This window comes from Barbus barbus, assembly GCF_936440315.1.
Source record: "Barbus barbus genome assembly, chromosome: 12".
NCBI lineage: Eukaryota > Metazoa > Chordata > Actinopteri > Cypriniformes > Cyprinidae > Barbus > Barbus barbus.
In genome coordinates, this window is record NC_136740.1 from 5,746,284 (window position 1) to 5,818,372 (window position 72,089).

General features: G+C 40.2%; 1 protein-coding gene across 1 annotated transcript; it reads left to right on the forward strand.

The window, feature by feature from the left end:
• Positions 1-13,069: 13,069 nt before the first annotated feature.
• LOC306877967 (forkhead box protein O6-like) lies at positions 13,070-43,552 on the forward strand. The gene is made up of 2 exons (XM_079430032.1): positions 13,070-13,497; positions 41,500-43,552. The coding sequence occupies exons 1-2, from the start codon at positions 13,072-13,074 to the stop codon at positions 42,652-42,654; spliced, it is 1,581 nt and encodes a 526-aa protein (XP_079286158.1). The 5' UTR covers positions 13,070-13,071; the 3' UTR covers positions 42,655-43,552.
• Positions 43,553-72,089: the final 28,537 nt, after the last annotated feature.

Genomic DNA, 72,089 nt, shown 5'->3' on the forward strand with positions numbered 1-72,089 from the left:
AATATTGGTCAGTCAGTCGTATCTGACATAAAGGATCCGAGAACTGTGACCACAAACACCATTAACTTAAGTGAATTATATGCCAATAATCAGCAATATGCTTTCACACAAATAACTTTAATTTTTGAATGTTTCAATATGTTTTGACATAAATTACTTACTTGAATTTTTCATTGTTACAACATGGCACTGAGTTGTTAGAAAATAAATGCGTAGCGACGTTATTGCTTGACTATTGAGGCTCAGAATTATTGAACATGGCAATACAAAGCTTTGAACTGAGCCTAGCATGCTTAGCGATTAAATAGTCTGTTAAATGCAGGACAGGTGTGTGCACAATCAGTCCAGGTATGTGGATTCTGGGAAATGTAGTCCAGGATCTAATACTCAGGTGAGGGGAACTTCCAGCGGCAGATAGAGGATATTGACATTTGAGACAACAACATTTGTTGACTTTTTTGAATGTTGGCTATTTTTTATGCAGTGTTTTCAGATTTAATAAATTCTGTATAAACTACATGTAAGTTTGTTGTGTTTATTGCATACAAGTTTTGTTCAACTGGATCAAAAACAACATATTTAACACAAATTGTGAAACTATAACACATTAGTGTGTAAAATATTTTAACACTTTCTGTGTTAAAATGAATAACACACTTGTTACACAAAATGTGCTGTCCATTTCTGATTTCAATACATCATTTTTAAAAGTGTATGACTCTCCTTTTCTGTCATTCACGTTTATATATCCTTATCATTTTGAAACTGCTGTAACATCCCTAGCATCAGAAATTCCTTACATTGTACATGTTTTTTACATATACCACATTTTGTGAGGTTTGTGCATTGTTTGCAAGGGGGAAAAAGGCCAATTAGTCCTAATCGGCCACACCTCAAAATATACTGGCCCTAAAGTTTTTCCCCAAAAAATCAACATTGTGTAATGGTTCAGAAATTGCTAAGCATATAGACGTGATTTGAGGGCACTGAGGGATTCAGATGAATTTCTATTATAGCCATCACAATTCCAGAGTTATTAAGAAAAAATTGCAAACTTTTTGTCATTTAATTTGATTTATAGAGCACTTTCAGAAAAGAGTAGTCTGAAGTGCTGAACAATTATTATTACTTGTTTATTCTTTGTTAAAATATCAGACAGCTGCCAGAGAACAACCTTCTCTAGTACTTTGAACAAACTAGGCAACTTAGAAATTAGCTGTGTTACATGTTTCCCATTACCACTTTGCTGACTGCCTTCACCAATCATTTCAAGGAAGTGTTTGGACAAACGGCCAGCTCGCTCTCTGTACATGATGAACTCTTCAATCTCCAGCAGGGTAAATCTTCCATGACAGATTATGCCTTACAGTTTCACACACTGACAGCAGTTAGTGGGTGGAATGAAATTGCACTAAAACCTTCCTTTACCTCCTTTCAAAAAAATAAAATGAGGGCCTAATGGTTAGAGAGTTGGACTTGTAACCCGAAGGTCGTGGGTTCGAGTCTCAGGTCTGGCAGGGATTGTAGGTGGGGGAGTGAATAACCAACACTCTCTCCACCCTCAATACAACAACTGAGGTGACAATGGCTGCCCACTTCTCCGGGTGTATGTTCACTACTGTGTGTACACTTGGATGGGTTAAATGCGGAGCACAAATTCCGAGTATGGGTCACCATACTTGGCCACACACAACTTTCCTTTCTCCTTCCATACTGTCAAGGCCTCAATCGTAACATATGGTCGTATACGATGATGTCATTAGTGTTTCATTTAATGATCTATTCTGCACGCCTGCACGCTGGATCAACCCACTCACTATCCTCTGTTCCGGGAGTTCCTGATATACTCCCACAACCTGGCCGAACATTGCCACCATGTAACACAGGTCCTTCAGAAGCTAATGAGTACCACCTGTACCTGAACCTGGAGAAATGTGAATTTCACCATAGCACCAGCCACTTCCTCTGTTATGTCATCAGTGAGCGAGGCATCGATATTGACCAGAAGAAGGTTCAAGATGTCAAGCACTGGCAGCCATATCACCCTGCAGCCCAAGACTGGTTGCCCACTGAAGCTAAGCAAGGTTGAGCCTGGTCAGAGGTGAGGTGTTTTTGATGCCAGCAGGGGGTGCTCACCCTGCAGTCTGCGTGGGTCTTAATGCCCCAGTATAGTGACGGGGACACTATACTGGGGCACTGTCTTTCAGATGAGACATTAAACCGAGGTCTTAACTCCCTGTGGTCATTAAAAATCTTTTGTCCTTCGAAAAAGAGTAGGGGTGTAACCCTGGCATCCTGGCCAAATTTGCCCATTAGCCTCTGACCATCATGGCCTCCTAATCATCCCCATACACCGATTGGCTGCAACACTCTGTCTCCTCTCCACCAATAAGCTGGTGTGTGTGGTGGGCGTTCTGGCACAATATGGCTGCCGTTGCATCATCCAGGTGGATGATGCACATTGGTGGTGGATGAGGAGATCCCCCCCCTTCCATGTAAAGCGCTTTGAGTACCCAGAAAAGCGCTATATAAATGTAACAAATTATTATTATTATTATTATTATTATAACAGTCAAGGATTTGCAACACTTCTTAGAATTTGCCAACTTCTACCATCGATTCATTGCCAACTTCAGCCAAATCAGGTTACCTCCTCCGTAACGGCCCAAGACTCAAAGCCCTATCCTCCTTCCAAGCACTCAAAAAAGCCTTATGCACAGCTACTACCCTAGCACATTGCAATCCTGAACTCCCTTTTATAGTGGAGATCGATGCATCAATCACCGGGGTAGGAGCTGTAGTATCACAGTGGCAAGATAAGCCTCCCCGTCTCCATCCATGTAATTTCTCTTTCAAGAAACTGTCCCCGGCGGAGTGTAATTACTACAACTGCAACCATGAGCTCCTTGCAATCAAGCTGGCACTTGAAGAGTGAAGACATTGGCTGGAGAGAGCCAAACTCTCCTTTGAAGCAATCACAGACCATTAGAATCATTATTCCTCCATGAGGCCAAAAGACTAAACCCGAGACAAGCTCGCTTGGCCCTCTTCTTCGCCCGTTTCCATTTCACTGTCACATACCACCCATGCCACAAGAATCAAAAGGCTGATGCATTGTCGTGCAAACACAATCCAGAATGCTGTATATCTGCTCCAGAACCCATTCTCCCTCCAGCCATCAAAGTCAGTCCCATCCAATGGTCCCTCGACGAGCAGATTGCCCAGGCCACATGCTCGGAGCCTGCTCCACTGGGAAGTCCTGAGGGACGTATGTATGTACCATCAGCCCTTCACCTGTCCCTCATGGACTGTCCACACTTCTCAGGGCTCTGGACACCCAGGCAGCCAGCAGACACTCTCGCTCCTCACCAACTGCTACTGGTGATGTCTCCCAGTATATTTGTGGATGCTCAGTCTGTGCCATATCCAACGTCCCCACCATCTCCCTGAGGGAATTATCATATTATCACAATCACCAAGGTCTGGCTCTCTACTAGGTATTCCCTTCTGTAGAGTCCCTGCTACATTAGTCCATTCACTTTCCAGAGGCAGATCAACGATGTCACCTACCAGTTAAACCATTCTTCTCACTATTGCATATCACTATCATTTCCCGTGTCCCTTCTCAAACCCTTCACTAACCCTCTGCCTCCATCTTCCTCAGGGTATTGATACCGAAAAGGGCCACAATGGGATTGGGACGGTTTTGGCCAAGAGGAGTATTCATGGGTTGCCAGAAATGTCATTCTATTTCCAGTTTTTCCGGAATTTCACACCAACGATCTCCATCGCTCAGCACCCAGAGGTAGAGGCTGTCCCCATAGTCATCTGTCACTGTCACAGAGTTAGTACCATTGTCTACACCAGATTCCTTATCTCCTTCCACATGATCTGAATCACCAGAGTTCTAATTGCCCTCACCTGCACCTGTGTGTCGATCTCCTTTTGCTCTTTTAACAGTTGTCTGTCCTGAATTGACTGCCGAAACATTTGCAGGACCATGAATACTGCCAGCAACTCAAGGCAATTGATAGGCCAGTGTAATCAAGATCCTGGGACATTAACAGTTACAAAGTTCTGAGTCTCTGGCCTGTGTGGTAGGAGACAGAAACAGAGACACCATGTTCTGATTCTCTAGCCCATGAGGGAGGGACATTAACAAAAACAGTTCTCTATCTTTTGAGGCGGTAACAGATAAGACCACATTCTGAGTCTCCGGCCTGTGAGGAGAGGCACATTAACAGACATCCTGCATTCACGAGTCTTCAGCCAGCAAGACAAAAGCAGATGCAAACAGATGTCCTGATTCTCCATCTCAGAGAGACAAAAGCAGACTTACCAAATTCTAAGCCTCTGGACCAGAAAAGCAAAAGACATACAGACATTTGTAACAAGGTTAAGCTTTGAGGAGCAAACCTTCACTTTATCTCCCTGGGGTCAGCAGTCACACCGGCTCGACAAGCTCACTTTTTTTAAGATCAGTGCAATTTTAGTCACACAAATAAGTGTTATACATCATTCAAAACTGTTAAGTGTCTACTTTTATTCGTGTACACTCACAATAACAACAAAACCTTGTGCTTTTGCAAAATAAAGAAAACAAACAGGGTGCGCTCTCTGTCTTCTCTGTCTCCGCGAATATCCATCTGAAATGTGTTATTAAAATGAACTGAAACTCAGTGAATACTTGACACACAGACATGAGTGATATATCTATAGAAAGCTTGAAGTGTCTACTTATAAATTAAGTCATGTTGAAAACAAATATTATGTGATGAAGTAATCTTTATGAAACAAACACAATGTTCAGTCTTTCACGTCTAAACTCGTTATCTCTAATCACGCTAGCGCCCTTCATGTGTAAATATCCATGTGAGATGCACGGACATGTAAATGCCCACATCACCTCCGTAAACAAAGCATGAGGATAGTCAAATTCATCTTGGCTACTGTTTGTTTCTGGAAGAAGAGGTGCTGTGAGGAATAAGCCAGAATTTGCCACAGAAAAAGAACCAGATGCAATGCGCAGCTTGATCCAGTGGAGGAGATCATTCTGATGAGTAAGTAGTGTTTCTTATTGGCATTAGTTAATGTGTTATTGTGACAAACTTGAACACATTTACTAGTTGGGTTTTTCCCAAACTATAATTCCTGACTAAAATGTTTGAAATCAAGTGAAACATTTTGAATATAATTTTTGTATCTAAAAAAAAAATTACGATGCGATGATGTTTTCATGCTCTATATATAAAACAATATGATATAAATGTAATATGAGTATACACTGTAACATGATGAATGCTACGAGTCTAAGAATGTTTAGACCATGTTCATTTTTAAAACTCTGTTCGCAAATAGATGTTTATAACGTTATAAACAATAATAATTAGTTTCTCAGACATAAAATGTCCTTTTTTACGATAGTACAAAGCATGCGTGAGCCTATGACTACAAAATCATACTATCTATATATATATATATATATTTATATATATATATATCTCAGGGGTGTAACGGTACACGTATTTGTACCAAACCGTTTCAGAACGGGTCTTTTGGTTCGATAAGCAGGCTGAATTGGGTTTAGGCCACCGCTGAACCCTCGGGACCCAATGCAAATCTCACGGGAGCGGGTGGGGGTGGGCGGTTAGAAAATGTTGTGGACGACCCGCAGGGAGTAGTGGGATTTGGCGTGTAATAGAAATGGAATCAGCACATTAAGTTGAGAAGAAAATTAAACCGACTGTTTACTTCAGACATCTGGAAACAATTCTCAATTGTCACAGAAAAAAATGGGAAAGAGTTCAACTTTGTAAGTTGCAATAAATGTTAAAGTGTTCGTTTACAATGGACATAAATCTGGCACCTCTGCCCTGAGGCGACATACCTATTTCCTATGTGTTTATTTATTTAATAAGTTAAAGTTATTATATATTGTCCTTTGGCTTATTTACTTAAACCTGTTCGTTAACATTTAAACTGTTTGTTTAGTTAATCGTTTGGTGCATGTGTATCATGCAGGACGTTTAAAAACTGAGGTGCCGCTAGTTGTGGTTTTGTTTTAATGGTTAATGTTTTATAATGGTTTATAATGCTAATAAAAAAAAATGTTTTTGTCAAGTGTGGTGCTTTGGGTTAGCATTACTTCTTATTTAAACACAATCATGTTGAAAGCCTGCTATTCTGGATGTTAACTTGAATGAATATTTAGTCTGAGTATTTGTGTAAATTTTTCATAAGCTCTGAGAGAAAGTCCACGGGAGCGGGCGGGAGTGGACACAAACATTGCGGGCGTGGGCAGGAGTGGAACATGTAGGTTGCGGGAGCAGGTGGGTGCGGGTTTAAGAAAACAGTCCCGCGCAGGGCTCTATACCGAATAAATACAGTATTTTTTTTTTCAGGAAATTCAAATAATAAATGCCGTTTTGACAGTCTTTGATGTGGCATGACAGATCGCTGTATAAAACCTTGGAGAGCCGCTTCTGGGTTGGTTCAGAAACGTGCTGGTATAAACCCAACACAAGCATTGACTAGAGTGGCCGCGATCAGCTTCGGTTCCTGTGTCTGAGCCGTGACGCGCCGCAGACTTGTGCAGTGTATGGCAGATCGGACCACGAGTGAACGCGATCATTCCTTCATCTGTACTACTAATTTTAACGTGAATAAACATGAATGAACATCTCATGCCTCATGTAATTGCTCAATCAATGTTTCTACCGTGGAAAGACATCAACAAAACATGCGTGGAAATAAAATGTCACGTAGCATTTAATTTACCTCAGCAAGTCATCAGTGTCACAGCTCGTTATTTCACTTGAGAAATGAAGTCTAGAGTGGAGCATTTCCCGAAATATTACAGCATATACTCATTATATTTTACTAAACCTGTTAGTCTTAATTATTTAATGTATGTTTAAATGAATCTGTTATGAAACATGCTATGACAGCCAGTGTGTAATTGGATATATTTTAACAAATAGCCTAGAAATTGTATTATTTAGTTAACCTAAAAACTGCATTATGTACAGTTTACATGTTTGCATAGAATTTTTTTAAAAAGTTGAGTGTTGATCGTATTTAAAAATAAATAGTAATTAAATTTAAGTTTGGGTTAAGTTGTTAGGCCTAATTGTAACCTTATAATGTATAAGGGCTCCCTATAGTTTTAAGCATAAGCTGAGGTAGATTTTTATCACTAAAAAAGTTTAGTTTTTCCTCCTGCTGTACCGAAATCATACCGAACCGTGACTTTAAAACCAATGTATGTACCGAACCGTCATATTTGTGTACCGTTACAACCCTGCTCCTGATATTAACATGCTCACAGATATTTGTTGTTGTTGTTGTTTGTTTGTTTGTTTTTTTGTGATCAGATACCTGCACCACAGATGATGAATCCTGCCTCTTCAAACTGTTTTCCTCTGAGAGCGCTGTACCAATATCAGATGTTCAACTACACTGATATTCTATGGTAAAACAAGCTCTTTGACCACTGATTATGTTTTTTTTTTTCTTGAATACATGGAAAGAAGCAGCAAACACTTAAAAATCAGGTATGTCTTACTTGTTTCACTTGTTGAACGGTATCTGTTTTCAGGAATGACTCAAAGTCTGTTCACATCTCTGTGGTTAGATCAGTGTGCACAATAATGTCTCTTTGACCTTCATTATGTATGTTTTGATCTTACTCCTCACATTCTTTCTTACCTGCCTCAAAGTAACAGTCACACTGATGGGCCATTAGGGAACAGCCCTTTGTCTCTCAGCTGTGAATCACTAAGTATTCAAGGCCATTGTCACTCCCTCGCATACAGCTTTTCCATCATAAAACATGTCTTACAAAATTTAAATCAAAATATTGTTTTCTGTGAATGAGTAAGCTGGATGATTTTCACATCATTTTGACATTCTAGCCTACAAGACTGATTACTCAAAAGTTTAATTCAGAATTATTCAGTATGGATTTTATGTCTTTATTTCAGCTACATTTTTTTTTCAAAACTTTCTAACCAATAGTCAATAATATAAGTAGCTGAAATAAGCACAAATGCCAGGGTATGTCAAAACATCTCAAGGGCCCCAAAATCACCTCAGACCCCAGAGGGTTAAGAAACTTTCATCTGTGTGTTCCAGATTAAAGCCTGAAACACACTGCATGATGTTCAGCTGTCCCAGATGATTCAAGATTCAAGATTTTTATTTGTCACATACACAATTATACAGAGTATAACCAGCAGTGAAATGTAAGGCAGGTCCGCTCCAAGGACAGTGCAATTATATAGTATACAATATTAAGAAAAAGAAAAGTAGAAAAAATAAAATAATAAAATAAAATAAAAGATAAAAAATATAAATATAAATGTGCAGGTCAGTATGATGTTGACTTAAATAGTAATAAGAGGAATGTGCAAAAGAATGTGCAAAAAAGTTGTCCAGGGTATTTAAATAGCAGCAATATGAGGTAAAGAAAAAATATGAATAGCTTATTGATATGGTGATATTTACATGGAGTCAAGTGATGTTATGACACAGAGTTAGAGTTTAGGAGCCTGATGGCCTGGGGGAAGAAGCTCCTCCTAAGTCTCTCAGTTTTTGCCATCAGGCTACGTAAGCGCTTGCCAGATGGAAGCAAAGTGAATAGACGGTTACCAGGGTGATTAGAGTCCTTGATGATTTTGACAGCTCTATTTTTGCAGCGTTTGAGGTAGATGTCCTGCAGGGAGGGGAGAGCAGACCCTGAGATGCGCTCAGCTAAGCGCACAACTCTCTGTAGTGCTTTGCAGTCCTGATTGGAGCTGTTTCCATACCACACTGAGATGCACTGAGTCAATACACTTTCTATGGTCCCTGAATAGAAAGTTTTCAGGATTGCTGGTGAGACCCTGAATTTCCTCAGCTGTCGCAGGTGGTACAGTCTTTGCCTGGCTTTCTTAACCTGTGTTTGGATGTGTGTAGTCCAAGTCAGGTTCTCTGAGATGTTTACACCGAGGTACTTGAAGCTACTCACCCTCTCCACAGGGGTCCCACTGATCATAAGAGGAGTGTAGGGCCGCTGCTGTCTCTTCCTAAAGTCCATTATCAGCTCTTTAGTTTTGCTCACATTCAGAGAGAGACAGTTGTCCTGGCACCATGATGTGAGTCTCTCTACCTCATCCAAGTATGCGGTCTCATCATTGTTGGAGATGAGGCCCAGAACCACAGTATCATCAGCGAATTTGATGATAGATATGGAGCTGTGAGAGGACACGCAGTCATGCGTGTAGAGAGCGTAGAGCAGGGGACTCAGGACACAGCCCTGTGGGGCTCCTACGTTCAGAGTGATGGAGTTTGAGGTGAACTGGCCAACTTTCACCACTTGAGGTCTGCCGGTGAGGAGGTCTTGAATCCAGTCACAGAGTGAGGAGTTTAGACCGAGGTCTGTGAGTTTAGAAGCCAGCTTGATGGGGACTATAGTGTTGAAATCTGAGCTATAGTCAATGAAGAGAATGTTGTCCGCATATTTTACGACGACGGCTACCAGGAGGCTGCCGAAGGCCTGGAAAGATTGGCATCGTGGAACAACCGTGCCAATTTCTGTGATCGTGGCTCCTGATCGGTGGTCCTCTGTCGTGCAGTGAGAAAGGTTCAAAGACAGCCGTTGTCATGGTCTTGCGAGCAAAGATAGCCTGCGATCATTTTCTGACAGTGTCAGAAATTCAGTATGATCATCACACAGTGTGTTTGCTGCTATGATCCACATTTTGCTGACCAGCCAATAAAAATGCGACATGATACCAATGCGACATGGTGCTAAAACATAAAAGGTTGTTGAAACAGATTCCTGCTTCTTTCTTCACTACATTGTTACCCACACACAACCAGTGGAAAAAGTCACTGCAGACTTCTCACTCGACTACTTGGAACATAAACAGCAACTTAACCAAACCAAATCCAGAGGCCCGACAAGTCAGACAACATTGTTGTATATTATCAATATTTGATTTTCTAATTTACATCAGCTAGCTGATGTAAGAAAAGGAAAGGAAAGGACGTGACGTGTGGCCAAGTATGGTGTCCCATACTTGGACTTTGTGCTCTGCATTTAACCCATCCTAGTGCACACACAGAGCAGTGAGAAGTGAACAAACACTCACACAGACACACCGTGAACACACATCCGGAGCAGTGGGCAGCCAATGCTGTAGCGCCTGGGGAGCAGTTGGGGGTTAGGTGCCTTGCTCAAGGGTCTCACCTCAGTCGTGGTATTGAGGGTGGAGAGAGCGCTGGACATTCACTCCCCCCACCAACAATCCCTGCTGGACCTGTGACTCGAACTCACAACCTTCAGGTTACAAGTATGACTCTCTAACCATTAGGCCACGACTGCCCCAATGATCTTTAATTCATTTGTTTGATTGTTTGACAGTTTATCATTATGCACTTTATTTCTTTATCATTCATAGTATTCATTTAGTAGTTGTGTTGATTACTCTTGCTTATCTTTTGTTTAATAACCTTTATTTTATTACACTTGTGTCCTCCTTGTGTTGATAATACATAAGAGGCTCTACAAGTTAATGATATTGCACCTTAAGTGAAGTGTAAACCAAAAATCAGAACATCATCCATCGCTTCCGTGAGTACCAATCAATACAATGCCCTAGTCCATTAACAAGCTCTGTGCTGGGCATGATAATATCATAAGTGTGAGATCACAGTTATTTGTGCACATTTCTTGGTTTCTGCGGGTGTATTGTGTAATGTGTATGTGACTGTTTTGGGTGGAGACAATAAAATACTTGTATGTGGAGGTTTTAAGTATTTGGATTGTGGTGAATTATGTCACTCTTGGAATGTCTAATTGTGATTCTACCCTTCAATCCTTTAATTCTATCCTTTTTGCATGGCTGATCTGTAATGTAGAACAAGTCTGTCCTCTGTTCTTTAGCAAACACTGTATTTAGAATGAACACAACTGTCATGCCAAAGCAAAGAAGAAAATCGGTTCACATTTCATCGGTTTCTCCTCAATTAACTAATTTGAACATCATTATTTCATCCTTGATAGTTGAAACATACCAACTACCTCAAACACCTACACTCTCAGACAAAAAAAAGATATAAAAGTTGTCATGGGGCGGTACCCTCATCTTTGTACCCTTTTAGCCCCAAAGGTTGTATATTAGTGCTTGGAAAGTGCATATTAGTACCTAAAGTGTACACATCAGTACCTAAATGGTACCTATTTACAACTTTAAAATGAGTGTTTTAAAAGAGTGTAGAGTGAAATAGCACAACTTTAAAGAATGACTCAAGGCTCATTTATTTATTTAGTCACTTACTGTACATGAAGCCACATTTATTACAGGTTTCATTCGCCTGAAATATTATGACTTGATATGGGACATTGTAGTGCTATGTTAATACCACTATAACAAAATAAAGCCCTATAATACCAAATTATAGTAACCAATATAACAAATTAAACATTGTTGTGAAATAGCTGTGGAAATTTTAGCCTGTCATTTGGCCTTGGGTTGTAATGAGTCACGAGTGGATTTGGGTGTTTGAGTCTCAGTCTATGCAACCCTGATCTTATTCACCCTATGCACAAATAAAGATCAGAGTGTATCAGAGAATGACTAGTAAATTGACTACGAATCGAAAATATGTGTCTGTGGCCTACTAACAAAAGATACAATACAGGATATAGAAATAAGAATTAGGGTGGGGTGGAAATTTGAAGCACTCTTATGTGCTCATCTGTTTGTTTCCAGTTCTGAGAGCTGTGTGTGTTTGTTTTTCATCTATTTGTACTCATTGATTTGAATTATCCAAGATGAGTTACATTTTATTAATAAAAAAAATATGTTATTTTGTAACTGTATTATAATGACAAAATATTTTAATTTGTCTTGCATATATTTTTTATTAAATCAGATAACATTTGTGACCCTGGACCACAAAACCAGTCTTAAGTCGCTGGGGAATATTTGTAGCAATAGCCAAAAATACATTGTACGGGTCAAAATTATCGATTTTTCTTTTATGGCAAAAATCATTAGGATATTAAGTAAAGATCATGTTCCTTAAAGATATTTTGTAAATTTCTTACCGTAAATATATCAAAACTTAATTTTTGATTAGTAATATGCATTGCTAAGAACATCATTTGGACAACTTTGAAGGCGATTTTCTCAATATTTAGATTTTTTTGCACCCTTAGATTCCAGATTTTTAAATAGTTGTATCTCAGCTAAATATTGTCCGATCCTAACAAACCATACATCAATGGAAAGCTTATTTATCCAGCTTTCAGATGATGTATAAATCTCAATTTTGAAAAATTGACTCTTAAGACTGGTTTTGTGGTCCAGGGTCACATTTTAAGCTGTTAATGGGGCATGTTGTCACATTTCACTTTAATTCAGGGTAAATAAAGAAAAAAGTATACACTGTTTTAGTGAAACAAGATCACATAGACGTGAAATAATGTGGAAAAAAATCCTCAGAACCTGAAGTAGACTTAAACAAACGAAAAAAGTGTTATGTTTATTGATAGGAATGACACAAATCTGTTTTATGCATTCAAACATTCCAAATTTGGAAGAGAATTCCACAGAAAATGAACAGAAAATCTGAATATATAGAACAGAATATAAAATAATCGGTTACTGAAAAGAAACAGAATCAGATTAACACTATAATAATTGAGTAAAACAGAATATGTTGGAGACTTTACCAAATATGCATCAGTGTTACGACATCCATAATGCATTGAGAAGTATTTAGTTCTCAGTGCAATGCGAAGATCTGTCATCTGTTGCTGCTCCAGTTTTGCTTGTAATAACCGGTATCGACGAGGAGGAGGATAGCTACCGCTGCTGCGGTCAGAGTGAGTTAAAACCGGGATGGAAATTGAATATGAGCCGCTGTCTGAACACATGCATCCATTATTTCTGCAAGACAGACTCACTTCAACGTGATGCGCTCTCGTCTACAGCATCCTTCTCTCTCCTCCTCTGTGAGGTGAGCTCATTGAGGCGTTTCTGAGAATACAGCATCTACCTGGCATCGGCTTATTAAGAACAGATGATGATGATAGAAGAGGATGAAGCGGAGGCTCATCAGGTGGATATGGAGTCAGATTTGGTCAGCAGACCTCGCTCATGCAGCTGGACGAACGACTTCTCATGTGAGGTGAACGCGGATCTGTCGCTTAATCTCTCCATATTTAAAGTAGATTCGGATCATGTTCCATCACCAGCGTGCAGGAGGAGGATGATGATGCTGGATGCCGGAGGATTTCACGACTTAACGGGAGCTGCGCTGCGCAAAACCAAGGCATCCTCCCGGCGGAACGCGTGGGGAAACCAGTCCTACGCGGAGCTCATCACCCGAGCCATCGAGAGCACACCCGAGAAAAGACTTACCCTGTCTCAGATCTACGACTGGATGGTCCAATATGTGCCCTATTTTAAAGATAAAGGAGACAGCAACAGTTCTGCCGGATGGAAGGTAACACATGATACATGCGTGCACACAATGACAATTCACGTTTGTCGGTCAAGTTACACTTAGGCTACACGGTGCTTGACTTGGTGATTTGCTCTAAAATTAGTTAACATTCCACAGCAATTTGTCATAACATTACATGAAATGTAATATTCAATATGTACTGTATAGACATACATAATACTATATAATACAGCACACAATAAAAAAATATGTATGCAGGGTGCATAAGGGGTAAAGAGAGCACATGGAAGTGTGCTTAAAATATTATTGTTCACTCATCTGTATTTAGAACCCCATTCCTGAACCTTTTATTAATTTGAGACAGATTCATTTTGGAAAGACTGAGCCTTGTTCTTAAGCTCTGGTCATTTCATACAGAGAAAAAAAATGTGGGTGTGGGAAAGAAAGGATGTATGCAAAATGTATAAGTATAATTGCTAGAGCATTTCTAAGTGGATGATGATGGAGCACAATGCATTTCAGGAGGGAAACCTCTGCATAATGTAATCATGCATTTTCAGTTTCCCACTGCTCAAATACTCTGCAATCAGACTGATTCATTCCAAACACTTGATTCATTGTGACACCTTTCTAATTTTCTTTTATTTTGGATTTGATCTTCCCACTTTATTCATTTACAGTTACAAGCATCAGATATCAAGAACAACAATAACAAGCAGTGTTATTTTCTTCTCCAGAGTTCTGAAACAGCTCACCTTTAAATGGTCCTTTATTTTATATTTGGAGAGAACTGTAGTCTTTGTTCAGGGGTGTCTCAAAGTTCTATAATTGTAGCTCTTATTTGCTCTATGCACATTATTCACAAGTTAGGACAAGTACGTAATACATATGAAATGTTTGTATAGCTCAATCAACAATTATGTTGTCTTGCTCAGTGTTAATATCCCTTTGAATAAAAATGTCAATTGTAGACTAATCAGACAAATACAGGTTATTTAGCTTTCAAATTATACATTAAGTGCCTTTAAGTTGGGATTTTTTAATGAGAAAGGATTTTCTCTAAGGACTGTAGGGCTTGTTTGTTAATTTACATTTTGTGCAGCTCAAATTGTCTTTTGGCACTAATTCAGATACAAGCAAGAATTTTTCAAGGTGTAGTTTGTTGTGTTATGCAACTAAATCCAAATGGTCAGCTATGGTACTAAAGTCTGGTACTTAATAGTATTTGTTGTATTTTGTCAATGTTTCATCCAAAAATGATCTTAACAGAAAATACTTGAGCGGCATACTGTTGCTGTGGTAACCTCCTCAGACAAATGCGACTCAGTTTTGCTCTCGAGCTTCTATGTAAAAAATAAATAAATTGGAATATAACCTTTGTGGAGGTAAGTTTAAACATCCATCCATCCAGTTTCCAAACTGCTTGTTCTGTGTAGGATCGCAAGGATCCTGGAGCCCATCCCTGGGCAATAGTCAGGGAAAGAGCCCGGATGGATTGCTGATCTTATTGAATCCTATTGACAATCATATAGTAAATAATGATTTGGCTTAATTGTGAGGAGGAACAATTTGCACCTTGATGTTGTTACACATGAAACAGATAAGTAGACATCAACCGCAAATATTACATATGCTTATGACAAAAGTGTTGTTTGTCAGAAACACATGTCTTAGATTAACTGCGCTGAACTGTGTCAACAGATTGGGGATGCTATGATAGCATCGATACTATGGTTTGCCGCTTGGACTGTGCTAGAAAAAGATAGAATGAGTTAGCAGCCTCACAATGGACCCACAGTCTGCTTAGCCCTCAAAGGTCAGGGCAAATATAAGCCCATGTCATTAAAATGAGCTCTTCAGAGGTGTGTTGAAAGGGAATTAGCTGCATTATCTTAGTATCAGCCATTGCCACAAAAATACCTGTTGAGACGCGTCCTGACCCACACGATGAAGGCGATATTTATGCCTTTCTTAGCTCTAACCTGACGTTGAAAAATGCATATCCTACTGTCTGAAACAATGCAAAACAATTGGAAACTTTAGAGGACATGGTTACCATATATCTGAAATGAAATCCATGGACAATTCTTGTTTAGCTATCAGTATATCATTTAAAGTTGCATAGTTATTATTTATAAAAAAATATATATATATTATGTTGTGCAATTATGCCAACCAGTCCCGATGTGGGAATTGTTGACACAGTCCTATTGATTTAAGAGGAAAAAGATAAAAAAAATATATTTTAAATAACTTTCATATATTTTAGATTTAGGCTATTTTAGTATGATTTATAACAGTTTTGCAAAGTTTTTTTTTTTATCAAAAATTGAAAAGTTGTCGTGACAGAATGAGTGTGATTCAAAATGACAATCATTTTAGTGATAACATCCATTTATAAAACAGAAATGAGATTGTTACCCAACCCAGATTTCCCTAAATAGTTTTTAGTATTGTGATGAACCGTAGCATATAATACTCAGTCATACTTTCTACAGGACGAGGTGACACCACCCCTCACAATGTAGAGCGCTTTGAGTGCTTAGAAAAGCAGAAAAGCGCTATATAAATGTAATTAATTATTATTATTATTATTATTATTACATAATTAGCACAGTTGTGAACTGTACAAACTGCTTAGTGTAACTTTCAAATGCTTGTAAATGATGCTCTTTCACTCTTTCTTGACTGTCATTCACTCTGTCTGTGGTCTAGTTGTCCATGGTCTAGCTGAAATTAGTAGATGAAGAGAAGTGATAACATGACTTGAAGCTGCTATAGCAAGCAACACCCTCCGTTGCACTAAACAAACCCCACATGACAGAGACAGAGCAAGTAAGTTCTTTTGGTCTGTCTTGCCTCATTGGGTATCATTTCTCTGTGGGGAACAGATAGCTTCAATGTGATGACATAAAAAAGACAGTGTAGCACAAAATATTAAAACAGAAAAAGGTATTTTTCTATAAACTGTCATTATGTCCAATGTAGTCAGCTTTACTGACTCATCTATGAGCCAGTTCTTTTTAGGTAAGTCAAATACACACAGCTTTTACTCCTTAATATTTTTGTGGAAACTGTGATACACTTGCATTTAATTTGACCATTTAATTCATTCATTCATTTTATTTAATTATTTATTTATTGAGAAATGAATACTTTTATTGTGAAAAGATGCATTAAGGTGATCAAAAATGACAGTAAAGACATTTCTAATGTTACAAAAGATTTGCATTTCAAATTAATTCTGATATTTTTTACTTTCGATTTACAAAATACTAATGTATCACAGTTTCCACAAAAATATTAAGCAGCAACAACTTTACTGTATTTTGATCAAATAAATGCAGCCTCTGTGACAAGGATGTACACCCTAGTGAGAAGCATATATGCTAAAATGTATCTGAAATACATTTATTTCATGCTAATTATACTACAAATACAATTACAACTTTATATACTTAATAAAAATACCCAGCAATTGTGCTTTTGGTGTACTAAACTGGTATAAGCAAAGTCTACTAAATTTTGTACATAATACAATTTAATTGTGCGAAAGTAGTGCTGAAGTCCAACTAAAGATACACTGAAGTATTTTTGATCGTGTTAAAGTGGAACTATTGCAAGTATACTTAGGTACACTTAAATCTTGCATTTAAAGACCAATATTCAAAGATCATACATTCCTTATCAATAGTGACATATGTTGGGCTTTATATTATGAAAGTAGTACACCAAATAAAGTTTAATTATAATTTTTATATCAGTAAGTATTGAGTGATATGTCAGTAAATATGTTAATAGATTTGAACTATAGTTAGTATTAAATAAATGTATTTTAAATACATTTATTTCATATCTATGAATGATTTCTGTACAAAACCAAGCAAAAAATACTTATAAGCTTTATGATTAGACTGTCTTTGGCAAAATGTTTGTCTATTGATGGATGCATCAAAGTGATTGCCTGTCACAACAGAAAATTACTCTCTCCTAATTAATGCCTTTTTTTATGTTTTCAGTGCCCTTGTGGGTGTGTGCATTTTTAATCCACCATTTGAAAGAATGTCATGTTGATAATCTCTGTCTGTGTGTGTGTGTGTGTGTGTGTGTGTGTGTGTGTGTGTGTGTGTCTGCATGTGTCAGTGTGATGGCTGGTAATGTGCTGCCAGGGTATTGTGCGGCGGGTCAGTACGGGTGCCAGGCGGTCAGTCAGACTGTAATGTGAAGTGACTAGAGTGTTATTTATAACATGTCTTTAAGGTCTTTAATGGTGCAAGGCAGCAGGGCAAAGAGTCAGGAGCCAATGAGAGAGAAAGAGAGATGACAGACATTGAAATAAAGAGAGAGCAAGCAGGTTCACATTTTGTATATATAAATACAAAAACAGTTATAACATCTGTTGTCTAATATTTATTTAAAGTGCCCCTATTATGGGTAATGAAAGGTTCATTTTTTGGTTTTGCGAGTCCACAAGAACAGGTTGACATGCATGCAAGGTTATTAAACATTTTCATTGTCTTATAATATGCATTTGTTTTTACCTTATTTGCTCAACGACTCCCAAATGATTCGCTCAAGGATTCATTTTTCCAAACCCCTCCTTTGTGTGACACTAATCTGCGGTGATTGGTCGATTGGTCTCATTTTCATTTCATCTTGCCTGTAATGCCTGATAAAGCTGCGTTTGTGAGCGCAATGCTGCTTTGTGTCCAGCGTTACCGGGGGAAAAGCTATTTTTACCGCTCCAAAAGTGCATCTAGAGGCAAAGAATGAATTTGCATTTTCATACAGACCAACGTGGAAAGATGTGGAAAGTGGGCGGGCAATATGCTAATGTTTCACATTGATGTCAACATGAAACGGTTTGGGCTTTGTTTTAAAAAAATGACTCGTTTTAACGATTCAGTGTTGACTCTTTCTTTGAGAGACAATAACTTTATACACGGTGCACTTTCAGATTTAAAACTTTGCAGGACGTTTTCATTCACTTAGAGCTGTGTTACAAACAAAAATCCATAATAAGGGCACTTTAAGATATTTTAAAATGCATCATGGGAGACCATAAGTGAAGTGCTCCTTGCAGCATGTGTGTAAAAGACTGTAAAATACTGACACAAAGTATATGATTAATATCTTGACACTAAAGATTTCTGCTGAGAAATTGTAACTTACCGATCAGTTTGCTTCTTTAGACGTGAACAAAAATGGCTTCTTGTGACTATATGAGAATACAGGAAACACATCATGTGGAAAATCTTACGTATGGGGAAGAGGAACTGGTGGCTGGGTGCTTGTCCGCAGCAGATTCCTGTAGCTCAAACTGAAGAGCATGGCGGTAGACACACCAAGGTTATGGCTTCATTTCAGTTGTGTATATTTGGATAAAAACATTTGCTAAATGCAAAATGTAAGGTATGTAATTATCAAAAATTACTTCCACAGATATACAGCAGAACGTTGCACTTCAACCTTTTCAAGTATTGTGTATTGTCCTTGGATATATTTGTCAGCGTCATATTTTAGCTGTTATTATATTCTAATTGCAATAAACCACACACAAATGTGTTTGTGCTTTGTATTTCTTAAAAAGCAGAGTCTGATAGATATTTCTAGTTATTTTCCCAATAGCAAAGAATGACTAATATAATGGACAGGATTTGTTGTCCTTACCACTAGTATATGACACTAGCTAAATCCAGTATGATTGCTTTTATTGTCCAGTGGTCAGGCCTCAGTTCCCATCATCTCACAACCTGTTGATTGGTGGTTACCTTACATTTCCAAGTTTATCCATTACACATAGCCATGCATGTTTTTGATGTTTGTGTTTTAATGGGGTTTTTATGCTGTGTGTCTCACCTCATGTGAGCATGAAAGTACACACAGTGTGTTGGGTGTTTGTGTGTGTGCTGATGAGTCCTCAGGGAACAGCTCTTGTTAATAATTCAGACGTGGCTTATTATCAAGGAAATGCAGATTTCATCTTAATTGCAGGCAGTCTGTTCTGCTCAGTATCTCATGAAAGCATAGATGCCTAAATGTTCAGCTCTGCACACACATGAAACAGCCTCCTAATCTTCATGAAGCTTTCAGAGGCAGTATAAAATAACTCCCTCACAGAGACAAATGGATGTTAATTGTTAAAAAAGTCACAAGCCATTATAAAATTTGGTGTAGTGTAATTTTCACACTTTAATGATTGTGATACAATTTTCTGCATGTTAAAATGCTTCCTCCTTTCCCAGTTTATTGTGCCTGTTTATTAATGTCATGACTTGAGACTTAGAATATGATGAGGTAGGAGTGTTTGAGAAACCTGATTGGATACAATTATATATAAAAAAAATACTGTAAGGAAGTGGTGATGTATAATATTGATATTGATATAGTTTTGAAATCATTCTAAATTTCTAAGAACAGCAGAGTCAACACCACAGCTATAATAATGGTACAGAGTAATGATATTGTTGGAATCCCTTTCCTGCTGACGAACACTGACAGCCAATCAGAATCCACTCTGCTTTAAAGAGCTCGAGGCAAATGACACAACTGCACCACATGCTTATAAAAATAAAGTTCTAATGCATTGTGTGGACTCTAATGCAGTAATATAGATATCTGTATAGTTATTGTTCTTGATGTGAACAGGCCTTTATAACCGTATGTTTCGTGATATAGGGCCAGAAACTGCAAATTAGTGTCAAACCGCCGCAATCTCACAAAAGCGTTGAAGGTAGTATAAAGTTGATCTACTAATAATGAATGAACAAAAAGAACACAGACACAGCTGGATAATTTCCATAATGACCAACACTGTTTACCAAGGGTTAAGTCATGCAGTTATTTTTTGTTAATTAATCATAAACCTAAGTAAATCACATTGCATGATTTATTTAAATATTCTCCTCCCCATTAAAATGTGTCTGAAATTGAAACTGTGTTTGTAGTACTCACAGTATTTGACTTTATGAATCAAGTGGCCTGTCTTTAAAATATTTATTTATAGAAGGTGATATGGTTTATAGACGGCATACACAGTAAAATAAGGTAACTTACAGTTAAACAATTAACAGGTTTTTAAAGTAGAATTTTTACAGATTTCTTTTTCTGTAAAAATATTTTTTTTTACAGTGTAGTATTTTTCTTCAACAGACATTGTGGTAGCAAATATCTCCATCTAATTATATGACCAAACCCAAACAGTTTCATAATTTCAGCAAGCTGCAAATGTTCCATTGTCTCCATTACACCAACAACACACTGTAGCGTTGCTTCTCTGCTTTGGCTACTGCAGTTACTGGTGTGTTAATATTCGCAGTATCCAGTGTATATAAAAGTGAGAGTTGTGGTACTGTTTGGAGACTGTACTGAACTGCCCACAGACAGATTTCGATTCTGTGACATGGCAGTGTGTTGCTGGGTTATGAGCCGTCTGTGGTGATTGATGTCTGGGAGAGGCTATATCTCACACCACTCACAGTTACCGCTGACAGGCTGACACACTGTTCAAACTGGTGGGGTTATCCAAGGTCCTGGCTCATTATGATTCCTGGGAAGCAGTGCTGATATAGGCTCTGTCAAAAATATGGAAGAAAAGTGCCAGTGGTACACTTGATTTAGTATTGTGTGTTTCTGTTAAGTCCATGTGAATGCACGGTGTCCCATTTGTTATTTTATAACACACTGAAGTGCACTCATGAGCTCCCCCTGTAAAGTCTGCATTGGTGGACTTTATAGCATACGACTACGTGACAGTGAGGACAGCAAGTGCTGTGGGCATCAGGACTAAGAGACAAGGCCAAAGTAAAAATCCCTTTGACGCAGCATGTGTGCGCTGCTTCTTTAATGTGCACTGACTCAGAGCTGTCCAGATGAGTGCAGATGTAAATGTGGTCAGGAGCTGAGCAGTAGAACAAACAGACAGACAGGGGATGTGGTTTTCAGGAGCCCTTGTGAATCCAAAAGGCAACATCTAAAGTCAATCAGGAAAGGGTTTAATAACTAAGTACTCAATATGAAGTCAAACTAATCCAAAATCACAGGAATTGCACCACAGAACTAGAAATGATTTGCTCAGAATTGCAGCAGTAAGAACTGGATGTGCACAGTGTACTCAGCAGGGGTAATTGAGGTGCTGAGGGAGGTACAGATGGTTGAGATGCGGCCATGTGCTGTTTGATGAAAGTAGGTCAGTCTGAAGGCTGGATGTTTGCTATTCCATCCATGTAAACTCTGAGCTCGGAGCCAGCAGATAGCACCGCATTAACCCAGGCTCTTTATCGCTTCCATTATGCAAGTCTTTTATGCTCCATCTTTCGTTTGTTCTCTTCATTTCTTTTTTTTCCCAAACGTATCTGCTGCTCTTTTTTATTGGCACATTCAAGATTATGCCTTTTTTTTTTTTTTTTTTTTACTTTTTCCTGAGTCATTGCTCAATCTTGTATGTGGCTTGAATATCTCAAACAAGCATACATACATATAGCTTTCATTTGTACAAATTTATGTACAACATTTTCCATTCTACGGAAGAAACTAAATCTTGCCAATTTGGAATGACATCAGGGTGAATAAATAATTGAGTAAAAGTGCTTTCATTTTGGGGGAACTATTTTTTTTAATAAATATAATTCTCATACTTGCTTATGAGTCATACATCCTAAACCTAATCAGATTTTCTTCCGAGAGATATTCACTGGCATTCGCCCAAGTCATTCAACTTGGTACTCTTTAGTGATTCACTCTCTTTCTCTCCACCATCGAGTCTGTCTAGGGTTCATGTCTTGAGTAAGTGTCTGTGTGGTGCTTGTGTGCTTATTTGTTGGCTCGGTCGACATTATGGCAGTTGCTGCTTTACCGTGGCAGTCAACTTGCATTATAGGTCAGAGTTTGTGGCCAGGGGACCTTACCCTTTTCTTATAGAGAGAGAGAGAGAAAGAGAGAGAGAGAGAGAGAGAGAGAAAAGTTGCAATGGAGCACAGGAAATCCATGATTCACATGCCACTAGATGCAAATTGACCTATATGACATTCAGAATGTTTCAGTTATGGATAATAAAATAACATGCAGGGTTCAACAGCTTCCTGTACCACAACATTTCTGCATAATAACCTTTTTCTTAAAAGCTTCTTCAACTGTAAACTTTTAGGGCCAAATCACATAAATGAGTTTGCATTTTAGCACTTCCTGTTCTATTTTCTTCTTTTCTAATTCAAGATTTCAGGGAATTCTTTTTAAATTAAGACTGAAAGAGTTGTGTTTTGTAACTCATATAATAATTTATTTTTGCTGATATTCGACTATCCTGGGGCATATTTCCCAAAAGCATTGTTAAACAACTTTGGTCACAAATTCCATCGTTACAAACATAGTTTAACAATTCTGTGTTTCCCAAAACTATAGTTAAAATGAACATTTTCAAACAGCATCACAAACTTTTTGGTTGGAACTACAGCTTTTGAACTAAAATTAGAAGCGCAGTTTCTTAGTATCCATGTTAGTATAACATGGATTTTAATAGATCATGCTGTTGGGCACAGTGTTCAAGCTAACATGCAGTACAATCTATTTTGTTCATTCCATTTGAATATACAGTATATTCATTTCAATCTATATATTATAGCATGTCAACAATCAGCACCATTTTTGAAGAGTGCGTGTGTGCATAAAAGCATAGGGAAACCTGGAATATGGCATAAGAGAGAACCTGCGATAAATCAAATATCAAAATGTTAGGGAACAAAAAACTGTTAAATAATCATCAGGTGACATGTTTGTTACAGCAGCATTTTGGAGATCTCGAATCAATTAATTAACTCAGTCATTACTACTTGAAGTCATTAAGGACAGTCCTATATTGTTGAACCAACGTAGTTCAAACAGAGGTTCAATTATGTTACTATGGCTTTGGGAAACAAGTTGGTTAGTTTCTTCAACGATGCATTGTACTATGATTCTTAATCACGTTACATCATTGTTCAGGAAATGCACTTGTGTTTGTTTGATTCTGTGACAGCTGAGAAAAAAATTCTAATTGCATCTGAAAGTTCGTTTAGTGGTCAGTTTGTGTCTAAATAGAAGTTTTTGAATAACTTGTGTGGACAAATCCTTAAAGAACCCAAGTTAAAAAATAAATATAAGCAAAAATAATGTAGAATCTTAATATTCAAAACCTCACAAAAGAATCTACAAGTTCCAGTTACACTGGCTGGCAACTTCCAGGGAGTCAGGATTCACAGCATATATCAATCTTTTGGGAAGCAAAGTTAACAGATTAGCAAAAACATTTTTGTTTTTAATTGAAATAATATTTTAATTAAATTAATTCACCTAATTTTGCAAGGTTCATGCCGTAAATGTCAGAGAGTCACCACAGTCATCGCAATCTCCACCAACGTCACTCACCAGATCCCAATCCCCTGATTTCTGATCACCGCCACCTGTCAGCACTAATCAGCAGCGCTATATCCCTGCACTCCTCCCGTTCACTCACTGTCTGGTCTCAAACATTCCATGTTGACTAACCTGACCCACTTACCTTTTTTCTACTTACCAGTTGCTCCAGTGTTCCTATCCCTGTTCTCCACCGCTCCAGTTCTCCACCTTCTCCACGCTCCGCTGTTACCTCCGGATTCCCTGGAAAAGGAAAAAAGGACATTCACACTCAGATAAGCCCCTGGAGATATTCCCATTCCTCGCCTGCTTACCTGGACATTCTGCTCATCTCATTCCCCTCTGCTACTACTTCGAACAGCTCTCTCTCCAGTCATATACCCTCAGTCTGCCTCTGCCAGTCCCACGGCCATCCCTGATAACTATTCGGGTGAGGCGGTTGAATCTAGCGGTTTTTACCAGTTTCACTCTACATAGAGATGCAATCCCATAAATTTTCCAGCGAACGGGCTAAAGTTGCCTTCTTGATCTCCCTGCTAACCGGACGGGCATTGCTCTGGGCACGAGCCATCTGGAACTCACAGACCACTATAATTAACTCTTTAGATGCTTTCTCTTCCCACTTCAAGGAGGATTTCGGCCTATACACCGGCTCGCTCTCCATTGCTGACCCAAGTCATCCGCCTCCGTCAGGGAGATTCTTCGGCCAGGGACTATACCCTGCAGTTCCGGACTCTGGCGGCCTCGTGTGGATGGAACGAAGGAGCGCTACTCACTGCTTACCGTCAGTGCTTGGATCCACAGATCAGAGCCCAGATGGCGATCTATGATAACACTGTCGGTTTGGAGAGCTTTATGCAGAAGGCCGTTATGCAGAAGGCCCAACGTCTCACGGCTTGTCAGCCGGACATAACCGCTCATTCTCCATCCTCACCAGCTGCCTGTCCTCCGGTGCCAGAACCTATGCAAATGGATGCTAATCGCCTCTCACACACTGAGCGTGCTCGACGTCTCGCCACGGGGCTGTGCCTCTACTGAGGAGTTCCGGGCACTTCATTCGGGTGTGCCCCTCTCGTCCTCCATGCCCAGCAGTGAGTAGCCAAAAGTTGCCACAGCACCGGCCATGGGATTGTGCCATTGACCTGCTGCTTGGAGCTATACTCCCCAAGGGTCGAGTATACCCCCTGTCCTTCCCAGAGTACAAGGCGATGGAGGATTACATCAAGGAGGCTCTCTCTAACAACAGTTAATTCGTCCTTCCACCTCTCTGGCGTCCTCGAGCTTCTTCTTCGTGAGCAAGAAGGAAAGAGGCTTGCAGCCCAGCATCGATTACTGGTCCCTCAATGAGCACATTGTCAAGCTCCCTTATTCTCTTCCCCTGGTCCTGGCCGCCCTCGAGGAACTCCGTGGGGCCAGCATCTTCTTGTAGCTGGACCTGCGGAGCGCCTATAACCTCGTTCATATCCGGGAAGGTGACGAGTAGAAGATGCCGTTCATTACCCCCTCAGGCCACTATGAATATTGGGTCATGCCGTATGGCCTTTCCAACTCCCCGTCCGTCTTCCAGGGGTTTATGAATGAGGTGTTCCAGGAGTTCTTCCACCGGTCTGTCATCGTGTACATAGACGATATCCTGATCTACTCCCGGAACCTGGCCGAACATCGCCATCACTTGACGCAGGTCCTACGCGAACTCAGGAAACACCACCTCTGCCTGAAGCTTGAGAAGTGTGAGTTCCACCGACCCACAGTCCAGTTCCTGGGCTACATTCTCAGTGCGGATGGGATCCAGAAGGACCAGGGGAAGGTCCAAGCCATCCGGGACTGGCCCCAGCCTCAGTCAGTAAAGGAACTCCAACGATTCCTTGGCTTCGCAAATTTCTACCGGAGATTCATTCTGAACTTCAGTCTTTCTCAGCCCCCCTCACTTCCATGCTCCGTCAGAAACCCAAGTTTTTGTCCTGGAACTCAGAAGCTCGAGCTGCCTACAAGAAGCTCCAGGAGTCTGCACTGCTCCCATCCTCTCACATTCTGAACCCCAACTCCCATTCATAGTTGAAGTGGATGCCTCCACCATCAGCATGGGAGCAGTGCTGTCTCAATACCACAGAGAGCCTCCCCGACTCCATCCTTGCGCTTACTTCTCCAGGAAGCTTTCCCCAGCGGAGTGGAACTACGATATTGGAAATCAGAAGCTGCTCACCATTAAACTGGCGCTGGAGGAATGGAGACACTGGCTGGAGGGAGCTCAACACCCCTTTATGGTCATCACTGACCACAAAAACCTGGAATATCTCCGAAGTGGTAAGAGGTTAACCCTCTGGGGTCTGAGGTCATTTTGGGGCCCTTGAGATGTGTTGACATGCCCTGATATTTGTGCTTATTTCAGCTTCTTAAATCATACTATTGACCAACATGTAATTTTTTTTGTATTCAGCACAAACTGTGCTACAATAATATGTGACCAAGATGGATGTACATGTCTGCATTTCTTAGAAAAAAAATATTATGCGTGGTTAGTAAGTTTTGGGGAAAATAATGTAGCTGAAATAAGGCCATAAAAGCCACACTAAATCGTCCTGAATAAGACTTTTGAGTAATCAGTCTTGTAAGCTAGAATATTTACTTCACAATTATGTGAAAATCATTCAGCTTAGTCATTCACAGAAAACAATATATTGATTTAAATTTTTAAAGACATGTTTTGTGATCTAAAGCGTATATGCGAGGGAGTGGTAGTGGGCTTGAATATTAAGTGATTCTCACCTGACAGACAAAGGGCCCTCCCCTAAAGCTGCTAATGGCCCATCAGTGTGACTGTGACTGAGGCAGGTAAGACAGAGAGTGTGAGGAGACTGAAAAAATGGGGTTTTTAAATGATTTGTATTTTATTTACAACACAGTATAATCAAAACATACATAATGAAGGTCAAAGACACATTATTGTGCACACTGATCTAACCACAGAGATGTGAACAGACTTTGAGTTATTCCTGCAACAGATTACTGTAAATACCTGATATTTACTTATTTCCATGGATTCAAGAAGAAAAAAACACAATCAGTAGCCAAGGATCTTGTTTTACCATAGAATATCAGTGTAGTTGACCATCTGATGCTGGTACAGCACTCTCAGAGGAAAACATCTTGAAGAAAGTCATCAGGATTCATCTGTGGTTCAGGCACCTGGTCCAAAAAAAATAGAAACAACCAAAAAAAAAACATTTGTGAGCATAGACTCATGCATGCTTTGTACTATCGTACACAAAAAAATACATTTTATATCTGAGAAACTAATTATTATTGTTTAGTACGTTATTAAAATCTATTTTTGAACAGAGTACGCTATTAATAATAAACATGTTCTAAACAGACTCGTAGTATTCATCATGTTACAATGTACTCTCATATTACTTGTATTGTTTTATACAGAGCATGAAAACAACAGTTTGGGGAAAAAACAACTATGATTGTGTAGTCATATAGCCTAGTATGCATGATTTTATAGCAGCTGTTATGATTCTGCAGCACTAGACTCAAGTATGCTGTGGACTACAAAAGGATGTACTTTGTACTATAAAAAATTATATTTTATATCGGAGAAACTATTATTGTTTAGCACGCTATTATAATATATTTTTGAACAGAGAAGACTATTAATAATAAACATGTTGTAAACATACTTAGACTCGTATCATTCATCATGTTACAATGTAACGTTACTCTCATATTACTTTTATTGTTTTATCTAGAGCATGAAAACATACTCGTGCCGTAAGAAATTTAAATACAATGAAGTGCCCATCATATTCAAACACTGTAGTCTGGAATTACAGTTTGGGAAAAAACAACTATGATTTTGTAGTCATACAGCCTAGTATGTATGGTTTTATAGTAACGTTAGCTGTTATGATTCTGCAGCCATAGACTCACGTATGCTGTGAACCACAAAAGGATGTACTTTGTACCATAAAAAAGGATATTTTATATCTGAGAAACGAATTGTTATTGTTTAGCACGCTATTAAATCTATTTGTGAACATTAAATATTCTTCTAAACATTCTTAGATGCGTAGCATTCATCATGTTGTCGGTTGGGAAAAACCCAACTAAACGCGTTCAAGTTTGTCACAATAACACGCTAACTAATGCAAAAAAGAAGCATTTACTTACTCAGATCGATCTTCTGTATGAACTGTTGCACTTATTCTGAGGTGAATCCAGCCTTTAGTCAGCGCGTCTCCTTCCAGAAACGAGCAGCAACAGAGTCTCGTGATTGTTTGTTGTTGGGCGTCTCCAAGCGCGCGCGCGCGTCACGTGGTTATTTACATGTGAACACGAGGGGGCGGGATCTCATTAGAAATAATGAGTTAGACTGGACAGACTGAACATGGTGTCGGTTTCATACTGATTACTTTATCACAGAACATTTGTTTTCGATAACACTTACTTCGTTTGAAAGCAGACACTTTAGGCTTTCTATAGAGATAACTCTCATGTTTCTGTGTTGAGTATTCGCTGAGTTACACTTCATTTTAGTGACGCGTTACTATAAACATATCGCGGAGACGGAGAAGACAGAGAGCGCATCCTGTTGGTTTTCTTTTTTTTTCCAAAACCACAAAGTTTTGTTGTAATCGTGAGTGTACTCAAAAAAAAGTAGACACTTAACAGTTTCGATTGATGTATAACACTTATTTGTGTGACCAAAATCAACAGAGTACTTTTAGTGTCTTTTGCACTTATCGTAAAAAAACCGAGTTCGTATCGCCGGCGATACGGCGGGCCCCAGAGGGTTAAACCCCCAGCAGGCTCGCTGGGCCCTCTTCTTCACCCTGTTCCAGTTTTCCATCATGTATCGACTCGGAGATAAGAATGTCAAGGCGGATTCCCTCTCACGTATCCATGCCCCCAACGAACCCCACACACCTGAACCCATGCTCCCTCCAGCCGTCCTTGTGAGCCCCATTCGGTGGGCCCTGGATGAACAGATCCGTGTCGCCTCCATCACCGAACCCACTCCGCTGGTAGGCCAAGAGGGCAAAACCTACATGTCCACTTCCTTGAGGACTTCCCTTCTGGGCTCCCTGCATGCGTCCCCAGGCTCTGGACACCCAGGCAGCCAGCGTACTCTCTCACTCCTCCAAGCTCGGTACTGGTGGCCCAGTATGGTCCGGGATGTCTCCCAGTACGTTCGTGGATGCTCAGTCTGCGCCATCTCCAAGACCCCACATCACTTACCTGCCGGAAAATTTGTGCCATTACCCATTCCACGTCGCCCCTGGTCCCACGTCAGTGTCGACTTTGTCACAGATATCCCCAAGTCAGAAGGTTATACCTGCATACTCATTGCAGTTGACAGATTCTCCAAAGCCTGCAAGTTAATTCCCCTCCGGGGTTTACCCATAGCCCTCGAAACGGCAGAGGCCCTCTTCCATAATCTCTTCTGCACCTTCGGTATCCCGGAAGATGTCGTCTCCGACCGTGGGCCACAATTTGTCTCCCATGTCTGGAAGGCTTTCTTCAAACTCCTCGATGTCACCGTGAGTCTCTCCTCAGGGTATCACCCCCAGACTAACGGCCAGACTGAGCGGAAGATTCAGGAGATTGGGAGATATCTCCAGGCCTACTGTCATGATAACCAGCACAGCTGGAACCGCTTCCGCCCGTGGGCTGAGTATGACCCCTTTCCAGTGCATACCAAGCCCCGCTGTTTCCCTGGACAGAAGAGCCCTCCGACATTCCAGTTGTTGACCACTGAGAGTTTGGGACTCGGCACATGTCCAACTCCAGCAGGCAGTGCGGAGACACAAGACCTATGCAGATGCCCGTCGGTCTTCCATCCCAGCCTATCGTCCTGAGATAAGGTCTGGCTCTCCACCCGGCATCTGCGTCTCCGCCTGCTCTGCCGGAAGCTGAGTCCCCGCTATATCGGTCCCTTTACTATAGAGAGGCAGATTAATGAGGTCACCTTCCGTCTCCAACTCTCTGCACGGTATCGTATCCATCCAGTATTCCATGTCTCACTCCTCAAGCCTGTCTCTCCCTCTGTCACAGAACCCGACGAGCCTGCAGTACCTCCTCCTCCCGAGATCATCGAGGAGCCTCTAGTCTACAGGGTGCAGGACATCTTGGACTCTCGGCGATGGGGTGGTCGCCTGGAATATCTTATCTTATTGACTGGGAGGGATACGGGCCGGAGGAAAGATCCTGGGTGGCCCAGGACGATGTGCTGGATCCCTCTCTCCTGGCCGAGTTCCACCAGTACCACCCTGACCGTCCTGCACCCAGAGGCCGTGGCTGACCCTGTCACCGTAATAGGGCATCAGAAGCCGCCCCTGGAGGATGGGGTACTGTCAGAGAGTCACCGCAGTCTCCACCAACGACACTCACCAGATCCCAATCCCCTGATTTCTGATCACCGCCACCTGTCAGCACTAATCAGCAGCACTATATCCCTGCACTCCTCCCATTCACTCACTGTCTGGTCTCAAACAATCCATGTTGACTAACCTGACCCACTTACCTTTTGTCTGCTTACCAGTTGCTCCAGTGTTCCTATCCCTGTACTCCACCGCTCCAGTTCTCCACTGTCTCCACGCTCCGCTGTTACCTCCGGATGCCCTGGAAAAGGAAAAAGGACATTCACACTCAGATAAGCCCCTAGAGACATTCCCATTCCCCGCCTGCTTACCTGGACATTCTGCTCATCTCATTCCCCTCTGCTGCTACTCAATAAACCTGTTGATTGTATTGCACAGTCCTGTGTCTATCTGCTGACAGTAACATTAAATTTCGCTTTACTTTTCAAGAGACTCTGTCGAAGGTCACAACCAGCCCCAACATTCTTTTAAACCCGCACTACCAAAATCTCCTCCAGACATGTATCAGCCATTCATACTCGATCTTATTTTAGCTTTTACCACAGACACTGGACTCAGCAGTCTGAGCCTAAATGCACATTAATATTTCAGCATCTCGTGTCCAGAAAATCAGAGATGAATGCATCTCTTTTGTTTCTATTCTCTATCTCTGAATGCGTCTGCCCTTACTTTCGACTCTGCCTTCTTCACTCTCGCGCTGCTGCACATTTACTATCAGACTCTAACTCAAAGTGACTTAATTGTGGGGTTTTTTGTTTCGGGAAATAGCTGGCAGTTGGTGGGGGGATGAACATTTGTAATTACCCAGCTTTCCTACCACTAACATCAGGAAAGTGGCATGTTGTTTCTTCTCCTCGTTTATCATATATATATTCTCTTGATAGTTTTTGTCTACTCTTGCAAAGCAACAGATATCTGAAATTTAAGATTTATGTTGTTTTTTTGCTACTCCTTATCTGAACCTAACTTATAAAGACTTTAAAAGCTATGTACAATAAAAGGCTACAGTTTATATGTTTTGTTTTATATTGATTCCTCCATGCTTAGCACCCGCAAATAAATTTCGGGGTGCAGTGGTCATTGATGCAGCCTTTATGCTGACTGATTGTTTAGCAGTTCAGACAACATAGCTGATTTTAAAAATCACATTTGAGTAGATATGCACTGGACACAAAATTTGTAACAGCAAACAGGTACTCAAGTGTGAGCAAGAGATATGAAGTCTGAATAAAAGATACAAAGGCCAAAATCTAGCTACAACATGATGGGAGAGGGAGGAAGCTTGAGCTACCGATTAGTTTGTGTATATTTGATGAAGATGACAGAATTTGAGAGATGCCAAATATTAAAGGCAGTATTTGCTTTCTTATCTGTCTACATAGTCATCTTTCAGGGGCATTGTCTTAGAGGACAAAGAAAAGAAAACTACGATTTAAAAGATCAAATAATCTGGACTCAATATAGCCTAATATCCAATGACAACACAGCAATGAATAAAGTTTCAGAAGGTGTCCTTTTTATAGTCTTTAACACTTTTTTGAAGCAATGAAAAAATGCCACTATAATGCTGTAATTCTACAAAAATATACACTATACAGCTAACTGTATCAATAAAACAAAATAGTAGTTTTATACATAGTATTAAAAAACAATAGTGTTGTTGATAGTGTAGGCAGGGGTTCTCAACTCTGGCCCTCGAGGTCCACTTTCCTGCAGAGTTTAGCACAAACCCTAATCAACTGAATAAGCTAAATCAAGGTCTTCGGGATTACAGGCAGCTGAGTTTGATCGAGGTTGGAGCAAAACACTGAAGGAAAGTGAACCTTGAGGGCCAGAGTTGAGAACATGAAAATGCAGGAAGGGATCTTTGCTTTCTCATTTCAAAAGGCCAACACTCGCCATTGTTACTTCTAAGGCATCATCCTAACTGAAACGGAGTGACTGATTTGGAATGCACTTCATAGGCAGCAGCTCCACATGGCAAATGAAAATCATTACTGTTTAAATGTTCATGTTTTGGTGTTTGCTAATCTAATTCAGAGGTACATGCAAATAATACTGCTGTACAATCAGGATTGTGCTTTAAAATACTTTATGATCATTGTTTAGGTCTGCAGCTCATTAGTTTAGAGCTAGTGTTATGCTCAAAAATGTATCATTGATTGTTTTACTAAAGGCCCTAAACACATTTAGTCTACCTCATGTTTTACCCTGTTGTAATCCCTAACATGCAAATTAACCCAAATGAAATTAATCCCAAAATCATTCCTTTCTCAGCTATTAGTCAAGTCAAGCAACCTGCATCTTTTGCTTTCTCCGATCATGCGTGAGTGAATGCCAGCCACCCACCACCCCCCACCCTAACTCACCCATGTCACTTCCAAAGGTATGGGAAACTGGTTAGGAGGAAAAAAGGCTGCTATGGCAACAAGAACCCTCCTTTTCTCATGGGTCTCCTTAGCAACTGGTCGCTTAGTAGTATTGCTCCAAGTGTGCCCAGTGTGCCAATATGTGTGTGGGTTATTACTCTGCATAGCGTGACTGGGGCATACAGCCTAAATGTTGCCTTTAAAGTGTCTGAGCTTAATTTATTTATGGGATGGCTGACTTTAAAATGAGAGCTGACAATGTCTACATGGACAGGGGGACCTTGTTTATATTAGTCGGTGTTCAAATGTAAAATGTACACATGCAGTTTTGTAATTTTCAATAGAAGCAGTATCAGCATTCTGGCAGGATCTAAAATGTAAACACTTTTGATATGTATAAATCTTTATGAATCTTAAGAACTGAAATCACCAGAAGCTAGATTACTACTGATCTTTCTAAATGATTCTGCGTAAATTATTTAATACATCCATTCTTTCCATTCTTAAAATTTACCCAAAACGTATATGTAATTACATTTATAGTTACACTTTTGACCCATCCCTTACACCCTAACCCACACAACCCTTAAAACCCTTAAACCTTAAACCTACACATACCACCAAACCTGTCCCTTTAACCTTACCTGCATCCCACCGCAATAGCAGCAGAAGTATTTTGCAATACAATAAGGACACAATTTGATGTAAGTACATAGTAGTTAAGGCCACTTAATATATAGTGGCACTGATTATTATTATTTTTTTGTTGTTGTTGTTGTTGATGATGATGATACTGTACATTTCAGTGTCTATCTTGGCCCTATAAAATGTACAAGCATACAATCTCTAAAGGTTTTTGCATTGCCATAGAGAAGAGTGCACATCACTTTGATAATTCTCCATTTTCTATGCTAAACACACAACTCACATATTTGCTTTTATAGAATTAAATAGTTAATTATGTGTATTAAATTGTGATTAGAGGTGCACTGACCTTTGCAATAAAGGACATCAGATTATTATTGCTGTGATGAGATTATGTAAAGATGAAAAGTGCTGCCTGCATTTGTTTTATACAGTCAGAAATAAAGGTACAAAAGCTAGTATACCTTTGTACCTTATTTACTCCTAAAGGGTGCGTATTGGTACCTTAAAAGTACATATTTTTTACCTGAAGTGTCTGTATTAGTATCTAAATGATTCATATTAATACCTTTTGAAAGGGTACCACCCCAGGGACATCTTTTGTTCCTTTTTTGCTGAAAGTGTACAGTTGCTTATGTCCTTCAGTAAAACTGATGAGATATCCTGGTAACATGATTGTGACGTATTGTATTTTGAGGTGATTTTTGTGGACTGTGGACAGGGGGATCCCAGGTCACACCCATAAAGCTGAGCCAAACTGGCACAGGATTCTGGATTTTTCGATCTCCTGTCTGCTTCTCAGATGCTCGGCTAATCTGGTGGCACTATTTATAACAACCTAACCCACGCTGACTAGCACCCACACCCACAGTTCCTGCGGGAAACACAGCCTGTTCATGACAATTAACACAGAGCAAGCCAAGAATCACCCACCACTTCTATTACCCCTCAAGCAGACAATGAAGTGAGCACATTTCTAGGGCTCTTCTACGGCTGTTTATATTATTATGGTTTCATGCAATTCAGAAAAAAAGATTTTAAAAGGTTTGTATTTTGTGGCTGTTTGGTCTGCAATCAGTACTAAATCTTAACCACACGTTTTTATAAGTGTATTTAATGACAGAGGGGCACTGAATATTTTTATAGCCCTATTATAATACCTAAAGTATCTCAGTATTATTTTTCTGTGGTCAGCAATTTGTTTAAAAAATATATATATATAATATATGTATATATACAGTATCTCACAGAAGTGAGTACACCCCTCACATTTTTGTAAATATTTTATTATATTTTTTTCATGTGACAACACTGAAGAAATGACACTTTGCTACAATGTAAAGTAGTAAGTGTACAGCTTGCATAACAGTGTAAATTTGATGTCCCCTCAAAATAACTCAACACACAGCCATTAATGTCTTAACCGCTGGCAACAAAAGTGAGTACTCAACAAGATGTCATCTGCCGTATCGGCAAAGCATCTGCCATGTTCCAGAGACTTCGTCCAATATGGAACTCGCCTTCCCTTTCTTTGCAGATTAAACTGCGACTCCTGGCTACGATCATTATGCCGACAGCGACCTATGCGTGCGAGACCTGGAAGATGACTAAAACCATTGCTCGAAAGTTGGATGTTTTCCACCTCCGTTGTTTGCGACGTGTCCTTAAGATCACTTATCGGGACCATGTCACAAACATGGAAGTATACCGTCGTGCCTACCTACACACAGCTTTCCGCAACAGTTACCGAATGCCGTTTTCGTTTTGTTGGGCACATCTTACGACTTCCTGACCATCGGATATTTAAGATGACACTATCCTGGTGGCCTGCACAAGGCAAACAAATACAAGGACGCCCAAATATCACCTGACAAAGAACTTTTATGGAAGATCTGCGAGCAGTCGACATTCCATGGGACAAGGTTGAAGTCACTGCTGTGGATCGAAGCCGATGGAGAACGTTTGTCGCCCTATGCACCGAACGGCGCCGGTGGAATTAAGGTTAAGGTTAAGGTTATTTCCTTAAATTTTATTGAAAATAAATGCCTTTACGATGTGATATGAGATTTGAAAAGGGAGAAAAAAAGTTAGGTAAAACGTGGGTTTGAACCTGGGTTGATCACGTCAAAAAGACCACAGCATCCACTTTACCCTCTGCACCACTGGAACTGATGATTCAAAGCTATTTTTTATAATGTTGACTATCCCAATCACACGTTGGTGGGCGGAATTAGTGTAAGTAGCCTCTGCCAACTAAGCGGGCTATTTGCACTAAGTGTAAATGGACACTCCGTTTATTTAAGTGTCACATAAACACTGTTACCAGGATAGTGAATTAGAAGCAGCTAATATTTGCATATTTAGGGATGGCAAACTATTTTGTGGTTGTATGAAAAAAACAAGTGTTAATTCCCAAATATGTTTACCTTTTTCATTTGCCTTGAACCCTCCAACCCAAATTCTTTATGAACCTCAGGATTCCTTATTTTATTTTAAAAGCACAAGCTTATATAACACACACAAAATATTTATATACCAATTATTTCCATTAAAAGTCTACAAATAGTTTTTAACTGACAAAACGTTGTTAGGGCAAATCCTTTTGCATACATTTTTCCACAACCACAAACTATTGTAACTCAACCTGTTTTTAATATGTTTTAAACTGTTTTTTATTTATATATATATATATATATTTTTTTTTTTTTTTTTTTTTTTTTTTTTTGAACGAGGTGGAATAAGGTTGATTTTTAACACCAACCAGGTGGCCTACAAATATACTATACATTACTGTAGCTCTCTATGGCTTAGAAGGCTAGTGAGGAGGTCAAAGAAGATTGCTAGCATCAAGGGATCAGCATAATGAACATGCAGGCTGGGTGTGGCTGGAGCAGACAGATGGGTGGCAAATGCTGTCAGGATGGCAGAGTCTCATGGTAGTGCTCGTAAGTATCAGGACCTCACCTCTGGGACACATTCCCTAGAGCAAAGAGAGGAGGAGCAGAGAGATTCATCAGCAATTATGCACAAACAAGACTGGGGAAAAGAGCTCCAGCTGTACTATAGCAATCTACTTAACACAGCGAGAAAGGGGGGAAATATAAAGATGTTCGCTTTCTCAATGGCAAACTGCTCTCTCATCCTCACAACAATTCTGTCGTAGGATGAGTGGTGCATTAACAGCACACGCCTCTTAGTACACATCGAATATGTTTGTGTAGATAAAGTTTTAGTTCTTGACCTAAAAATTGGTATGTGTCTTATGTCAATATTGACCAGCAGGCCAGTGTGAGAACCTGTAAAAATACAGCCAAATATTCCATGTTAATATTTGTTAATTGTTTTACCCATATTTTGAATTACACATTGGTTGAAATAATAATGGTTCTGGTTATTTTATTCCAGGATATAACCATATTTTTCTAACAGTGTGCATGCACACAAAAATTAAAGCTTTGTCTTCTTCATTTCTTCTTTATTATCGAGTTTGGTGCAAATTTTTTCATAGTATTGTAATTCAACTTTCGTTGAACATATTCGGTGTGCAGCTGTACACATGCTTTTTTTTTTGGATGCTGTGAAGCTTTTGGTAGAATTCTGTACCTGGTTACCAATCTTGCATATACCCAGAACATAACGTTTTTAAGGAGCGTGGGAAAGAAACAGAAGAGATTTGCCTTATTAGAAGTCAGTGAACCATCAAAATGATTTTTAAAATTGATATTTCAAGGTGAAAATCTTACATACAGATGATTTAAGCATACAGAAAAAAACTAAAACACATTTAGTACGAAGTTATTTATCAATTTGAAAAAAGAGAGAATTACAGTAGATAACAAAATTCACTTATAGAGTAGGGTCAGATCCTACAGAGGTTTGCTCAAGGCTGCTCTAACACACCTGCCTGAAAGTTTCTAGTAATCCTGAATTTCAAAACCTTAATTAAAGGAGGTATTGCAGAAAGCAACTTACCATGACATTAACCCTGAACTCTGAGTTCATTTAAGTATTCCAGAAACACAGTTTGGAGTTAGTTCAGTGTATGCATGTCCACAGTGAGCAAAGAAAGACATTCTCAGAGCCCCGAATCCAGGAATCACAGTGAAATGAAGTGTACCACACTTTAGTCATGCAGAACTGTTTTAATGACTGTGGATGAGGATTATAAACCAGTCTATCATTGCAAAGAAAATATGGCTGTGTATGTTTTGTGTTGTAAGTTTAGCCATTTAGTTTGCACATCTGTCATAAGCTGATATTTATTACACGTTGCATTTTCTATTGCAGAAATTATATTGTACTGAAAATGATCCAGTGCAAAGAACAAAAAATAAATGATTTTGTTTTGAATGCAGCATTTTGAGTGCAGATCCATGGGGTGAGATGGGAAAATGTTGGATTTAACATTTGTGAGGCAAGATCAAATAAACATTACTGCCATATTAATGCTTTCATAAATCATTTCAATATTGTGCATGATCTGTGATGTCATGCCCTCAGGATCCTCGTCAGAATGGCATGCGTGTTCTGAATACCTCTGAAGCTAAGAAACATTCATCTGACGTAAATTATTCTGGGAACATTCTGGAGCACAGAGTAAGTTTCTGTGGTTAACTTACCCTAAAAGTTACCCTGGTTTTAGAGCTAAACGTTTAGGTTACTGTACATCCGTATGAGGATATGTTGCTTTTGTAAAGCATTGGGCAAGGACACTGAATGAGACATTCAAGATATTTGCATACTGGTGATAAAAACTCTATAAAGTTGTGCAACCATTTTTGATGATTTTAAACTCTTAATTAGAAAATACTCTTCTGAGTAGCTGTACCATTATACATTTCAGTCATAAATGAATTACGAGCTCTGAAATGTAATACTTTCATTAGCAAAAGAGGAAGTATTTTGTTCATTTGTGCTCTTAGCGCATACCATGAGCTGACTGGAGTCTGTGGTTAATTAAAAAAGTCCCTGGAAGTGTTCTAGTTGAGCTGCAGAAAGTGGAAATGTTGACTGTATAGCCTTTGACACAGCCTCTCTTCTCTTGTTTAACAGGAGCAGACACAGTGTCAATGCCAGTTAGCTTTCCCAGCAGTTCTTCTCTACTGGACAGGAAAATGGTGGAGCAGGAGAAAGTATACAAGACATAAAATGCCTTAGAGAGACACTGCATGATATCTTACCTCTGGGCTGCACACGTTGTCTAAATGAACATTCAATACATCCCATTATTGAACGATCTGTTAACCACCATCAATTATCCAACACATAATCAAAGTCATTGTCAGAGTAGTACACCTCTAATACTGTAAGTGCAATCTTTGCCTTGGCTGTGCGTTAATCTCCCAATTTAGAAAATAAGGATTAGCCTTGAATTATGTGTAATACCCAGAAGAATTCATTGAGAGGTATGATGGCAGTTATCTACAGTTTCTAGAGGTGTTATGCTCATGAACATCTGAAAATTGCCCTGTTTTACTGCAGCTCAATAAAAAGGATCCCTGTTTGTCTGTCCAAAAACACCACAGATGACATCTTTCTTTTTTTCTTCATGTTTCCATGGCTACTCTCCTTGTATTGTTACCTTAGGAAACCTTTTGTATCAGATGCACCTCTATGAGACCTAATGTTTGCTTTAAATAACCAGAAGTTTATGCTCTAAATGTAAAGAAATGTAAAGAAAGAAACATTTTATTTTTCATTTTGACTGTAAATTCTGATTAAAGAACTCTCCCAGTTCGCCTAGGTGCTGCTGGTGCCCCAACATTACACACTTTACCTTAAAATGTGTCAGTATATTCAGTATGACTTATTAAGAGTATTTCAGAATATGAGCTTTCCACTTTATATTCCTAAGGCTGGACTGACAGTGAGTCTGAGAAGTTTATTAGGCCTTATTTATGTGATTTGACCCTGGGGAGAAAAAGAAAGCAATGAATGAATATTTGAATGAATATTTGAGATTAGGAGATGTGTGCGTGGAAGAGACTCTTTTCCTCTCTCAGACTGGAAAGAGCCCAAAGCCAGAAGCCAGAGATTAGTCAACATCCTCCCTATTACAGCCAGTGTTGGGAGTAACGCGTTACAAAAGTAATGCATTACAGTAACGTATTACTTTTTGCTGTAACGCAGTAGTGTAAGGCATTACTAATCAATTTACAGTAATATTTTACTCGGTACATGTTCAGTAACGCTTGCGTTACAACACACTTTTAGCCCCAATTTATTTATTTTTATTTTTTATTTAATTTAAAGTCGGGCTCCGACTTTTTTATGTCCCTAGGGCCGGGCTTTGGGCCAATATTCACGTCATAGTTCAGACGCGGGCCGGTCCTCGGGCCTGTTTTAGGCTTCTCCTTATCTTTATATTTTAGACATCCATCAATTATTGATGAAAAAGAATTGCCGCGCTGGTGGAAACAACATGAGTCCGTGCTGCCGCGACTGTCAAGAGCGGCTCGATGGTGTTTAGTGTCCCGCAGCAGCAACGAGCCGTCAGCACAGCTGAAGAGTTCTGCATTGAAATACACACAATACAGCAAACGCCCCAGCAAAAGTAATTACCATGAATGTGTCCGGGGGAAATAGTAAGGATTCGCCATCTCCTCGTTAGACGCGCCTTTAGAGAGAAGTGCATCTTCACAGATAACGATTGCATTAAATCGTTTTTGTTTTCGTTTTTATTTATTTTGTTAAGTAGTAATGTAAAGCTTTCTATAGATATATTTATCATGTCTGTGAGGCATGTATTCGCTGACTTTCGGTTCATTTTTGTGAAGTGCTCCTGTTCAAGATAAAAGCACAACGTTTTGTTGACATTGTGAGTGCACACAAATAAAAGTAGACCCTTTACAATTACGAATGATGTATTACTCTTACCTTTATGAGCAAAAATTATGGCGTAAGTTGTTTCCATTGAAAAAAAAGTGTAATTGATTGCGCTGGTGCCTCCATGTCCTGCGCTTTAGCTTCCACTCTCCGCACAAACTACTGGATGCAGCGCGCATTAATCTAGGTTTAACGTTTAAACATTGTTATATGCTTGAACTGTTTTAGTATATCTATAGATTTTATTTTAGGCAAGTCATGATGATTTGAGAAGGCTAAATTGATCAAACATGGCTACGATCAGCCTGTCGCTGGCCGCTTGGTCGTTACTTTAAGAAAGAAAAAAACTTATTTAATTAACAAAAAATGCTCCAAATGTTTTTTTCTAAATGAACTTAATAAAAAGCCGGAACGAGATATAAACACTTTGCCAGGGCAGGGCTCTAGTACATTTAGTCATTTTAGAATGTTAAGTTCTACTTCTGTAGATATTTTGGTGAAAGTAACTCAAAAGTAATACAGGAGTCATGTAACGCATTACAATTCTGAGACAGTAATATTGTAAGGTAATGAATTATTTTTAAATAACAGTAACAAGTAATCTGTAATGTATTACAGTTTGGAAGTAACTTGCACAACACTGATTACAACACACATTGCACATTTTTATGGCCTACTTGTTATTTTTGTCTACTTTTTATGTATTTATCAGAGATATGCTTAATTATACTGATAAATATACGGAGATGTCTAAGTATATTTGGCCTATACTTATAATTAATCTTTTGTTTAAGATATTCAGTGGCTTATTAATATTTTGATTTCACATATATACACTTCTATGAGAAAGTACTCAAGCATATATCTTATAAACTTATATGTTCAAGTTTATTGCAAGAAATCAGTTTTAGAATAGCTTAGAATAAACCTGTTAATTCCATGTATAAAAAATGAATACCAAAATAGATTCTTACTAGTTCTTAAACATCTAAAAGAATACCTAAAACATAATCTGATTCCTAAAATATTGTCAGGGAAAATGTAGCTTAAAAGGAAACAAGTGTTCAGCTACTGAAAAGCTAAACGAGTTTAAAAACAAAAGCACCAACACTATGACTACACTGGCAATGAATCTTTCCAATATTGGTCCAAAAGTGTCTGGATTTCCAAAGGTAATAGGCTAATGCATAGGAAAGCTGAAATTGCCAATAGTTCATTGAATATACTGTAATATGCTTAAATTTTTATCTTGTTCATAGGATACTTGTACTATATAAACAAGTACATTAAAAATGAATTTTTCATAAACTGCTGAGGAGATTTTAACATTGTACTGCACTTCATATTACAGTTTGTGAGAATATTTTAACAGGTTTTCTGTTGTAATTATATTCTTCTAAAACTCGCATCTTTTTTCTCTCTCTCTCTAGAACTCCATCCGCCACAATTTGTCCCTACACACGCATTTCATCCGTGTGCAGAATGAGGGAACTGGCAAGAGTTCATGGTGGATGTTGAATCCTGATGGCGGGAAGCTGGGGAAAGCTCCCCGCCGTCGAGCTGTCTCAATGGACAATGGCACCAAGCACTTGAAGAGCAAAGGGCGAGTGAACCGTAAGAAAAGTGCCCACTCACCTGCTTCCCACTGTCCTGCAGATCTCAGAGCAACAATTAACTACCAGCAGCACCAATCCCCATGTCATAAACAGCCTTCTTACCAATACTCCAGTGACATGAAGGGGCAGGACTCCAGCTGCGAGACAGTTTATGCCCAGCCAGACGTCGGCATGCTTCAGCACCACTCCTCCACGCAGACTATTCAGGAGAACTCCAGTAATATGCAGGCCTACAAGGGCACAAGCACTCTCCAGAGTTTGCTGACCATAGGAGGACCCCAGTTCAGTGTCAAGGACATGATACTTGGAAAAGAGAATGTGGTCCACTCAATGATGGTTGCTCAAGGATCCAGAGATCCGCATCACAGTGAGAATAGTGACCCTACCACTAACTCTTCCTCCAAACCAATTCACGGCCACAACATTTTTCAGAACTTGAGCCAGGACCATCAGCCTGCATTGGTCCACTCTCAGTCCAGTGATGGACACATACAATCGTACATACATAAAGCCCCTTATCTATATAGTCCCCCAGTCAATGCACATCTTCCAGCAGCCACCATGCTTCCCCCAAACCCTGCAGGCATACAGGAAATCTCACAGGACACCTGCCACCTTGCTACAGCTCCATACCCACAACACCATCCTTACATTTACACAGATCCACATCAGCACAGTATGGCATATGGACTGTACCGCCAACCTCAGGGGACGGTGACGGGTTACCACAACTTCCACCACACTCACCAGCTCTACCCACATGAGCGGTTGCCAGCAGACCTGGATATGGATGAACTATACAGCAGCCTGGACTGTGACATGGAGTCTATACTCTTACATGACATTATGGACTCGGGAGAAGAGATCGACTTCAATTTTGATTCCTCGCTGACACAGGGAATGGGCATGGGTTTTGGGTTTACAAGCACACAGCAGAGCCACAGCAAACAGAGCTGGGTGCCTGGATAAATGCCACAAAATCATTAAAGATTTTTTTTTATCAAGACATAACTACCTACATGCCAGCCAGCATTGGGGTCCCAACTCTCCACCACAATTCAGGGTGAATACACTGTGCTGACACTGAAATTAAATGAAGATAGAAATGTCCCTTTTGAAAACCGACTTTGAATTTATGTTATCTGTTTCTTACTGTTTGTAAGTCCATGTTCTATGTTGTGTGTCCATGTATTGAAAACTGCTCTGTTCCATTTTGTTCCATTTGCTGTGAGTAAAACTCCTTTAGTTTTGCTGACTGAACCATGATGACAATCTAAGCTATATGTTATCCAACATTGTTTTGTTCTTCAAAGTTATCTTGTGCAATTTAACTACAGTATATCGAACAATTCCATCTTTATAATGTTGCCCTCAGAAAGGAGGAATGCTTGTAGCAAAAACTTTGACCCGTACCAATTTTAATGAACAATTTCTCATAGGTGCTACATACTGCCATGTGTATGTGGAGTTTCAGTGATTACTCCCAAATGTGTCTCTTGTCCTATTGAATAAAGCAGGTGGACATTCAGTGGAGTCTGCCATTAGGTCAAAAAGTCCATTTTATTCCTCTAAATGTGTATCTAACTTCATCTCCCCATGTTTAAACACAATTTTTCATTCAGGTTTATTATTTTATATACTTATTTATTTAGTTGTGATCCATTGACCAGTTTACCTCCTTGTGATTTTAAACCCATAATCATATAAGACCATATCCTGTTGATGCTTTTTAACTGTAGTGCTGCTCTAAAAATTACAACTGCATTTCACTGCATTACAAAATTATAAAAGTAAACTCTACTATGAGATTTTCTAATCTACTGGTATGCTGATACAGAAATATGATAAATAAATGAAACTTATGCGTCAGAGAGACTCTTTCTGGTTCTTTGTGTCTGTGTCCTGATAACTTCATGTTGCTTTCTGTGTTTGAAATAGAATCATTGTTTTGTCAACAAACTTATTTTGTACAAACAATATATTGAGGATAATGTATTATAGTTTTTAAGAAATTACAAGATCTTTATTGACATCAGTGCTCGTTTATTTTTTAAGATTATGTTTTCATCATTTGTTGAATTTGTCCATTTGTTAAATAAATGAGAAGATAATGCTGTCATATGGCTGAATGGGTTTGTTCTTTTCTTCACTTTGCAATAAAACATCAGGCCTTTGAGATGCTCAGATATGTTAATGTGTATGTAATACAATTAGGAAGTTATATAGTGTTAACAGGATATTTTACACATTTAAATTTATATGATCAATATATTGTGACCATCCCACATATAGTTTGGGTCACCAATTAAATGATTTCATTTTTATTTATGTTTATTTCTATTTATATATCTATATATATAATTTTTATTTAAATTACTTTAATGCATTTTCTGAATTCTGGGTGTCAGTTGAGAGAGTTGAGTTACCGTGATGACTGCAACGCATCCTCAGACAACAAAGAGGACCGTGAAAGCAACCACTAACTCTTGTCTCTCTCATTTACTACTAAGCTGATTACTGCTTACAGTCTTCCCGACTGCCTGGGACCTGTAGCAATATAATGGATCAAATAGAATGTAATGTGAAAGGGAGTAAATGAGGCAATTGTATGTGTGTGTGTGAGAGAGAGATGCTGCTGCTGATGGGGGTGGGGTGGTGAGCATCAAGACTTGTTATCTCCTCTGAAGCTGGAGTTTAGTCACAGCTGTCATACTGCCGTCTGAGGAAGTCACAGAGGGAGTGTGTCTCTCAGTACAGCCATATTGTTTTCTCACTAGGGAACTTCAGTCCCTCCTTTTTTTTGCAAGAGACTTATGCTTTTAATTGACTCAGTGTTGTCAGTCCTCCACTATAAAGGAGGGGAAGACTCAGATTTGTAGGAAAATGGGACATGCTGAGAGACAGATATGAAAGAAGCTACTGCTTGGAATATAGTGCACAAGTCATATGGACTATGGTAATGATGATTTAGGGTGATTTTTGATGATTTAGCTAAACAGCATTGTTCCACAGTCTTAAAATGTCAATAAAAATCATAGTAAATAAAATGTTTTTAAATAACACAAAAGAATTCAACAGTCTGCGTATGTTGAGGAGAAAAGGAACATAGACGAAGAAATGTGTGTTTTTAGTATGTGTGTTAGTGAGGAGTCATGTCCTTTAATCCAGACAGCAGTCTAATCTTACTCACTGTTATTATCCAGAATCAACAGCCCCCAAGAGATAAAAAAGTGAGGGCAGTTGCTCTGATTCAATGAAGAAACTACTACGCATCATTTTACTATAGGTCACTTTACCATCACTTTATGCTAAGTACAAGTAGCAAGCAAAATTTACTGAAGTGGCTTGCTGTCTACTGTCTACATTCGGCATAGGTTTTGTTCACCACTGACCTTCCAATGCATGAAAAAAAATTAATAAAATAATAATATTTTGTGACCTTGTGGGGACATATTTTGGTCCCCATGAGGAATCATACATCTTATAAATCATACAGATTTATGTTTTTATATTAAAATGCAGAAAGTTTTGTGTGAGGGGTAGGGTTAGGGTAATGGGATAGAAAATACAATTTGTACAGTATAAAAACCATTCACGCCTGTTGAATGTCCTCATAAAACATGGAAACCAGTGTGTGTGTGTGTGTGTGTGTGTGTGTGTTTATGTGGTTTATGAGGACACAAATTTGTATAATGACATGGGTATGACAGAGGTATTACAATATGAAGGTGGTTTATGAGGACACTGCCTATGTCCCCGTAATTCAAAAGGCTTAAAAAACATACTAAATGGCGTTTTTTTTAAATCTAAAAATGCACAAAGTCTCCTGTGAGGGCTAAGTTTAGGTGTAGGGTTGGTGTAGGGCAATAGCACACACAGTTTGTTCAGTATAAAAACCATTACGCCTATGGAGAGTCCCCATAAACCACAAAAACCAACTGCCACTTCTTCAAAGAAATGATATAGCTTTTGTTAGGTTGCAGCCAAATGTCAGCAGATGATTAATTATAAGTCACAATTTTCCTTGTCTCAAACTTCTTTCACTTTAGTAGTGTAGACTAGAAAAGTTAGGTTATAGTTGACATTAAGATGTTCCTCAAAAAAATCCTATATATGGATGCTTATCTAACTGTCTTAAGAAAACTAATTTCCTAGAGGTCCATATATAATAAAAAAAGTTCTTCCTCCCCTGTATACTGTAGCTGGTCTTTGAGGTTGGATGTAATGTGATAGAGCAATGCTTAGTAAAGTAAACAGTACTATGACTACTTTTTTTTTCATGTTTTGCATTGTTGTCTCTGTTTATTTTTTGACCATTTGTATGCTACATGTTTTCTAAGCCTCAATTTTGATGCTTTAAAATGAGTTTGTTTGTTTTTTTTTTATCATGCAGAATGTAGGTCTACCTTATGATGTATTCACTTTTGTTTCTGATTGACAGATTGTCTGATTGCAACAATCAAATTGGCTAGTGACCTGACAGGGCTTATAAGGCAAATCACTGCATTTTAAGAAGTGCACCTTATTTATGTACAGTAGGCATCCCACTAGGTACTGGATCAGAGCTGTATGCCTCTCTTCTTTCCCTTACTTCTTTTCTCCTTTAGCTCCATTTGTGTTTATATCATGGTACTGATGTAATGGTACTGAATGAGTACAATAATTATGTACAGTGGTATTTATGGTGGGCTACTTAAAAGTACTTCAAGAAATTATATATATATATATATATATATATATATATACAGTAAATTATATATACAAATTGGTCATTTTTGTACTTTTTGACTTGTCTTCTTTTTTTTCAGCCCCTCATTATTTATTCTGTCATGGTTCATGGTTCATTCTTTATTCCTCCAGACTCCTTAATCATCTTTGAGTGTTTACAATCACTGCTGGTGGATTAGAAGAGAAGCCTTTGAATGACTGATTCTGATTAAAAGAAGAAAATAAGCAGTAAATATGTCTCTTGCGAATACTGAGCAATACACTACAGAAAGGTTACTCCATACTCTAGATATGCTGAATATACAGTAACACACTATCTGCTTTAATTGCTGTCCAGTGACATGAAGCCTGCTATAATGTTATAGTGCAGCATGATTACTTTGGCCAAATTTTAAGGCAGCATCACATGTCTCCTTTAAAGAAGAAGACATAATCCATTGTGACAAGCTCAGTGAACAAATAAAGTAGAGCCATTCTGTGAGTTCCTGCAGAGTATTCTAAACCAGTCACTTATAAGATTTCATGATGCTGGTTTAGAAGACATCTAGTTACGCAGGCCGTAAGCAACCAGACTGTTTTCTAAGATTTGGAACAGAGCCCATCTTTGTCTGTGAGGATCCAGCTGTGGTGTGAAGGCATCTATGACAGAGTCCTTAAGCAATGTTAACACACTCTATTCACATCTCCCTACCCTAGGCCTAGAGAACACACACACACATACAAAGCACTCTCACCATCTTCAGTCACACACACACCAGCCAAACTGTCATTTCCATTGCTAAGGCTCTCAAAAATTCCCAAGGTGTGACTGTGCTCCCCTGCAGTAAGTGGCCTGAACTGAAAGCTTCGGTCTAGACTGAGGCGACAGACGTCTCATTAGACTCCTTCACCACACAGCTGCCAGTGCACTTTTTTCCCACAGCTAGAGGAGAAAGAGGAAATTCTAGGAAGTGATAGTTGGGGGCTGGGTAGAGTCAGATGATGATAGTTGAGACAATGGTTACAGGAGACTTGGAACGGGGAGAGTCGCACAATGTTTTAACTCTTATTATTAAGTCAGTCTTTTTTTTCTTTAAGATTTATTTTTTGGCGTTTTGCCTTTATTTTGATAGGACAGTGTAGAGCAGACAGGAGTCAGACTTTTGACTATCCACAAAGTATCTTCTATTTCAGCTTTTTCTGGCCTAGAACTACCTACTTAGACAGAAAGTGGGAGGACGACCAAAATGGTGTTGTAAGCAAAGGTGTTTTGTTAAGCTTGCCCTTGAAATCCTGGTATCTGGGTGTCAGAAAATGAGAGTACTCAGCCTGCCAATATCCTTTCTCAGATCTTAGAGCTTTTACAGTTGATAATTACCAAATCATATGTGCTGAAAAACATGATTAGAGAAAACTCATGTGCAATTATTGACATGAAAAAAGTGCTAAAAAAAGAAAACAAAATGTTCTGCCCAATATCAAAAATCTAAAAAAATAACAAATCTTCTTTTTTAATCTGATTCTAATTAGTGCACTGTTTTTTGAGGAACATCGGTCTGAAGATTGTGGAATATTTGTTAGCAGCTACATAATATCATTTGATATAGTCATAAAAGCTTAAAAAAGAAAGGAAGACGGAATATTTTGTGGGAGGTTGAACTTTTGCTAAAGTTTTGCCTTCCATGCCAATCAGGTGCTTTTAATATCTATTAAATGTGTTTTGAAGTACTGATAACATAGGGATTGCCTCTTCAAATCCACAATCCCAGCTAGAAATCATATTACTCTGTACAATCTGTGCAGAATACATGGATTGATGATGTTAGCCGTGGACTGAAGGCTACCACACCACAGTGGTGAACTGTTACTTTTGTCAAGACTTCAGTTGGAATATCCTCTGATGCTGGAGGCATGCTTTATATTTTTGATTTTGATTTCTGTAAACAATCTTGCATTATTGTGGGAGTACTGAAGGCTCTCATTGTGATTCTAACAATAGAACAATGTCCTTCCTTAAACATTTTGAATATACATATAAGTGTGTCATTTGGTATTTGTAATGCACCTGGTACTTTATTGTATGACTTTACTGTTCCCAGGCGCTTACATCAGTTGGAAATGGTTACGTGTAGATTACAACAGAAAAAAACTGAAGACTGTTATTCTCTTTGTCCTTGCCTAATTTGGAAAATAAAATGTACACCACCCAACACACCCTGGACCTTTTTGTCTCCAGTATTACCTCCTGGGATGGACCTTCACCCTCTGTTTGGACTATGCCCTGCTCTAGTGACTCCAACGAATGAAAGATGCCAATGCACACATTGGTAGCTAGCTCTTCATGTTTAAGGTGGTCCATAGGTGGGGACAGACACAGCAGAGATTGGAAGTGGGCATGGCTGAGTGTGTTAGTCAGTGGAGTGTAAATAATTGATTTGCATGAAATTGAACGTTTGATCCATTACCCACGGGCATATTTAACCTGCAGACACCATGACTGTGCCCAATGATGGGCACTATTCTGCTATATCAAAAATATTATGCATATTTTCTGAAAACATTGTACTATTCATTGCTGTTTATATGATATGTCTGTCCTCCATTTGTTTAATGAATTGTATTGTAATTACAACCAGCATGCAGAACATGGGTCTAAAATATGCTATTGCAAGTCTATCTGTGTAAGGTTTCTGCTCAGGTGCTCATAGATTTCAGGGCTGAAATATTATTCTCATTTTATCTAGCATTATGCATCAAAACTGGGAACCATCGATTGTGTTAGAATGAAAGAAAGTGTGCATTTGTGTATATATTGTATTTGTTTTACAATGTGAACAGGCTTAGAATGACTTTTCACATTTGCCCGAGGTTGCTGATCTCTCGTCTTTGAAGGTCACACATCCCAATCTCTCCTGTCCTCCATTGTTGCCCATCTGCAGTGTCTCAGTGAGCATGTACTAGGTCACTCTCAGTGCCTGCCAGCCACCAACAACCTTTAGCCAGAGATAGGGAACAATCTGACTCTCAGATGTATTTATTGAGCATGCATCTCTGCATATCTTGCTTACCTTCTTCATCTGCTCTCCTAGCCCTATCTATTTCCCCTGTTTCTAACTCCTGTCTTCTTGACTCTTGTTTCTCTCTGTTTCTCCTCCGGAGTAATGCACTGGAATAAACTAAACAACATGTTAATACACATTGTGGTGCTGGTCTTCAGAAACAGAGGAGTTGAAAACAGATGTTGTGGAAAAATACATTTTAATTTTATGTACATATCTTTAAATACTGGGCTTTAAAAGTTACTACATAACTGAATGAACATCATAATTTGCAGCAATGACGCTAGTTTTATCACTAAAGCTTTTCCTTTCTTATTAGTGCTGGAACACTCTCATAATAATTCATACACAATATAGTTTGTAAAACTATAAAATATGCTGGACTTTTATATAAACATGGCTTTTAAGTCAAAAACATGCTTTACGAAGTATGTGAACACAATGTATTTCAAACATGCAGCCCAACTAGTTAAGCATTACCACGCCTGTAAGTTAATGATTAACTGAACATATAGTAAAGGAACAATAACCATTATTTATGTGGTAATTAGGCATGAACACATCAGAAATGTAGTACTTTTAGTAGTACTTTATTAATGGCAACTTCTGGCTTATTCTGGTGAATAAACTTGAACATCACAAGTGCTATACAAATCAATAATTAATGTGCATATACTTTTCACTATAGAACGGGGGTTAATTTGTCTAATTCATATTGTTCAGTGTACTTAATACATGGTAAATCACAGAAATAAAAACCTTACATAAATGACTCACTACATACATTAAAAAAAAAACATTTTAAGTTGTAAAAAATGACTGAAGTGGTGATATTGTTTTCGATAGTCCACTTTAGACATTCTGCTGACTGTGGAGCAATGTGATTGTTAATTGGCTCATGTTGTAACACAGACCTTTTTAGGTGTAATAATGAGTGATGTGACAGAGTTGAATGCTGTTCAGTAAATGTGGAGTCACAGACACATAGTAGTTGTCTGAGTTATTTATTTATTCGCTCTGGAGAAGAACAAGAGTGAAACAATCTGTAAGTAACATTTCAAGTACAATTAACCTTGCAAGTCAACCTATTCTAACCCTAACCATAACCAGTCTATTAATACTCTACTAAAGTTAGTTAAAATAGTGGAAAAGTTACTTACAATTAAAATGGGCTCAAATATAGGTGTAACCCTAAAATGCATTTACTATACATTCAGTTAACCAATCATTACTGGCTTATTTCTGTTTATTTATCCTTTAGATGTTTGAAAAGTTGCAAATAAAATAAATAAACAATGGCTAATATGTCTTTACTATATGTTCAGCTAATCATTAACTGTCTGTGTGCTAATGCTTAACTATTGCATTATTATGGACCATTAAAATAAAGTGTTACCTCATTTTCATGTCTCCTTTACTTTTTTATTTTGCTGTCCTATATATGTGACTAAATTGTTTTTTCCCTGCTGTCCATGACCCAATCAGAATTTATACATTAACTGGTCATGACCTATCAAGAAACCACTGCATTTTATTGTATGTCTTGCTTACAGCATCATGACGTTTTGCCTGCATTCTTTCATTATTGCCTTAGATATGTTATTTATTCATTTACTTATTTTCATTGTTGAATAGTGTTTTCTAATTTATTCATGCCAAGAAGCTATCTACCCATTTATAACTTTCCTCACATTTCCCTTTTTCACATCCTCTTCTCATCTCTGTATATGTGAAACATGTTTTCTCTCGTGCACATTTCTTTCTCATCAGATGGATGCAAGCAGAGAACAGGGGAAGCCCTCTCACCTCTCCCTGCATTCTGCCAAATTAGCATATTCATGAGAAACCACATGCATTATACATGAAATCCTGAGGGGAAACAGAGGAATGACACACACACACACACACACACACAGTATAAAGAGAATGACAAAGCTGTAGGTGCACAATCAGTGAAAGCAAGTATTAAAAAACAGTTACTGGTCAAAATATATTATTATTATTATTATTAAATTGAGAAAAATTAGTTTTGAATGTATTCTACTCCATGAAGGACAATTATTTCACAACTGATTATATTTAAGTCTTTAAGGCCCAGTTTCATAGACAGGGTTTAGCCTAAACCAGGATTAGGCCATAGATCAATTAGGACATTTAAGTAATTTTTATAAACTTGCCTTAGAAAAAAGCATAGGACTAGGCTTAAGCCTTGTCTGTGAAACCGGGGGTATGTATATTGAGTTCATTGTCAAGGCTTATTGTCCCATGATTTGTTTTTGGGTTTTTTAATTGATGCATGTGTTATTATATTTATTTTAACATGTCAGTAACATTAAACGGTCTGTGGTTTGCACATTAAACAGTGGATTAGTGACCTGGGGTCACACATTACACAATGTTAGTTAATTTTGCTGCTGCCGTCATGTGTTGCATCATCAATGAAGATTAGTGAGCCTGTCCCAGAAGAAGTGATGAAAGCCCAAGCCATTACATTAACTGTGTAATGTGTACTATAATGTACACCTGTGTACACTGTGTTTCAGATGAGCTTGTATGTTTGGGATCATGACCAGATCCATTTTTCTCCAAACTTTAGCCTTTCCATTACTTTGGTCCAAAAAATCAGTCCATAAAACCTTGTACCAGAATTTTTGAGGCTCGTCTCCTATTCTTCTTGCTAATGAGTGGTTTGCATCTTCTGGTGTAGCCTCTGTACTTGTGTTCATGAAGTCTTCTGCGAGCAGTAGATTGTGACACCTTCACTCCTGCCCTCTGGAGGTTGTTGCTGATGTCACTAACAGTTGTTTTAGGGTCTTTCTTTACAGCTGTCACAATGTTTCTGTCATCAACTGCAGATGTTTTTCTTGATCTACCAGTTCGAGGTGTGTTACTTAGTACACCAGTGGTTTCTTTCTTCCTCAGGAGATTCCAAATGGTTGTACTTGCTATTGCCAGTGTTTGTGCAATGGTTTGATTGATTTTTCATCTTCTCTCAGCTTCACAATTACTCGTTTTTCACCCATAGTCAGCTCTCTGGTTTTCATGTTGGTTACACGTCTAACTAACTATAAATGCAGTCTGCACGGATCTGAAACTGAGCGCAGGCATTCAGTGCTATTTATTGTTTGAATAATCAATTAATAGGACACACCAGGGCAACAAAATACACCTGTAAGTCACATGTTCTAATACGTTTGGTAACATGAAAAATGGGTGGGTTCAAACAAAAGGTGCTATCTTCTAAGTTGTGTATCAGATCGGGATGAAAATACCTGTAAATAAAAGCTGAAATGTTAATCTCTCATCTCATATTCATCTTTTGATGTCAAACCCAAATGTTTTTAGTCTACAGCAAAAATAAAGGAATTGGCCTCACTGTTCCAATACTTTTGGAGGGCACTGTATATATATATATATATATATATATATATATATATATATATATATATATAGCCCTCTATTAGGGCTGCCCCTGTTAGGGAAGCAGACTTCACACAAAGGATTAGTTCAATGCAGTGGGATTTATTGACAGCAGAGTAAAGGCAGATGATGAGATGGTAAGTATTACATGCAGATATCAGTTTGCTGGAGAGATGAATCGATAACTGGACTGAATTGTCTTGACAGGAACTCGTGGACACTGGGAGAACCACACACCTCACTGTGAGACTTGGATAGGCAGGCAGGAGATTGTTGGAAGAATCTGGATCCAGGAGACAGAGGAACACAACGCTGGAGAGAACACAGGAGGTAGGATGACAACGAGGTAAGTAACAGGTAAGTCGCTGAGATAGCTATAGGAGTACACTTCGTAAGAACGAGACCGAACATTTGAGTGCAGTGAGGTGTGTGGCTTTATAGTGCTGGGTGATGAGGCTCAAATGACGTGCAGGTGTGTTCCATTAGTCAAGTCAAGTCTGCTTTATTGTCAATTCTTCCACATGTACGGCACATACATACAGAGAATTGAAACTGCGTTACTCTCATATCCCTTGGTGCATACAGTTAACATTAAACACTGACAGTAGACGTTCAAATACAGATAAATACAGTTTAAACGTGTACATACAACTATACAGATATACAAATGAGGACATTGTATAAAAATAAAGAAAGATATAGATAAAGTGGCATAAGGCACATGGCAGATAGAGTGCAAACCAGTTAAATAAAACAAAACTGTGCAGATATATGTGTATATGTATAGAGTGTATATATATAGTGCAAGAGGAGCTTATCAGTCTGAGGACATTGTAGAAAAAAAAGAGATAAATAAAGTGGCATAAGACACATGGCAGAATAGATAGAGTGCAAACCAGTTAAATAAAACAAAACTGTGCAGATATATGTGTATTGCAAGAAGAGCTTATCAGTCTGTTAAAGTGACAAAAGAACAGTCTTTTTATCAGACTATCCGAAGAGGTAGTTTGCAGTCAATGCTGGATGAGGTAGTGATCAGTCCAATGCTGCACAAGTGACAGGTGCTGGTCACAGTTTTTAAGTGAGTGGGGGGGGGTGGAAGGTCCTGGGGATGTGGGGAGCTGGGGGGGGAGGGGTCGTAGTATCAAAGTTCAGTGTTGCATGGGGTAAAAGAGGTGAGGGGGGGCAAGGACGGGAGGGAGTTCAGCTTCCTGACAGCCTGGTGTATGAAGCTGTCCTTCAGTCTGCTGGTCCTCGCCTGGAGACTCCGCAGTCTCCTCCCTGATGGCAACAGACTGAAGAAGCTGTGTGTCGGGTGGGTGGGATCACCTGCAATGCGGAGGGCTTTGCGGGTGAGACGGGTGCTGTAAATGTCCTGGAAGGAGGGGAGAGAGACACCAACGATCCTCTCAGCTGCTCTCACTATGCGTTGAAGTGACTTGCGGCAGGATGCATTGCAAGCGCCATACTACACAGTGATGCAGCTAGTTAGGATGCTCTCGATGGTGCCTCTGTAGAAGGTGCACATGATGGGGGCTGGGGATCTGGCTCTTCTAAGTTTGCGGAGGAAGTAGAGACGCTGCTGTGCTTTCTTGGCCAGTGCTACAGTCTTGTTAGTCCAGGAGAGGTCCTCTGTGATGTGCACACCCAGGAACTTGGTGCTGCTCACTCTCTCCACAGTTGCACCGTTGATGGACACTGAATGACAGATGGTCTGAATTAGAAATAGAATTCAGGTGATGGTGTGTGTTGTGATTGGCTGGCGTGGGAGCCTGGCCGATCTGTGACAGCCCCCTAATAGTCGACTATTCATTACTCAACCAGAAGAGGCTTGGTCGACCAAAATTTTATTAGTCACTTAGTCGCAGAAAGAAAAAAAATCCACAGGCGGCAGTCCGTGACTAACAGATCGTTAACGGCTAGTCTATGGTAACGCAGTACATCAGGCAGGACATCCAAATGCTCACCTATCATTCATCGACCTCAAATATGTCATATCGTCTGAAATATGTAAGTATTAGCAACTTTGCATGGCCATTCAATATAATGTTATCCTAGAGAAACGTGCGCTGTTCAAGTGCCTGTGCGGACTGTGGAAGCTGAACATTAGCGCTCACTACATGACAGATGGACAGATGGTGCACTTACTTGCATTTAAAATAGCCTACTCTGTCGTTTTTGGTCATACAGATAAGAGTAATACATCTTTCAAATCTGTAAAAATTCTACGTTTGTTTGTGTGCACTCAAGAAAAACATGTTTTTGTAAAATAATGAAAGCAAACATGATGGGTTTTCTGCCATGATGGGTTTTCTGCCATCTGTGAACTTGGGCCTCATTTATAAAGTGTGCGTAAACTCAGATTTGATCTTAGAGTGTGCGTACGCTTAAATCCACCCAACGTTCATATTTGTAAAAACAGTCTTTGACATGGAAAAGTGCTAAACGTCACGTCCGGGTCTGAGCAGACGTACGCACTTTTTCTTGTCGGAGTACTGCAGGTTTTTGGAAATGTACTGTGCTGTATTAAATGAAATAATTTGGATCATGACAGCGATCTTTTACATGTTAATGACATTAATTAGGAGTCGTTTACAAAGCAGAGAGCTGAAACCATTCATTTGATTGCAAGTTCAAGATCATTTGCTATTCACAGATTTCACATCTGAAAGAGACGCGTACGTGCGTTTTCTGTTCGTACGTTCATTTTATGAATCACACGTACGCATATTCGAGAAATGATCGTAAGATTAATTTTAGGATGGTTTTTGTGCAACATTTTATAATTGAAGCCCCTTGAGCGCGAAACTCCTTGTATATCTTTGCCTTACAGACATCAAGATATCTATAGAGAGTGAAATGGAAAACAAAATGTCTACTTTCAAATGAGCCAATTCAAATGGCAAACAAATTCTCAGATTATGTAATCCGTATGAAACAAACACAACTGCGGAGATGACGATTCAGTGTTGCCAACTTCAACTCTTAATCCGAAAACAAAGAAAGCACTAGTTTATCAAATTATTGAAATGTTAATGCAGTCTTCTTACTGTTTTTCCCTGACACATTCATGATCATTACTTCTGACAGTACATTGTAGCAAGCTTTTTGCGTGCACTTGAACGCTTATGCTATGTTGGCAATTAAAGGCTCATTATAATGATTTAAATGGTTTAATAATAAATGTGCAATATGTCGACTAATGCTTCAAATGAACAACTACTAGTCAACCAGAAAAATCCTTAGTCGAGGGCAGCCCTAAATACAGTGGTGTGAAAAAGTGTTGGCCCCTTCCTGATTTTTTCTTTTATTGCATGTTTGTCACACTTTAATGTTTCAGATCATCAAACAATTTTAAATATTAATCAAAGATAACACAAGTAAACACAACATGCAGTTTTTAAGTGAAGGGTTTTTTTATGAAGGGAAAACAAAATCCAAACCCACATGGCCCCGTATGAAAAACATGGAACAGTGGTGAACCTTCCCAGGAGTGGCCGGCCGGCCAAAATTACCCCAAGAGCGCAGCGTCGACTCATCCAAGAGGTCACAAAAGACCCCACAACAACATCTAAAGAACTGCAGGCCTCACTTGCCTCAGTTAAGGTCAGTGTTCATGATTCCAGCATAAGAAAGAGACTGGGCAAAAATGGCCTGCATGGCAGAGTTCCAAGACGAAAACCGCTGCTGAGCTTGGGTTATGCAGCAGGACAATGATCCAAAACACACGAGCAAATCCACCTCTGAATGGCTGAAGAAAAACAAAATGAAGACTTTGGAGTGGCCTAGCCAAGTCCTGACCTGAATCCTATTGAGATGCTGTGGCATGACCTTAAAAAGGCGGTTCATGCTCAAAAACCCTCCAATGTGACTGAATTACAACAATTCTGGCAAGATGAGTGGGCCAAAATTCCTCCACAGCGCTGTAACAGACTCATTGCAAGTTATCGCAAACGCTTGATTGCAGTTGTTGCTGCTAAGGGTGGCCCAACCAATTATTATGTTTAGGGGGCAAGCACTTTTTCACACAGGGCCATGTGGGTTTGGATTTTGTTTTCCCTTCATAATAAACTTCATTCAACTGCATGTTGTGTTTACTTGAGTTATCTTTGATTAATATTTAAATTTGTTTGATCTGAAACATTAAAGTGTGACAAACATGCAAACAAATAAAAAATCAGGAAGGGGGCCAACACTTTTTCACACCACTGTATTTATATATATATATATATATATATATATATATATATATATATATATATATATATATATATATATATACATACAGTGTATATATATACTTATATATATACAGGTAAACTTACTCCCAGATGCGTTTTTGGAACCAGCTTACCTCAAGTAAGCAAGGTTTGGGTTAATCAACCAAGAGTGCAGGGTATAAGTGATGGTAGATTAACCTTGCTTTCTGGAATGTTAGCTTCTCCTCTTCAGTAAGTGCATTGTGGTGTGTGTTTTGTTTTTGCATTGGCAAGTGGACAGCGCTTTAATTTGTGTGTTCTTCCATATCCTCGTTATCTCACGGGAGGGGATACACACAATCTTTGCGTTGTCTGTTTGGGAGCAGAGCATGCATGATCAGCTCTCGAGGGAGCTGACTGTTTTGATTGTGAGCAGCTCTTGCTGCATGTGCTCTGCTCCCGTCTGGCTCTCTTTGATTAGAGCGGCCAGATTCGCAATCCTACTGGCACTGGTCTCGCTGCTGCCAAGGCACAGCACAGACTGTTGTCATAGGGATCGCAAGTGCATTTAGCAGAGGCATCCGAGACGGGCTCTTCCTTATCCCAATCCTCACCCACTAGATCCTCGGCTCTCTTTCAGGGTTCGGAAGCACGCTCTGCGGTTTCTTCCCCCTAGAGAAAGCCAATCGCTTTATCTCTCTCCCTTTGAGGAGCTTGAAGTGATATTTTTCCCGATCTCAGAGGTGTCGAGGCTGTGGAATAAACCCCTGTCAGGCCCACTGTCTCTAATTATTCCAACATTTTGGGAATGAATGAGCAGGGATATGGGGCGATGCCGACAGTGGAGCATATGCTTGCGAGCTATCTCTTCCCCACTTCAGCATCATCTCTGAAGGCCCCAAGGCTTCCCACTAAGCGGGTCAGAACTACAGTGGCTTTGGTGGGTAAAGCTTATGCGGTGCCAGGTCAGGGCGGTGTTACAGGCATACCAAGCTGACCTGCTTAAGGACCGCAGTGACAAAGAGGAGGTAGAATTGCATCTGGCCAAGGATCTCTCTCCCCATGCTACCAAGAAAACAGCCAGAGCCATCAGCCATTCAATGGGAGCACTGGTAGCCATGGAGAGACATCTGTGGTTGGATCTGTCTGAGTTGTAATACAAGGACAGATTCTTCCTGCTGGATGTTCTGCTCTTGCCTTCTGGCCTCTTTGGAGAAGGATTATATACTGTCGCTGAGAGGTTTCAGGAGACAAAGAAACATGGGGCAGCATGGGACTCCACTAGCCATACCAAATGCCAGCGCTGAGAGGTTGGTTCCCTTAGTAGACTTTCTGGCACCATGGAAAATTCTGGCAAATTTCTCACAATGGGTCCTACAGACTGTAGAGAGAGGCTACAGAATCCAGTTTGGTTCTCGCCTGCCTTGCTTCAACGGGGTTGTCCCCATACTAGTGGGGCCCAAGCAGGCTCTGGTAATGGAACAAGAAGTAGATGCTCTCTTGAGAATGGAGACCATAGAACGTGTTCGGATTCTACGGTCGATAATTCATCGTTCCGAAGAAGGATGGGGGTTGGGTCCGATCATAGATCTGTGTCTGCTGAACAGCGCTATCAAACGCTTTCGGTTCAAGATGCTCACTATCAAACAGATTGTGTCTCAAATCAGGTCAGAGGATTGGTTTGTCATGATAGATCTCAAGGATGCATACTTCCACGAATCCATCCTTCCTCAACACAGGAAGTTTTTGAGGTTTGCTTTTGGGGGCAAAGCATACCAATATCGGGTTCTTCCCTTCGGCCCTATCATTCTCAACCCGCATTTTCACTAAGTGTTTGGATTCTGCCATTGCTCCTCTCAGACTCCAGGGTATCCGCATACTGAATTACATCAACGACTGGCTAATATTAGCACAGTCTCAGCAGCAGGCGATTCGGCATCGAGATGGTTGAGGCTGAACGCCATCGAGGTAAAGCTGTAAAGAGAGTGAGAGAAGGCCAGTCATTTACAGTCAAATAGTTTCATAGACTGTTAGGTCTGATGGCTGCTGCATCCAGTGCGATAACTTTTGGCCTGCTGTACATGAGATCTTTGCAGTGGTGGCTGAGGATCAAGGGTTTTTTCCTGAGGGGCAACCTGCTTCACATGATCAAGGTCACACGGTGATGCTTATGTGCCTTAGACATGGGGAGGAAACCTCGGTTACTGTCTCAAGACCCTGTGTTTTGGGCTCCTCGTCGTCGCTTAATGCTAATGACAGACGCTTCCCTCATGGGACGGGCTATGTCTTCTGCTTAGCAACCCCATTCTGACCAGCCTAAGTGTTGTTCTCGGACCCTATATCCCATCTCAACGTCTCTCACTTGAAGATTCCGTTGGGCAGAATCTGGGGTGGTCAGAACGTCAGAACGCACCTGAGGGGGCACAGCTCATAGCTTCTGGTCTCTCAACTGAGGTAGTTGAGATCATAATCCAGTACAGAGCTCCCACCATGAGGAAACAGTATGCCCTGAAGTGGAAACTTTTCTCTTCTTGGTGTGGACAGAGAATGCATGACCCAATAAATTGCCCAGTTGGTACAGTTCTGGAGTTTCTGCAAAGAGCATTTCTCTGCAGGGTTATTTCCCTCCACTCTGAAGGTGTTTGTGGTGGTCATAGCTGCTGACCACATCCCTCTGGTTGGTCAGTCATTTGTAAGAGACCTGCTCATTACTCATTTCCTCCTTGGCACTTTGAGACCTGCACAGCACTCTAAGATACCAACCTGGGACTTGGCAGTGGTTCTGGAGGGCCTCTGCAATGCCCCCTTTGAACTTACTGAGGAAGTTAAGTTCTTGACTTTAAAAACAGTTTTTCTCCTTGCTATTTTCTTCCTTAAGAGAATAAGAGACTTTCAGGCACTCTCAGTCTGGCCTTCATGCCTGGAGTTTGCCCCTGGCATGGTCAGGGCCTTCCTCTACCCGAGATCTGGTTATATCCCTATAGTGCCCACTAACACGCTAAGGCCCATAGTGCTGCAGTCCTTCTGTCCTCCTCCCTTCCAGGAAGTTGACCAGGAGAAGATAAATGTGCTCTGTCCAGTATGAGTGTTGGATGCTTATGTCCACAGAGCTGCCCTGTGGTAGTTGTTTGTCTGCTTTGAGCTGCTGGGCATGAGGGCTAGAGTAAATATTGCTCCAAGGTCCACTTGTTGGTATCCCAAGGCATCTGGAAATGTAATGGTTCATTCAGGCCCCCATGGAATCTTGTCATTAACACCACATCGTCAAGGCAGACAGTGGAAGATAGTGCCCAGAATTCCCTAGAGGACACCTCTAGGGAACCAACAAAACAGAGCAGGCATTGCAAGCCTGTTTCGACTGCACTGATTGGAGTGTTTTTGAAGCTTCTGCCGCTGATCTGGATGAGCTCACAGATTCTATAACATCATATATCAGTTTCTGTGAGAATATATGCATCCCTACCAGGACTTATTTAACGTTCAACAATGATAAGCCATGGTTTACAGCAAATCTCAGACATCTTCTTCAGTCCAAAGAGGATGCCTACAGGAGTGGGAACAGAATCTTGTACAATCAGGCCAGAAACACACTGAATAAGGAGATTAGAGTGGCTAAGAGAAACTGCTCTAAAAAGCTGGAAAACCAGTTTTCAGCCAACGACCCTGCTATAATGTAGAAAGGCCTGACAGACATTGCAAAACTACAAGACACCATTCCCCAGCATTCAGGAAAATCAACAACTTGCTAAAGATCTGAATGAGTTTTACCATAGATTTGAAACTCCAACACATCCAGCAACAGCCTTCTGCACTTGACTACAGACCTGTTGCTTTAACCCTCTGGGGTCTAACCCTCACGCCCTGACATTTGTGTTTGTTCAGTATCTTAAAAACATCAGTATATCATTGTCTAAAGTCTGATTACACTGTATTCAAAACTAACTGGGCTACAATAATATGTGAGCAGCATGCATGTACATGTTTGTGTTTTTTGAGAAAATGTTTATGCGTGGTAAGTGAAAAAAACTAAAATTTTAAGTCACTGAAATAAGGCCATAAAACACATACAGAACACTTGTTCTTAACAAGGACAGGAAACAAACCAAATAAGGACACAAGAGGGACACACATGACATCTACAAATTATTCTACAAATTATTTTTATTGAGCTGATTTGATTAGGTTTAGGGCTAGATTCTGTCACTGTAATTTACAGTAATAACAACTTGGTAATAACAAAAGGCATGCATTTGATTGTATAATCTGTTGCATATTACACTAATAGTTGTTATTTTAAACTTCAGAAGATTCAAAAGCAATATAGTTTTGCCTAATAAACATTTTATACTTAAAACTTAATATGTATACTTGGAATTTGTTTTTCTTGTAGTGGCATCCATTCCAACCTGTAGTGGCATGTTAAGTAATACTGCAGGACACAGACTCCTCCTTACCCCTCCACTACATAATATAGCCATGTCCAGTTTTAAAAAAAAAAAAATCAGAATTGTGGTGAGAAATAACCTGTGCTGAAATAGGGGATTCACGACCCTTTAAGACACAGTAAGACACAGGAACTGTAGTCTTCATGTTTATTGTTATTTAGTCACTGACTTGTTATTAGATTGCTTTGCATTAGAAGATAAGAGACACATATAGCAATTCATTGAAAGCAATTGCATTCCTAGTTCGTTAATATTGCTATTTATAGCATCTTAATAGAGATACACAAGGTGCTTGACCATTCTTATTTTATTTTATATTATAAAAATAAAAGAGTAAAAGGAGTGTTTAAAGAGTAAAAAGAGTGTCACTTGCAGTCTCAAACCAGTGCAGCAATACAGAGACTGAAATTTAGCTTGCAGTATTTAATATTTCTAACCCTGTTCAATTAACTGCCTTAACAGAATGCTCTCTTCATGCTTCCTCTGAGTATAAAAAGAACCTTGCAAGCTCCTCTGCAGCTTCAAACATCCTCCAGAAAGAGAGAGAGAAAAGAGGGTGGTGAAGAAACTTCAAACACAGAGGCATCAGAGACGAAGCAAAGGGAAACAAGCAGAATGATTAAACTGGGAGGCTGATATGTGTCATTACTGTTTGCTTTCAACATCCCAATTTCATCAGAGTAAAAAAGACTGCCTAATATGGGCCTTAGTTCACCCCAAAATAAAAACTCTGTTATGATTCATTGCAGATATTTTTCTATGGAACACAAAAAGGAAATATTTTGATGGATCTTCACACATCCCTCTTCCATATTTGTGTTGAATGTTTAATCTGTGAGAGAAATAGAGCACCCTAAAAGTTGATATATATTATATATATATATATGTGGCCGGCTTGCCGTCCTTATTATATGTTAAGGGAAAAGACAAAGCCAAGACATCTAGCAAAAGGATTCTTTTATTCTTGACTGAGCCTGAAAAAGGGACTCAGCATTAATGTTTTGTTGGGGGACAAGATTTGGAGATTCTAATCCAATTAGATGAGAAAAATTGTACAAAACAGAAACGAAAACAAAGACAAACACCCACTTTTCTACAATGGGTACAAGAAGTAAAATAGTAAGCAATAATATGAAAAAGTATTCTTCATGCAATCTCAAATAAAAAACTCCAATTCACAAGCCCCATTCAACTTAAACCAGTGCAAACCAGGTTACAAAACTTATAAAGGGTGTACAAAACAACGGCAGTGGCCTGTTTGTGCCTAATAAAACAAATAGAACACAGAATATGAGCAATCAGCACATTTCACCACATGAATGCACCACCTACTTTATACACAGTTCACGTTTATCTTCTTTGGAGCATATTAATCGGTAAATAGACTAAAGATAACAGTACACACTTTACACAGGGTACAATCCTTTTCATGCAATATACAGAAACACTTTAGAATAAAATGAACAAAACTCACTCTTATTAAGCCTCTGAAGCACACAGAAAAAGCTCACGTGGTAATTGGCACTTGTGTGATCTTACGTATCGTTTCTCTCCCCTCTAACACAGTATAAAGGACAAGAGTTACTGCATGTTCAGTTGATATATGAAATAAGCAGAGTTATTTAACATTTTAACAAATCTTACAACATATCTTAGGTTAACTCACGCTCAATCTCCGTCAACGTGATCTGAATTCCCCTCCCCCACGGGCGATCTCTCACGTGCAGGAACAGAATGCTTGTATGATCGGCAAATTAAACCATCCACTCAATAAAACCACACAACTGTAGTCACCACACACTCACAAGTTGAAATAAAGCTGGAAATTTCCTCTCTTTAACAGTTTTATCAACTATATCTTCCTCTGTGCAACTCCTGCTTCTAACTTTGCTCTCTTCCAGTCTGACGTGCACTTCACTCTAGCGCATGCACGAACTCTTAAAGGGGACAGCGCACATAACTTAGTTAAAGCAACAAAGGTGAATTACTGTGAAACTTAACCAAGTATAAGGTGAATTTTGCCCCGGTCACACTCTCCCCTGCCTACAGTCAACGTCCTCGATGACTGCAAACACCCTTTAATCATTCACTACTCCTTGTAGCTTACTGGACGTATACAAGACCATGCCCGCTAACACTTGGGAAAGGACATCGGGACTGAAAGACACAGCATTACAAGCGGATTTAGGCAGTCTGTTTGGGTTACTGTGAGCACCAGCAGTTGAACGCTGAGTTCTGCGTGGTGTAGGAAGGGGCGCATCCACATGAATACTCTCTGCCCTAGGCTTTCGGGGAACAGGGACTGGTCTGGTCAACACCACGTCTGAAAGTGAATCAGTTCTCTCCGTATCAGGCAGAGAGGGCTCTCCAACAACACTCGCCTCATTATTCACTTGTGCATCATCATATCTTTCCTGTGCTTCTTCAAATCCCCCCTCAGCACAACTGTCTGGTTCCTCATCTGGCTGTTGTGACTCCTCAAGCACTGGATCCTCTGGGTCCTCCTCAGGCCATCTGGTTTCTTCCACAAGCACACATTCCGCATCTAAAGAAGGCATCTCATCCACCAATACTGAGGTAGGTGCTTCTTCTACAGGTCTCACTTTTCTCCGTGGCATTGGGACTGGTCTCGGACAGGGCCTAATGTCTGATCTATGTACTCTTTTTGCAGGACCGTCTCCTACTGGCTCCACAGTGTAGGTCGTACCATGCACCTCCACCACCTTATAGGCTGTGGGTGCCCAGGCATCCTGTATCTTGTTCCGTCCTGGAGGACGATAACGTAAGTACACCTGCTGACCAACTGCCACCTCTGGACAATATACCCTACTCTCACGCTTGGCAACTCGGTCTGCTGCCTTCCTTTCAGCGTACTCACGTGCCTGGGCATGAGCATCCCGAAGCCGCTCCTTATGGACAGACAACCAGGCGGGCTCCTTCTCAGGCACTGGCTCCTGGCCCAACAATGCATCGACTGGTAAATGTGGCTGCATCCCAAACAGCATATAGTAAGGGGAGTAACCGGTGGAGGAATGAGGTGTCACATTATAGGCGTACACCAGCTCAGGTAAGTACTCTGGCCATTTCCGTTTCTTTTCAGGTGGCAAGGAACGCAAGAGGTCATGCAGAGTTCTGTTAAATCTCTCGCACTGTGCATTTCCCTGGGGATGATGTGGCGTAGTGCGGGACTTTCTTACCCCATACAGTTTACAGAGCTCTGAAATAACGGCACTCTCAAAGTTCCTCCCCTGGTCTGAATGAAGACGCTGAGGCACACCGTACTTGAGGAACCATTCCTTCAGAAGGATCTTAGCAGTAGTGTCTGCCTTCTGATTGCGAGTAGGGAACGCCTGGCTGAACTTAGTGAATACATCGGTCACGACCAGGACGTTCTCCTGCCCATCCGACGCTGGCTCCAGTGTGGTGAAATCCATAGCGACCACTTCTAGTGGATGAGAAGCCAAGAATGGGGTCCAAGGTGCCTGAATCTTGGGCTGTGGCATTTTGGCTAGCACGCAGCGCTGACACTTCTTCACCCACTTATCCACAGCGTCATACATCCCAACCCAATAACAACGCTGCTTGAGCAGGCCCAGCGTCCTCTCTACGCCCTGATGCCCCATCTGGTCATGGACACTTTGCAACACCATTTCGACTAGACATGCTGGGAGCAGCAACTGTAGGCATTCCCCATTGAACACATCATCAATGGTTCTGTACATCAGCCCTTCTTTCTCTTGAATCCTGCCCCACTGCTTAAACAACAACAGCACTGGTCTAGACAAGTACTTTCTCTCACAATTTGTGGGTTTCCTCTTCTTGTTCCAGAACCTCTTGAACACACTGATGGTCGGATCTGCCTCCTGAAACTGACGAAGCTCATCCTTTGTGTATCCAGGTAATGTTGGGGTATTCTCCAGGTGTTCCTCTCCTGTCTCTTCATTCTCTATGGCTGCCTGTAACTGTCCAATTTCTCCCTCTCTAGGACTCGCTACTAGCCCTGCCAGGTCAACTCCCACTGCAGTCCCTGTACGAAGCCCGCTGCAAATAGCCACACAGCCATCATACTCCGAATCCTCAGTTACCACCTCCATCCCCTCCAGTCCTGGTCTTCTAGAGAGTGCGTCAGCTGCGGTGTTACACCGCCCAGGGCGGTACAGCACTTCGAAATCGAATATTGCAAGCTGTGCAGCCCACCTCTGTTCAATGGCGCCCAGTTTAGCCGTATTGAGGTGGCAGAGGGGATTGTTATCCGTTAGGACAGTAAACTTGGATCCTAGCAGGTAACTCCTGAACTTCTCCACCGCAGCCCATTTGAGTGCCAGGAGCTCCAGCTTCATACTACTGTAGTTCCTGTCATTCCTCTCTGCGCCCCTCAACCGCCGGCTTGCATAGGCTATCACAGTCTTACTTCCCCCTTGTTGCTGGTACAACACAGCGCCCAATCCCAGGTTACTGGCGTCAGTCTCCAGCACAAAAGGTAGGGTGAAGTCAGCGTAGCCAAGTGTCGGAGCACAGGTGAGCTTCTCCTTGAGGTGCTCAAAGGCTTGCTGGCACTCCGTTGTCCAGGAGACCTTAAACAACTTGTTGGCTTGCGCAACACTCCCCTGGTGAACACAAGTGTTTACGACATCATGAAGCGGACCAGCCACCTTGGAGAAGCCCTCAATGAATCTTCGATAATAGCTGCAGAATCCTAGAAAGGACCGCAGCTCCTTCAGAGTGTTAGGGACTGGCCACTGTCTTACTGCACTCACTTTATCTGGGTCTGTAGACACCCCTTGAGCAGATACCACGTGCCCTAAGAATTTTACCTCAGACTGCAGGAAGTGGCACTTTTCCACCTTAACCTTAAGTCCGGCCTCCCTCAACCTCTGTAACACGGTCTCAAGCCTCACTAAGTGTCCCTCAAACGTACTTGAGTACACCAGCAAATCGTCCAAATAGATGAGTACCGTTTGAAAGACCAGGTCACTCATTATGGCCTGCATGAGACGTTGGAATGTCGCTGGTGCGTTACATAGGCCAAACGGCATCCGCTGGTACTCATACAGGCCAAATGGTGTAATGAAAGCTGTTTTGTGACGGTCCTTCTCGTGAACTGCTACCTGGTGATAGCCACTCGCGAGGTCAATAGACGAGAACATCTTGGCTTTACTCAAAGCATCCAGACTCTCATCTATTCGTGGCAACGGGAATGCATCACGCCTAGTTTTACAGTTCAGCTTCCGGTAGTCCACGCATAGCCGAAGACTCCCATCATTCTTCCGGACTAACACCACTGGAGATGCATACGAACTAGAGCTTTCATGGATGACACGCTTTTTGAGCAGTCCAGAGATATGGTCCTTCACTTCCTGGAATTGGTTTGGGGGTATACGTCGGTAAGACTGTGACACAGGAAGGTCATCGTTCAGGGGAATCTCATGCTTTACAAGTTCAGTATAACCAAGGTCTTCATCAGTAATAGCAAACACATCCAGGTATTGCCTCAGAAGCTCCTTCAGCTCTGCCTGTTGTGCAGGGGTACCGCCGATCTGTACTTTCTCCAAGGGACACGGCAGGTCACCGCTAACCCCTGTCATTGACCTCTGGTTAACCCTAACCTCTTCATGATCTGCAGAGATTTGATGGAATCTAACTCCGCAGGAGCTACTCTCAACATGATGACCCTGGGCAAGAACCCCTAGTTTCACCTTCGGTGGCAGCCACACACCTTCTGAAGACAAGTTTACTACCTGCACTGGGAATACCCGCCTACCAGGTAAAACCAAGGTAGGAACCAGGACCAAGCCACCCGGCAATGATGCCTTACCTGGCTCAAACAAGCTTAAGTCTCTGTTTCCAGCTACTTCTTTGTGTGTTCTGGCCTGAATTGTAGCCACGGAGGCTGCAGGTATGTACAACTTGTGGGTGCCTGCTACCCGGACCATAGAGTCCGCTCCTACTGGGGCAGCCTCTTGCACTCTGTTAAGGACGGCTCTCCAGTCAGCATCCAACGCCCCCTCCAAAGCATGGTCAAACTCAGCTAGAATTAATTGTTTACAACGCTGTGCTATGTTCATGCCAAGTATGCCTGGGGGTGCTGAGTCAGTCTCCCCATCATTCTGGTCACGTATCACCAAGAACCCACACCCAGGTATAGTCAAGCCCATTACCTGGATATCAAGTTCAACATACCCAAGGTAGGGAAGAGGCAAACCGTTGGCAGCAGTAATTTTTAACCACTTGCTCGTACAATGCAGGTCTTTGTCTTCCCCATGAAGATGTTCTTTGAAGAAGCTCTCTGTCAAAGTACTCACGTTACTGCCAGTGTCTAACAGGCACCGAATTGCTACGCCCCCAGCGTGAATTTCCACTTCTGGGCACTTGCCCACTGCACGTTCCAGAAACCGCTCTTTTGTCAGTGTGCCAGTCTTTGAGCCATCGGTGCCACCTCTCATTGCTCGGCTCTTCGCAATGGAGGCGCAAAGTTTCCCGGAACCGGAGACTCAGGCGTAGCTGGCACAGGGTTTTCTTGAAAGCGCTGCCCAGTGCATTGCCTGGCTATGTGCCCAACGCCCTCACATCTCAAACAAATGGGTTGACCATCTCGGGTATACTTTGGCTTAAACTTGGGCTTACTATGTTTTTCACAAGTTGGGTCAGACCTCTGAATTGTGAGATCACGGACAGCATTGGTAAGTTCCCCGATTGCCTTCCCTTGTTGTGTAATTACCTTAATTACATCTTGTAGGGCTACAGTCAAGTCGTTTGGTACGGTGGCGGTCATCCTTGCGTGCCCTACACTTTCCTCGACACTCACTATGTTTCGGTTTCGGCCCACGTTAGCTGGACGGGGTCTCTCTTCTGAACACCACAACAGGGCCTCCTCCCGAACTTCAAATAATGTAGCATGGGGTCGCTCTCTAACCACCTTGCGCAGTTCCCTTCGGAGGGCTGAATCCCTCACCCCTTCTATAAACTGGTCTCTCAATGCCAACTGCGCATCTGGAACACAATGTGGTGCTTGTTGCAGTGTAGCATTTAACATCAATGACAATGCATGTGAAAAATCACGAAAATCCTCACCGTCCAATTGTTTTCGTGCATAAAATGTGTGCAACATCTGGGAGGTGCTACGCTTTTCCCTGAAAGCTGCCCTCAAATATGAGAACAGGTCTTCAGCTGACTTATCCTCCCTCCCCATACACAGCCTGACTTCATCTAGTGCTGAACCCTTTAAGTGGGAGATAATAAAATCTACCTGATCTTCAGCATTCAACCCCCTCACTCTTATAACCCTCCCAAGTTCCTCAATGAACTCATCAACATTTTGGCAGTCTTTACCTGGGTCCCCACTAAAGGGTACAATTTGTCTCTCTCTGGGGATATACACATAGGATCTAGTATGGGCACTAGTCATGTTAGCCACAGCTGACATTACTTCATCATGTCTACGTCCCAACTCCAAGATCTGGGACTGAAGCTGTGAGACGGGGTTACTTCCCTCAATGTCTATTTCCTGAGCTGCAGCACCTGCAACTTGAACGTCCTCCTCCCCTGCGGCTGCACCGTCCATGTCCTCAGCATCCATGACTTTGAGCTGCAATCACCAAAGGTCTCAGTTCTCAAACAGTCAGTTAAACCAGCACTGTCCTCCTCGAAATCCTCACAAACTGCAGTCCTATTGCGCTGACCCTTTGTCCTGCCGCCGCTTCTGTCGGGATGGCACTGTAGGTCCTTTCAGCACTCAGTCGCCTTTCGCCACTACCGTTGTTTGCACCCTTCTACTTTTGCACTATTGTAACAAAAAGAAATCAGCCCCGAACAAAACAGAATCCCACTTCTGACACCAAAATTAGATGTGGCCGGCTTGCCGTCCTTATTATATGTTAAGGGAAAAGACAAAGCCAAGACATCTAGCAAAAGGATTCTTTTATTCTTGACTGAGCCTGAAAAAGGGACTCAGCATTAATGTTTTGTTGGGGGACAAGATTTGGAGATTCTAATCCAATTAGATGAGAAAAATTGTACAAAACAGAAACGAAAACAAAGACAAACACCCACTTTTCTACAATGGGTACAAGAAGTAAAATAGTAAGCAATAATATGAAAAAGTATTCTTCATGCAATCTCAAATAAAAAACTCCAATTCACAAGCCCCATTCAACTTAAACCAGTGCAAACCAGGTTACAAAACTTATAAAGGGTGTACAAAACAACGGCAGTGGCCTGTTTGTGCCTAATAAAACAAATAGAACACAGAATATGAGCAATCAGCACATTTCACCACATGAATGCACCACCTACTTTATACACAGTTCACGTTTATCTTCTTTGGAGCATATTAATCGGTAAATAGACTAAAGATAACAGTACACACTTTACACAGGGTACAATCCTTTTCATGCAATATACAGAAACACTTTAGAATAAAATGAACAAAACTCACTCTTATTAAGCCTCTGAAGCACACAGAAAAAGCTCACGTGGTAATTGGCACTTGTGTGATCTTACGTATCGTTTCTCTCCCCTCTAACACAGTATAAAGGACAAGAGTTACTGCATGTTCAGTTGATATATGAAATAAGCAGAGTTATTTAACATTTTAACAAATCTTACAACATATCTTAGGTTAACTCACGCTCAATCTCCGTCAACGTGATCTGAATTCCCCTCCCCCACGGGCGATCTCTCACGTGCAGGAACAGAATGCTTGTATGATCGGCAAATTAAACCATCCACTCAATAAAACCACACAACTGTAGTCACCACACACTCACAAGTTGAAATAAAGCTGGAAATTTCCTCTCTTTAACAGTTTTATCAACTATATCTTCCTCTGTGCAACTCCTGCTTCTAACTTTGCTCTCTTCCAGTCTGACGTGCACTTCACTCTAGCGCATGCACGAACTCTTAAAGGGGACAGCGCACATAACTTAGTTAAAGCAACAAAGGTGAATTACTGTGAAACTTAACCAAGTATAAGGTGAATTTTGCCCCGGTCACATATATATATATATATATATATATATATATATATATATATATATATACACACTCACTGGCCACTTTATTAGGTACACCTTGCTAGTAGACCCCCTTTTGCCTTCAGAACTGCCTTAATTCGTCGTGGCATAGATTCAACAAGGTCTTGGAAACATTCCTCAGAGATTTTGGTCCATATTGTCATAATAGCATCACGCAATTGCTGCAGATTTGTCGGCTGCACATCCATGATGCATATATATATATATTTAATTATATTCATGAAAATAATATTATCTTGCTCTGTGTATTCCATGCATGGTGCTAACAATCCCAAGAGAATTTAAAATAAGTTAATTGACTGGTATTAAGTAAGTCAGATTTCAATCTGTTTGTAACCTGAAAGTGAAACTTGTCACAATAAAGTACAAAAAGAGGCTCAATACAACTCTTTAAGTACTGTGACAAGAGTAAAAACCCTTTGATAGTTTTTGTATAATTTACAACATTGGCTGTGTCCAAATTCAGGGTCTGCATCCTCCTTAGGATCCTTCCTACCCGGTTGAAGGAGGAGGGATCCTCCGACGTCCGCAAAACCCCGAAGTCGGTGTTTGTGAATTTGGACAGCCTACCCTTCTTTCAGTTCCCTCCCTTACCCGTTGCTCATATCCTGTCGCCTAGCAACCGTGTCAGCGCCAAGCAAGAAGCGGGAAAATGGACAAACAAAGAGTTATTCTCCTCATTTTAATTCTTTTGGAAGAAATAAAGCAATTAAATAAATTAAATACTTTCTTTGCTCGTTGTCGGAGAGTTTTTTATATCAGACTACAAGACAGTCACATCCAGGTAAGCCATTATAGCCTATTTTTATTTGTTTTTAAGTATTCTACTAACTTCTCCTACAAATTCATTGAGCCGAAGCATAAACTTTAGCTTGTTTTGTCAGAGAAACTCCTCTCCCACTCCGCTACCGCTCGCTTCGTCCGCCATTACGCTCTGCCGAAAAGAATTATGGGATAGGTAGGACGGGAAAGGATCCACCACATCCATCCTTCGAATTCGGGGAAAAGGAGGACGTATTTGTGGGCCGCATTTGAAGGATCCTACGAATTTGGACAGCCTTCGTCGCGGCGCTGTGACGTAACATCCTTCAAATGAGTACTCCGAAGGATGCAGACCCTGAATTTGGACACAGCTATTGTCTGCAGTGTTGCGCAAATTGAATTTAAACAGACAGTTTGAACGATTTGCAACTTGTTTTTTTTTTTTTTTTTTTTTTTTGGAAAGTGACAATACAGTTTAATAAAAACTAAGATCATGTCAATCTGAGGAGAAGGGAAACTCAAGAGATTTATATTAGTACTCATTTTTCAAGGCTGTGTTAGGCTCCACACTCACTGCCTCACATTTCTTCTTTTTCTGAATTTACCAGCTAAATAGAAGTATCGCTTTTTATTTTAGTTTATTCATTTATATATTTATTATTGAAATGTTGTTATATGCATGTGTCAATTTCATTTAATTTATTTATTTTCTTAAATATGTGGGTATATAGTATTTATAGAGTTGTAACTTTTAGTTTTAGTTACTTTTAGTTTTAGTTA

Bases quoted from the DNA above. Each gene is read 5' to 3' on its own strand.
- LOC306877967 (XM_079430032.1), top strand. From the start codon at position 13,072: ATGATGATGATAGAAGAGGATGAAGCGGAGGCTCATCAGGTGGATATG. The intron at 13,498-41,499 runs GTAACACATGAT...CTCTCTCTCTAG, and splicing joins ACAGTTCTGCCGGATGGAAG to AACTCCATCCGCCACAATTT.